We start from the raw sequence: 70,949 nt of genomic DNA on the forward strand, positions 1-70,949 counted from the left end.
AAAAAAACATTACTTTATATGGTTATATAATTAAATTATTATTACAGGGTTAGATGCAGTCGAGCCATATGTATACTCCTGATTTTTCACTATCAGAAAATATTATTGTAATTAAATTATTATGACAGTTAATAAAGACAATCAAAAGATCAACTACTAATATATCAATTCATAATCTCCTTCTAGATAACCAATTTTGGCAAAACAAAATTAGAAATCCGGATCACAAAACAATATTTTTACTAGTAGTTTCTTTTACCCTCCAAGATGGTTAAGTTCATAATTGTATTCAGATTATATTTTATCTGAGTTAATAAATTCCAATTTCTTCGAAAATTTTTTTTTAATGACATTTCTTCATACCCGAACATCAACATATATTAAATTATTTCTTTTTATTCAAAAGTAACATTTTTAAAAATAATTTGACTTCTTTTTGACCATGGCATGCATACTAAGAAGGATAAAATCTTTGGATATAATATAATAAGCATGAATTTAAAGAGAAAAAGTTGAATCGAAGAGAAGCCCTAGACAGAAGTCCTAGAGAGAAGCCCTAACCGTGTCTGTCCCGTGTGTCCCAAGTCTCCGTTACACCGGTGCTATGGGGTCTTCGCCTCCTCGGGCGGTGAAGGTCTACCGCACACCCCGCCAAAATCCTACTCCCAAGTCGCGTCCCAGGACTTCTATCAAGACCCAGTTTGCCTCAAGCGGTGCTCCCTGGATTGTAATGGGCGATTTTAATGAGACTATGGCTTCCTTGGAACACTCATTAGGCACGTTCTCCGCTCCGCAGCAGAGGGGATGTTTGCTTTCCAGTCATTAATTACGTCATGTGATCTTACTGACCTCGCCTCCATTGGACCAACCTTTACTTGGACAAACAAGCAGCCGGTTAACCCAATCGCGAAGAAATTATATCGGGTTCTTGTGAATGATAACTGGCTATCTCAGTTTCCCCAGTCCTACGCAAACTTTGAGCCGTCGGGTGTATCGGATCATACTCGGTGCTGGGTGCACCTCACGACCCCACCACCTGGCAACAAACGGTCCTTTATGTTCTTTAACTTCCTTGTCGACCATCCAGATTTTTCGGACACCGTGGCCACAGTTTGGGAGTCTACTGAACCTCTGTTTCATTCCATGTCAGCTTTATATAGATTCCATCGTAAGATGAAGTTACTGAACCCGGTTTTACGAAGGCTCAACCGAACTAAATTTGGAAACATCCCCCAGCGTACTCGTGAGGCTTTTGATACACTTTGTGACAAGCAAAAGGAAGCCCTACAGCAACCAAATGCTATCTCTTTTGAGGAAGCAGCTGAAGCTATGACTGTATGGAACTATTGGGTGGGAATCGAGGAGAGTTTCTTGAGACAGAAGTCACGCATCACTTGGTTGCTTAATGGAGATCAAAATACTCTGTTTTTCTTCAAAGTTGTCCAGTGCAGGACGTCTCTTAATAGGATCAGACAGCTCCTTCTGCCGTCTGGGGAAACAGTTATGGATCCTAAGCTGATAAAAGATGCTGCTGCAGCACATTTCGAAATTTTTTTGAAGCAAACCGCCGTCCCGATCACATCCACACCTCTCCCAGATCGTCATGAATTACTGGATTACCGATGTCCAGACCACACTGCTCAGCTGCTTATCCATCCTATATCTGAGGCGGAGATAAGGAACGTTCTGTTTTTGATGCCTTCTAGTAAAGCTCCCGGTCCTGATGGTTTCCCGGCTGAGTTCTACCGTGCTTCGTGGCCTATTATCCAAAAAGATTTTGTTGTTGCTGTTCAATCTTTCTTCATGTATGGCTTTCTACCAAGGGGCGTCAGTGCCACTATTCTAACCTTGATTCCAAAGCATGATGATGCTAAAGAGATGAGAGATTACCGACCTATCAGTTGTTGCAACATCTTATACAAGGTAGTCTCGAAGATTTTAGCAAATAGGCTCAAAATTCTACTGCCTGAGATTATTGAACCGAACCAATGCGCCTTTGTGAAGGGCCGGTTACTGTTGGAGAACGTCCTCCTAGAAGCAGAGCTTGTGAAGGATTACCACAAGCAATCAATACAGCCGAGAAGCGTTCTGAAACTGGATATTTCCAAGGCCTTTGATTCAGTAAAATGGTCTCTCATAACTGATGCGCTCCGAGCTTTGGGTATTGCTGAGATGTTTGTACACTGGATCCACACATGCCTCTCGACTGCTGCGTTCTCTGTCTCTGTAAATGGTGAACTAGAAGGGTTCTTTGGAAGTGAACGTGGCCTCAGACAAGGGTGCGCTCTATCGCCATATCTGTTCGTTATAGCCATTAATGTACTATCAAGAATGCTAAACAAGGCGACAAATGCGGGGACTATTGGATTTCATCCTTTGTGCAGAGAGGTAAATCTCACACACCTTAGTTTTGCGGATGACCTAATGATTTTTACAGATGGTGCTGTTGAGTCACTAACGGGAATCTTTGATGTGCTCTCTGGGTTCGCGAGCTTGTCTGGTCTGATGATAAATCCAACCAAATCATCTATATTTATGGCTGGTAGGATCACCCAAGATTTCAAAAATGAGGTCCAACACCTAGGTGTCCCAATAGAGTCTCTGCCGGTGCGTTACTTGGGACTGCCTCTTACCACCAAGACAATGAGTCGTGCCGACTACGAGCCTCTGATAGATATGATCCGCACACACCTTCTCTCTTGGACCAGCCTCTCACTCTCTTATGTGGGTCGTCTACAGCTTATCAAAAATGTCATTGGAAGCATAACAAATTTCTGGTGTTCAATATTCCGTCTTCCACAACGTTGCCTTGATACCATAAAGGGACTATGTGGTGCGTTTCTCTGGTCTAGCTCGCCGAACATGCATACAAAGACTAAGTTGGCTTGGGATGACGTATGTAAGCCAAAAGAAAAAGGAGGGCTGGGGATTCGACGACTCAGGGACACATCGAGAGTATTTGCATTAAGTCTTATATGGAGGCTTCTCACGAATTCAGGATCCTTATGGGTCGCGTGGACAAAGAGAAACTTGCTGCGCACACATAGCTTATGGGATGTTAGTGACAAGTATGCTGGATAGTGGATCTGGCGAAAGTTGTTGAAGCTCAGAGACCAAGCAGCTCTATTTATTCGTTCAGATATTGGCAATGGCAACACGACTCTATTCTGGTTTGATAACTGGTTGAGTATGGGCAGACTGATAGACATCACAGGCGACTCAGGTACGCGAGTTCTTGGTATTCCCCGTGATGCGATGGTCTCGGCTGCGGCATCTGCTGGTCAGTGGAACATTCGTCGATGTCAGGGATATCACCTACGGGCGATGATAGCCTCCATCAACTCTGTTCCGGCTCCGGCGGAGACTGCGGCTGCAGATCGTTGTCTATGGCGACATGGGGAGGATGAATACAAGCCGATCTTCTCTTGCTCAGCAATTTGGAGACAGATTCGAACACATTACCCTGCAGTCAATTGGAGCAAAGTAGTTTGGTTCTCACAGGCCATCCCTCGTTTCTCTTTTATATCTTGGCTGGCTTTCAAAGATAGATTGTCAACAGGAACACGTAGCAGAGCCTGGGGTTGTATACAGCCTTGTGTCCTCTGTGGGGAGCCGGACGAGACCAGAGACCATCAGTTCTTCGCGTGCCCCTATTCATTTACGGTGTGGATTGATCTGTGGGTTTCATACTTGGTCCTCGAGTAAACCCTGACTGGTCTATCACCATTGCATCTATTCTCTTTACTCGCAGACAGGAGATAGATAATTGTCTCTTGAAACTTGCACTCCAGGCCACGATCTACACGATATGGCGTGAGAGGAACAGTAGGAGACACCAGGATGGACCTAGAAGCACGGACTACATTGCTCGGTTCGTCGATAAGACTATCAGGAACAGGATCTCCTCACTAAGAAGCAGGAACCCAGCTTTCTATAGCTCCATGATGCAACGTTGGTTCAGTAGGACAACCCATCCATGAGACCAAACCTAAAACTCTTGCAAATGTTGTTTCGATTTTGAATTCATAAACCCCAGTTGCCTGTAACTTTTTTCTTTTTGTTGTTAATCAATTTAAAATTTCAACAAAAAAAATAAGCATGAATTTAAAAAAATATTGAGCAGGTGTTAGAAATTTAGATTTATGCAAATATATAAAATGCAATATCGATCTGTTCTCGAATTTCTATAGTTTATAATTCAAGCAGACAATGGGGGACACAACCTACTAATTAATAGTAAAACGTAGTGTGTATAAAAAGAGCATATTTTTTCAAAATTAGTGGATGTGTACACATGCATGCAGGTCAGCCGCATACGAATATGAGTGATAATTATCTAATAGAAGAAGCTAACAGAAGAATTTTTTTGGATGGTCCTCAACCGAGTAGAACCTTACCCTCTTGTTGAGATGGATGGCCATCAACTTACCTTTCTTTGTATTAAAAATCAATCACTCCTTTGAATTATTCTATCTAGTAAAAATTAGTTGAATATATATTTTTTGTTAAAAGATTCGTAGTTCTCAAGTCCATCGGCATCAAAACTGTTTAAACCATATTATGATTTCGGTGTTTTAAGAAATTCACAATATAATACAGTACAATATATATTTTACATGTTAAGTTCGTGTTATATTAAGAACATGATTAAAAAAGATTCAACTAATTAAAGAAACACCAAAACATATAGTTTTGACCCAGTTGATCAATCCGTTCTTGATTTTTTTTTTTTTTTTGTAACTTTCGTTCTTGATTTTTCTTATTTGTTTTATTCTTTACGAGATATATATGGAATTTGATACCTCTTGGCCACCGATAAGAACTTAACATAATTATTCTTTATATAAAACAATTCACTAACATTCAACTTGAAATCTCAAAAGCAAAATGCTGTCCAACTGACTAAACTATGTATTAGAAATAAGGCAGTCTACCAAGTTTTTGTTATAAGCAAAATGCAGATATAATCATAAATAAATCCATCTACTTGTAAAGCTCAAAAAAGTCTTCAATATCATATTATTCGATAAATTCAAGTCTACCTAATTGCATAATAGGTTCATAAATAATTCGTATCAGTTCTCCTATATATCTCAGGCTCGAATATTTCTTTCCTTTTTCGTATTTTTTTTATTTTTTTTCATCACGATGAAAATACAAATATAAATCTTAGTTCGAATCTGCAAAAGACGAGTTGCTGGTATCGAGCCAGTGTGGCACCTACGTGTTCTCATTTTATTTAGGATTTTTAACGTTAAAACCCATCAACTAAATTTGTTTTGGGTAAAACCCTCAAACTAAATATTTACTGAAACAACTCCTAAACTAACTTTATTTAATGAATTAAATCTTAACAGGTCATAATTACCATTACTACTGATAAATCTTCAGTTTAAGAGTTTTTACATTAAATAAACATAGTTGAGGGGTTTTACTATTAAAAATAAAAAAATCAAAAAATCAAAATTTTATAATATTATCTAAAAATTAGTAGCTTAAATTTTCAAAATTAGCATTTTCTATAAAACAATTTGTAAATACATGAATTTTATGTGTTTTTAGCATCAACATTATATATGTATAAATTAAAAATGTAAAAACCTAGAAAATGTAATAAAAATTATATATTATCTAATAAAAATTTAATAATAAATCTTTAGATAATTTTTAAATATGTAAAAAACAAGAAAATAATCTAAAGATTTACCTGTAATAAAATTACTAAAATATTAAAAATGTAAAAACAAGAAAATGTAATAAAAATTATATCTTATCTAATAAAAATATAATAATAAATCTTAAGATAATTTTATTATATTTTCTAGGTTTTTACATTTTTAATTTATACATATATAAAATTGATGTTAAAAACACACCAAACTCATATATTTACAAAAAAAATTAAAATGCTAATTTTGAAAATTTAAGTTACTAATTTGTAGATAATATTATTAAATTTTGAATTTTTTTTTTATTTTTTTTTATTTTTAATGGTAAAACCCCTCAACTATGTTTACTTAATGTAGAAACTCCTGAACTAAAGTTTTACCGGTAGTAATGGTAATTATTACCTGCTACGGTTTAATTCATTAAATAAAAGTTAGTTTGGGGTTTTTTTCTTTAAATACTTAGTTCAGAGTTTTTTACTCAAACCAAACTTAGTTGAGAAGTTTTAATGTTAAAAATCCTTTTATTTATTTGTATCTCCTTATCTATCTTATTAAAATAGAATTGCCTTTAGTATCTAATCTATTAAAAGTGAAGTAGAATTAGTACTTAACCCTTACTTTTTCTTAATATTTACTATGGAATGCCATTGGGTTTAAACTTTAAACACTATCATTTTATAACTTGGATTGCTAATCTTGCCTAATAAATTTACGTGTACTTAAACTTAAATAACAAAACTGAGTGAACCTAAAATCACGTGATTTGTTAATGATAATGCTTCAGTTTAATTGGGTCTGCATAAATAAAAACAAAGGCTCCTTGGTTAAATGTTGGTCTGGCACTCCTATATTAATTATAAAATCATTTTAATTATTTTAAAATCAAAATACAGTACATTCGTATTATAAGGAGGTTTGTTAGATATTTTATTACAGTTTCTTTAGTCATTTACTATTAGACTAACAAATGTGGGTCATATAAAATATCATCTAAATTAGTCCCATCAAAACATTAAAAACAAATTTAAATCCTTTTATTCTAGCATATTCATTTAAAGTATGTCATTAAAACACTGAACAAGCAATTAGAAAAATATCTTACGTATGGATTTATGATACTGAAGAGTATTAATTTAGATTTTTTTTTATGTATTGAAGAGTATCAGTAAGGCTTTTGCATTTGATGAAATATCTCAATACATAGTTATATTTATTTTTTTACATATGACTATATTAAAATAATTTTATATACTACTATGTTATAATATATACATTTTGGAACATTTTCAAAATAGTCAATGCTCCATTATGAACATTATCCTTACTCTATAAATCAATAATATAATTATTATAGAGTACTGTATACACTATAAAGAAATGTATTTTTATATATATAACTATAAGTATACATAAATAAACCAAAAGTTTATTTATATCTTTCAAAAAATTAAAATAAATAGGAATGAATCTAATATTTTGAAGATAAAATATGCCGAAATTTTAAGAATATATTTCCAGTCCTCATTAATATTAAAATTTGAACAGATTTTAAGAGAAATTATTAAAATTGACAAATATGTCGAAATTTTAAGAATATATTTCCAGTCCTTACTATTTACTAAACATTTCAAATACCAAAATATATTTTACATAATATATTAATTTATATATTATCAAAAATATCTAATAAAATTCATAGTTATAGACATTGGAATACTCAAAATACTCTATAAATATTAAGTTGGTATTTGCAACAATTTTAATATGATAACAGTCTTAATATCGGGAATTTATAAAATATATCCTGAAAATAAATTTAAATCAGATATTTATCAAATACAAGATATATTGTTTAAATGGAATTTGATAAGTCGAGAACCGAGAACCGAACCGAAACACAAATAAAAAAAATAAAAACAAAAACCGAATCATTGTTCACAAATATCTGAACAGTTTCTATATCCAAACTATATTTTGGTTTTTAAACTTAAACCAAACACAAGCTATTTATAATTCGGTTCCATTTTGGATTTTATAGAAATAGAAACCCGATCTATACCAGACATTATCTGAACTGATCCAATCCAAATGAAACCATTATATTGTTGTGTATTGAAATCTTTATGTAATTATTGGGGAAAAAAACATCCGCGAGGGCGCGCGGTCAGAATCTAATTTGTTTGAAAACGTGGATAGTAGTAAAAACTAAATATAATAATGTTTGAAAACATGGATAACAGTAATGTAGGAAAAAAAAAAGTAATAGACTTATGCTATTAAAAAAATTGGAAGTCTATTACACTATATTAAAAAAATAGTGGGCTTTTGTTACTTGATATACATATTAAAATCAAAAGAATAATTTAAAATTGATTTATATCAAAAATTCATTCAAAAATATACATATATTCAAAAATTGATTTTTACTAACATATTTTCTAATAACCATTATAAAAATGTTTTCAATATATATAAAAAAAATACAATAGAAAGCCCAATTTCAAACACCAACTTAAATTATGATTTTATATTTCACATTGAAATTTAAAAATATAATAGAAGTTATTATTTATATGATTGTACGTATAAAATATAAATAATTATAAGATTACTTGTTTGATGGTACGTATAAAATAAGATTAATTATATGATAACACATATTTTTGTAACAAATGATGACACATATAGGATATATAATAATGATTAGGGCTGGGCGTTCGAGTTTGTTATCGGGTCTGTTTGGGTTTTCGTGTTCGGTTCAGATCTTTGAGAATTCGGTTCGGATTTGGATAACCAATTTAAATTATTTTAAGAAAATTTAAATTTATTATATGCTTTAAATTTTTAAAAAAAATTATAAATGATAGAATATATTACATATAAATTTGAATAAGATACGTCAGAGTGCCTAACTTAACATATAAATTGGTTTGGCTTAAATATTTGGATAGAGAATTAATAATTATTTAAGTATTTTTGGAGTTTTGTTATATTTTAACTATTTTAGATATTTACGTTTGATTATTTTTATATATTTTCAAGTATTTAAATAAACTTAAAAGTATCATATATATTCTGGACGTTTCTATATATATATATATATATATATTAAATCTATAAATAATTAATATATATAAGTATATAAATCTATTTTGGATACCCAAAATACTTCGGTTCGGATCGGATATGTTTCAGTTCTTCAAATACCAAAATATTGAATAATTCGGATATTTAATCAATTTCGGTTCGGATTTGGTACTACTTATTAGGATTAAGATCGGTTCGGTTCTTTGAATTTGAGTTTTTGGTCCAACCCTAAATAGTGACATAAAAATAAATAGTATTATATTTTATAACTGGATGTTTCACTTTTATAAAAATAACAATTAAATAAAAATAGGAAAGAGAAGCAGATGGAGTTCTCTGCAAAAACTTGTTAAGATGCTAAACTGCAACATGTCATTTTGTCATTCATCAATCATTTCAAAGAAAATCAAACTGTAAATATTTAACAAAAATAATTACAGTATTGATTACTCATTAGTAAGAACTCCAAATTAGCATACTCACTGATAATGTTTTTCTAATATCCCAATTTTTGATATATAGTATTTGTACAGTCGTGAACAAAAAAAGTATTTGTAAAGTAAAATAAATAATGGTCTCTGTAATACTATGAAAACATGAAATGATGCTATAGAGCAAAAAATAATACATCAAATATCGAGTTGATCAGTAGAGCACCTCTCTTTTCTTCAATCTAAAAATAAAACCTAAAAGAAAATATGGACTGATTTTACTTATCTAGCTCATATCATTTGTGTTTTACGTCTCTAGACTGATTTTATCTAATAAAACTACGAGTTAATTTGACTGAAAGAGCAGCTTGAAAACCAATCTACTGGAGGGATAAATGAGCCCGGATCGAGCATGCTCCATATCCTGGAAAACCAATAATAGGCATGCCTAAGTCTGAGTATGCAAGCAGATTCTCATCCTTTAACCAGCCTGAAAAATGCCTCCAAAGTCGATCTAATAATTTTAAATAAACGCTTGGCGGAAGATAATCCACTTGTAAGTTTTTTATTGGAAAAAATATGTATGGTAGAGTATCTAATGTCTAACGACCCCCTGATGGTGTCGTCAGACATCCACCTACCGAGTTCTATCAGTTAATACTTTATTAGAGTCTGTCAAAATTCCCTTTCGCATCAAGTATGTTTTCTACTTTTCTTAGTTTACATGGATTTCTTAGTTTCTTTTTAATAATTTCAGACTGTATAATACTGGAGACATTGTTGTTTAAATCTCGGAGAAGTAATTAGTGACATTATGTTTTATTTTGAATGTCACTTGTGTTATTTTAATGAGTTAAAATAGAGTCAGTCGGGAACTATGAGATTTTTTTGGGAACTAATCATCTAAATGTTGACTTAACACTATAATTTGACTTATTAACTGTAGGTTGTACAACATGGAAAAGCTAAAGTGAATCGATATGCCAATAACATCCATTTTTATAGAACATTAGCATAAACATTATGTTTTATATTATCCAATCAATAATTTTTTTAAATCATTTAGAATAACATTTAGATGATACAAATGTTCTCCAAAAGTTCTCTACCCAATGCGTATGAAGATTTTGTTAGAGCATTTGCATTTAAAATATATAATTTTTTAAAAATAACTTATTTTATATAATAATATCACAAAATTATGTTTATATCCAAGAAATAAATATTATTTTTAAATAAATAATTTTTATTTAAATTTAATTTAAAAATAGTTTTTTTCAAGAAAATTATTTTAAATAATCAAATTAATTATTGTCAATAAAAATAAAAAAAAATAATATATATGATAAATATAAGATATCTATATTATTCATAAATAAGCAAATTATATTTTATAATAATCTAATTTTATATATAAATCACTTACCGCTCAACCAAACAATTTATTAATTATATTTATGAGAGCATACTCCTAATGTTTGGCTACCATCTCTACCAATCGAGGTCTAAGAGTTTTAGAACGATCAAAAACTGTCTCCCTAAAAAATTTTGTGAACAATAATTTAAATTATTTTGTATAAAAAAATACCAGTGATTTTATAAACTTACGAGTAGAAATTCTCATTCAATAAATATCCTTATTAAAAATCTATTATATATTTATGTTGATATCATCAAAATTTAATTATATAACATATAAAATAACTAAAGGTATTGTTTAGATTTATCTACTATTAATAATCGTAAATAAAAAATAATAATTTTGATTTTGATTTTTTTTTTGTCAACGATTTTGATTTATTTATTCGCTGCAATTTAATATTACTCAAAAATAATTTATATACATAATGTGCATTCAACCAATTGGGCCGACCCAAAGATAATAATAATCAAATATAGTAGGAGAAAAAGAAAGCTAGAGAAGGAAAAGAAGCACATGCGGATGCGGTTTCCTCTCTTCTTCATGTAAGTCAGATGTCTCTGTATTCCAAGCGGCTTTATATATTTAATAAATTCGATCTTATGTGAGTTCTATTATCCATGCATTTTTACAATCTCACAGACCCACAGACCTTACTTCTCATTTTCTATGCCTCACTCTCTTTCAATTACAGAATCTTCAGCCCAGAGAAAACTGAAACACATCCTTCTTTGCTGACCGTTGATTTATTTGAAAAATATCATTCAACCTCCCTTTGATTCCTTTCCATTCAATTACAAGATCTAACCGAGAAAAAAAAACCAAAAACCCTAAACTCTGTCGGGAAGAAGATGGTGGAGAATTTAAAGAATGTTCAAGGATTAGGTGTCTCCATGGATGTTCTTCCTCGAAACAGCTCCGACTTATTCGACGAAGATGGCCGTCCCAAGCGAACCGGTACAATTATTTTAAACTTTTTTTACTTTTCCTATTAAGCCCCCCAACTAGGCTATTGTAAACTTGGTCAAAAAGAATTATAAAAACAGAAAAAAAAAATTCAAATCATAGTAAACGTAAGTCTATGTAAAGCTTAAATTTGACTATGTGACTCTCAATTGTTTATATATATATAAAAAACATGATTGTTGCAAGTTTGACCTTTTTATTTGTGTGTTTTTCCTTCCGGTTGGGTTTTTAATGTTATGGTGATATGATTGGATTCAGGGACGGTGTGGACAGCAAGTGCACATATCATTACAGCAGTTATTGGTTCTGGAGTGTTGTCTCTGGCATGGGCTGTTGCTCAGATTGGTTGGGTCGGTGGTCCAGCAGTTATGATACTCTTCTCTCTCGTCACTTACTACACTTCTATCCTCCTCTGTACCTGTTACCGCTCCGGCGACTCTGTCACGGGCAAAAGAAACTACACTTACATGGATGCTATCCACTCGAACCTCGGTAAATTTTCATATCGGTGTTGCTTGTTAGATTCACTTGAGAGTTTGACTGGTATAGTCATTATGAATAGAGGAATATTCAAATGATCCAAAAGCTTGAGCTTAATAACGTTTTCACAGATTAATCATAAGACATAAAAGAGGGTTAGATTCTTTGAAGTTAATATATATAGCGGAATTACGTTTGGAAAATTGTGGTAATAAAGATTTTTGTTTTGGAAAAATTTCAGGTGGCATTAAGGTAAAAATATGTGGAGTTGTGCAGTATGTTAATCTTTTTGGTACTGCAATTGGTTACACTATTGCATCAGCTGTAAGCATGATGTAAGTTCAAACTTGTTAGTTTTCAACTTCTTTGTTTATTTTTTTAACTTTGCAAAGTCTTCCACAAAAAGTAGATGCGTGTCCCACTTTGCTGTTGAATATTGTCATTTAGTTTCGGCTCAATAATGCAACTTTCAAAGTCAATGAAGCATAACTTTATACTAATTCTATTATTAAAGAATCTGCCACAGCTACTTTTCCAAGATTCTAAAAAGCTGTCACTGTGTCAGATTCTCCTACTGCTTTAGTTAATTGTTTGTTTTCTGCTAATTATGATTGAAAATTACAGAGCAATCCAACGAACAAGTTGCCAACAAAGCAATGGGGACAAAGATCCATGTCATGTCAATGGCAATCCTTACATGATTGCGTTCGGTGTTATCCAAATCGTATTCTCTCAGATTCCGGATTTTGATCAGTTATGGTGGCTGTCCATTGTCGCTGCAGTCATGTCTTTTGGTTACTCCACAGTTGGGCTTGGTCTTGGTATCTCCAAAGTGGTAGAGAACAAAGAAATTAAAGGCACTCTCACTGGAGTCACCATTGGGACAGTGACATCGAGTGGGACAGTGACACCTACCCAGAAAGTCTGGAGAACTTTTCAGTCTCTTGGGAACATTGCATTTGCCTATGCTTACTCCATGATTCTCATCGAGATCCAAGTATTTTCTATATCAGAGCTCAGAGTTCGTTCAATGAATGGTTTAACAAGATAATTTAATTTAATGATTTTGCAGGACACATTAAAATCACCACCTGCAGAGGAAAACACAATGAGGAAAGCGACTCTCATAAGTGTAGTAGTGACAACGCTTTTCTACATGCTCTGTGGCTGCGTAGGGTATGCAGCATTTGGGGATTCCTCACCAGGGAATCTCCTTGCTGCTGGAGGATTCAGAAACCCCTATTGGTTGCTTGACATAGCCAATCTCGCCATAGTGATCCATCTAGTTGGAGCTTACCAAGTCTATTGCCAGCCACTCTTTGCCTTTGTGGAGAAAGAAGCCTCCAAGAGGTATCCGGAGAGTAAGTTCATCACAAACGAGACCAAGATCCACCTCTTTCCAGGATCCAAGCCTTTCAAGTTGAATCTCTTCAGGCTCGTGTGGAGGACGATCTTTGTGATTACAACAACATTGATCTCTATGCTAATGCCTTTCTTCAATGATGTACTTGGTCTCTTGGGGGCCATTGGTTTTTGGCCTCTAACGGTCTATTTCCCTGTGGAGATGTACATTGTACAGAAGAATGTGCGGAGATGGAGCACAAGATGGGTTTGTCTTCAAGTCTTAAGTCTGGCTTGTCTTGTTGTGTCCGTAGCCGCGGCCGCAGGATCTGTAGTTGGGATTGTTACTGATCTCAAGAGTTACAGACCTTTTAAGACAGATTTCTGAGAGCCTTTGAATCAAATAAATTCCCGCAATAGGGATCCAGTTATATAATTGGATGTTGTAACGTAATCTTTTAAGTTAGTTAAGTGTTATATATGAAATCTTCTACCCAGAACATCGGTTGAGTTCGTATTCTTGTTCATAATACATTAGTGAATTCAATATTGGACTGCCCATGATTAGTGTCGAAATAGTTAATTTCCCCTATATCAATTTCGACTTTCTTGGTCACTTAAACAAGTCGAATAGTTTCAGTTCGCATATCTAGATCAATCCATCTAACCACCGAACCAACCAATTCGCCCATAACTTGATCAGGCCACTCGACCATGATCTGTGATCTAACACGTTTAATCCGAACGACCATAGGTCCAATCGGATCAACCGAAGGCTATGCGCGATGGCTAAACCAATGCATCCACTCACTTCAAACGTGCGTTCAAAATTTCCCACATGCTTTTCCTTATCCTTTAGATCGATGCTAGGATCGATCTTCAAGCAACCGTAGTCGAATGCCTTCTTGGCTTGACTATTCGATCAACTCTTCCCTTCAATCAAACATGTTTCTCTTTTACGGATTGTCTTTCTGTTCTGAATGTTTTGATAATTTCTATAAGAAAAATATGTATCCAAAATCAAACACAATGCTTTGTATTCATACATACACTTTGTCAACCGCTTTCCCAAATGAAAAATTTGTCTTTTGATAACTAAATCGGCACATGTCCATTTGTCCCTCTTCGGCCAGAAACTGCCTCCAATCGCATAGCACACTTTCCACACGTGCTTAAGATTTTTCGACTAAGTCTTGACCGGTTAATGATCGAACCATGCTTAACCTTTGGTCCATAACATCCCCGAACCCGACCCACTGACCTAGCTGCCAAACATTCTTCCTAGCTGAGTTGAGCTTCCAATTAGCTGATCCAGCTAGTTGAGCTCGGACTGTCAGATGATCTAGCTGACTTGTCTAGACTGAGCTAGGACTTAAGTTTATTCCAGCTCGTCTAGCTAGTCTCACTCTTTCTTTAGCTCGATCCAGCTTATTTTCATCACTTCCATTTGTGAAGGACCCAAGGAACGGATCACTCTACTGGTACGGATTTGATATGAACTCCGGATGGAAAACTGGATGGATTGAAGGGTCGCACGAAGGTTGCGGAAGGCCTCCAATATTCCCAACTCCAATGGTGCTTGATATGACTCACAAGACCACCAAATGAAGGTTCTCTCGTCGTTGCTTGATATGACTCACTAGTCCAACGATTTGAGGAAGTGTTTACTTTGATATGACTCACCAAGAAACAAGACAAGTTCTTACAAAGAACAAAGAGTTAAACTCAGAAAATTCAAGACAAAATCGATTATCCTTTCAAATGGAAGAGGTTACATACTTATAGAGTTATGTAATCAAAGACAATAATGAGAATTGTGGAAAAGCAAGACATAGAAAAGATAAATTTGACTAGAAGATCATAAAGGAGTCAAAGGTGCGGAATCTGATAAAGACCAGTCAAGATGACCGTTCGGCTACTGTCCAGGTTCATCTGAACTGGCTGTGTCCAATGCGGTAAGGGGAAGGATGCACGCGGGTCGAACGGTACGATCGGCCGGATGTCCTTCACGAACGGAATGTATCCAAGAGCGGTCCAAGTCATCTAACAGCTTGAGAATCCTTGCCTTAGAGAAATTCAGATGATCAAAGTTCATGAACGGATCGAACACGGAGGCAAGGTCGAGGGCACGATAGTCGGGATGAACCAAACGGACCAAAAGTGAGAATGCACGGATTCTTCATGACCCAGGCTAAGTTTGGCTCGACTATCAGTCTTGGATTTTTGAGAAGGTCGGACAAGACGAGCTCCAGTTCGGTCAGTTCGGTCGTCTGGTCGAGGATTTAGTCGAAGCTCCATTCGGGACGTACGCGGGTAGATCCGGTACACGGCCGGATCAGTCTGTCCGGTACAGTCAGAAGAGTGAACCTCGGTTGAAATGTTCGGGACGCCCTGATCTTCATGCTGGTCTGGTTCCACAGACTGATCCACGGACTGATCCACGGACTGAGGCACATCTTTTTGTTTCCTTGGTTAAGTTTCATCTTTTTCGGAGTTAACCCTTTTACTCAGACCATGGAACACTTGCTTTAATATCTCTCGACTTGTTGAACGTTCTCTCGTCCCATGGTCTGATATGACGATCCTATCTAGGATCAGGAACATGACATATTCAACAAATATTATTATAGTGAGGGTAGTAAGAGTGAGGTTAGGGTTAGGGTGAGTGTGAGTGTGAGGGTGAGGATGAGGGTGAAAGTGAGGGTGAAGGTGAGGGTGAGGACAAGGGTGAGAGTGAGGATGTAGATGAAAATGAGAGTGAGGGTGAAGATGAGAATGAAAGTAAGAGAGTGAATATAAGTGGGAGTGTGAAGTTGAATATAAATGTGAGTGTTTTTGAGATCATTTGATAATATAATGCAAGAAAGCTTTGAAAATTTGACAAAAGCTAGTGAAGACTTCGTAACTGAGAATTATTTTATATCTAAGTCAAATTACATTATGAATAAAATAATGTAATGATTGAAAAAATGTTATAAAATTATTTTGTTTTGATTGATTTAGTTTCTTATAACATGGCTAAAAATTCTGTTTACACGTTTAGATAAAAAAAATTTAAGATATACTAAGTCATTTTAAAATATTTTATTTAATAATTTATCCAAGTTTGATTTTGGTCTTTTAATCGCAGGACACATACATTGAGTAAAATTACTTAACAGTCCGAATATGTGCTAACAGCTCGAATTTAATATTTATATCTTCTCATACTATTCCAAATTTAATATTGGACATTTATATTAATTCTAAAATTGTATTTGAATTCATATACTTGTCAGGAACTATAAACTTCACATATCTCCAATAAATACTTATCCGGAACTATAAACTTCATATATCTCCAATAAACATTACTAAGCCAAAGAACTCATCAGGATGAAGGGTTTTGGGTTTTCTAAATAGGAGTTATTGGTTGTTGTATTTTAATGGATTTGAAAATCTGAACTAAATCTATTGTTATTGGTTTTATGATTTTCAAATATGTATTGAAATCATGTGTTATTGGTTCAATGATTCATAAATTCTATATCAAATCAAGTATTATTCAATCGTACAGATTTACTAATATATTTGATTTAATAATAAATTTGAATGGATTTGTTTGGATTTTTTAGTTAAAAATACAAAGACCCAAATCCGAGGGAAAACCTCCGGATTTGCATATTTTACTTGGATTTATAAATACTATATGGATTTCTAAATCAATCAAAATATATAAACCAAAAAAAAAAACAATTCTGTTTTGAATAATGATGGATTCACTTATGAAGTCCTATAGAATCGAGTCTGGTCCTAGTGGTTTGGTTTCTTTATATTTCTATCTTAGCCTCTTTGGCTGTTTGTTGAATGGGCAGTTGGTTTTAATACGATGTTTTTGTTTCGTCGTTGGTTTGGTTTCGTCAATGGTATGTCAATGAGATCTTTATTTGGAAAAAAATACTCTGGGCTCTGGTTCAAATTCGTTACTCCAGACTTATGGTGTTTGTGGTGGTTATCGTTAAGGTTTCGGAGTGTTTGGAGCACTTTCTTCTCATGGGTGCATAAACCTAGTTTGGTCTCATCAAACGAAGATCAGAGGAGAGGCGGTGTAATGACGAAGATCATTTGCTTCTCCTCATTGGGGATGATGTTGGACGGGAGAGGCTACATAGGAATCTCCGTGGTTCTGTATTTGAAAGAAAGGTATGCTTTCTTAGTGTTTCTTTTTGACAGAGAATATTGTTTAAGAAATGGGATACAAGTCAACAGGATATTACGCTTAAGCAGAAAAGTGTGTTCATGGTATATGTTGCATGTTTGTTGGTTAGAGAATAGTTATAAGCAGGAAGAATTGGGTGCATTTATATTTACTTATCTGGGTTATTGGTGTATGGAGATAAGAGGTAATGATGGAATAGGGTTCCCTACTATTGTGGTTATGCATCAAGGCCATTGTGTGGGTCAGCTGCAAGTTTTCTTTGCTGATAGAAATGAATTTAGGACTTGGGTTTTAGTGATCTCAAGTTTAAATCTCTCTGGTAATTTTCGTCCTTGGTATTACTACGGTTTATTACTAGACGTTTGGGGCTTTCTCAGAATTGTATTGAGTGGGGAGGAGTCTAAAGATGCTTTTAGCAGGAGTATTTTTTACTTTATGAGATATCTTTTGAGGTTATGGATGGATCATAGATCGGGGTGTTTTCATTTGTGTCTCTGTTCCATTGGTGTCTTGTGATCCTTTGGGATTTCCTAAGAGTGTTTTGTTAGTTTTAACGATCAGTGGTGATGATGGTGTTGCTGATTTAAGCTTAGATTTGTCTATACTTAGGTATGTTTTGTTTCTAAACCAGATGAAAGTGACTGGTGGTATCTGCGGGGAAGTTTCTCTGGCTCTTGCTCTGCACTATGACTTCAATGGCTTCATTAACACACAGTATCATATGGTATTGGTAGACGAGGGATGATGCTTGTTGATGTCTTGGTTTGACAATCACTACTCGGCTCTCTATGGTTCAGAGTGCTTTATGCGGTTTCATCTTGGGTGGGTGGCGGTTTGTTATCAACTGCGAGGTATCACGATCTCGGTGAGAAGTTTCAAAACTGATCCAGTCTTTATGATCTTCACATCTGGCTCTCATGGGGGTCAAGGCTATAGAGGCTGTTTATTAATTTCTTCAGTACTGCACGTGATTGAGTTAACAAATGTGGTTTTTGTAAGGGCATATACAATAATATGGTTGAAAGTAGTTCGGGTGTTTTTTGGACAAGACCTGGTTTGCTTAAATTTTTCTTGTATGTCTTGGAGTTGGTATGAGAAATCTTGTACTCGGTTCCTATTGGAACGTAAATGTGAGAAACATTCTTATAGGAGATGATTTAAAAGGTCCGGTGAGTCACGATAACAACCATAAATATGAAGATTTTAAGTTGGAATTATCAAAGTCTTGGAACCAGTTGAACTATTAGTTATTTACGGGAAATATATTACAAATACAAGCCAGAGTTTTTGTTTTTATCGGAGACGAAACAAAATTTTGAGTTTGTACAATCTTTTCAGTTTTATTTTGGTTTTTGTCATCTCCATACGGTTGATCCTCAAGGTAAAAGTGGAGGGCTGGCGTTATTTTATAAATTTAGTTACAAGGTTAATATTGTATCATGTAATAATATGATTACAGATGTTGAAACGGAATATAATGGCAAGCAGATTTTTATATCCTTCGTTTACGGTGAACCAAACCAAAATCTTTGAGATCCAGTTTGGGAGAGATTAACGAGAATAGGTATCTCTCCGGATGAACCTTGGTTTATTATTGGAGATCTAAATGAGATTAGGTGTAATCATGAGAAACAAGGCGGTACCCTACGATATGCTGATACTTTTGTGGCTTTTAACAATATGATAGATAATTGTGGTCTTATGGAATTCTCTAGTCTAGGAAATACTCTATCATGGAGTGGGAGGAGATGGTGTCAAGTTGTTAAGTGTCGCTTGGATCGGGCCCCGGGGAATAATGAATGGCATAATTTGTTCCCTTGTTCTTTTGTTGAATATTTGTGCATGGTTGCCTCAGATCACGGACCCACTGTAGCAACAATTGAGGATAAAATTATAAAATATAGAAGATTTTTTCGATTTGATAAGAATTGGATTGGGGAAGATGGTATTATGGAATCAATCACATGGGGATGGAACACTAACCGCGGAAGGGAAAGGGTAGGAGTTGTGGACAAGATACATTGGCGTAGATACGAGATTTCAGCCTGGAGGAAACTTAATCCGCCATATGGGAAGGATAAAATAGATTCCCTCCAAAGAGCACTTGAGGAAATTCAAAATCATTTAACAAAATCCCATGAAGAGGTGTTGGAGGTTTCGAGAAAATTACAAAATGCGTATCGAGATGAAGAACAATATTGGGAACAAAAGAGCAGGACTAATTGGCATGTTCTCGGGGACAGGAATACAAAATTTTATCACGCTTCGACAAAACAAAGACGTATTCAAAATTTGATAATTGGTCTACACAATGAGGAGGGCAATTGTGTAAATTCAGAACAAGAGGTGGAAGGAGTAGCGGTTAGATATTTTACGGATTTGTTTAGTACATCCTCTCCAGCGGAGTCCGAGGTTTTTTAGAGGAAATTCCGACCTTGGTTACGGATGCCCAGAATCTCAGGCTGATGGTTATGGCTACGGAAGAAGAGGTAAGGGCCACTTTATTTATGATGCATCCGGAAAAAGCCCATGGCCTGATGGGATGACTGCACTTTTTATCGACAGTCTTGGTCAACAATTAAGGATTATGTAGCCTCCATGGTTAATGATTTTCTAAGGACATGAATTTTTGATGATAGACTCAATTTGACAAATATATGTCTCATTCCGAAGACAGAGAGACCAAGTAGGATGACCGAACTTAGACCCATCAGTTTGTGCAATGTGGGTTATAAAATCATTTTAAAGCTATTATGCCAGAGGTTGAAAGGCTTATTACCAAATTTAATTTCGGAGACTCAATCGGCATTTATTTCCGGCAGGTTAATTTCGGATAACATTCTCATTGCACAGGAGATGTTTCACGGGTTACGCACCAATAACGCGTGCAAGGATAAGTTTTTAACGATCAATACAGATATGAGAAAGGCGTGTGACAGACTAGAATAGCCTTTTCTCAAGAGCCTTCTTTTAAAAATGGGTTTTTCTATTGACTGGGTAGCTTTGATAATGCGATGTATATCGTCGGTCAATTACAAGGTTTTACTCAACAGGCAACTGAAATGACATATAGTTCCAGAGAGGGAACTGAGACAAGGGGATCCGTTGTCCCCACACTTATTCATCGTATGTACATAATCTCTTATTGCTAACATTCGGAAAGAGGAGAGGAGAAAACATTTAACAGGTTTAAAGATAGCACGGGCAAGTCCACCAATTTCTCACTTACTGTTTGCGGACGACAGTCTTTTCTTTTGCAAGGCTATTCAAAGACTATGAGTTGGTATCAGGACAACAAATTAATTTTTCGAAATCATCGATACTTTTTGGCCATAAGGTTCCTGAGGAAGTGAGGTGCTGATAGAATCTTCAGCCACACTTTTGCCAACATACGTGATGTCATGTTTCAGACTTCTGACAGGGGTTACCAAGAAAATTACTAGTACTTTAGCGCACTTCTGGTGGAGCAGTGGGGGAAACAAAAAAAGGTATACACTAGTATTCTTGGGATAAAGTTTGCATACATAAAGAAGAGGGTGGCCTAAGTTTCAGAGATCTCCAAGATTTTAATACAGATTTAGTGGCCAAACAATTATGACGATTGATAGATAAACCAGATTGTTTATTTTCAAAGGTTTTCAAAAGAAGATATTTTCGGAACTCTCATCCTCTGGATGATCACAGATCTTACTCATCTTCTTATGGATGGAGAAGCATATGTTCAGCTTGATCTCTGGTTAAAAAAGGGCTAATCAAAAGAGTAGGGTCTGGAAAATCAATTTCTCTTTGGAATGATCCATGGATTCATGCTCCTCGCCCGAGGTCAGCATTACCAAAAAACCAAATTCAATTTTAAATCCATCTCTCAAGGTGGAAGATCTCATCAACCCAGTTGATAGATCCTGGAACGTAGATTTGCTCAATGCATATAATCATCCAGATGATGTAAAGATCATTTGTGGGATAGCAGTGAGTAGGACACAGAGGCCAGATACGTCTGGTTGGATTCCGGTTGGATGTATTCAGAGTCCGGTAAATATTCGGTTAAATCATGTTTCAGGACAGAGTCATTATATCTAGATAGGGGACCAAGGACAATAATTTATGGACCAAACGTTAAACCACCGTTTGTGTTTACATGGAAACTTAAATGCTCCCCGAAACTAAGACATTTCGTTTGGCAAGTTTTATCTGGGACTTTACCGGTATCCAAGAATTTGAAGTCACGTGGCATAGATTGTGATTTACAATGTAGTATTTTTGGAACAGAGGAGGAAACGATAAATCATGTTCTCTTTGAATGCCCACCAGCATTACAAACTTGGGCGTTATCTAGGATTCCTTCGCCTCCGAGAATATTCCCATCTTCTTCAGTTTACACCAGTTTAGACTATCTTTTTTGGAGGATTCCAAAGGATTTTGATTCTGATTGTTTTCCCTGGATTATGTGGTATATATGGAAGAATAGAAATGACAAGATTTATCAGAACAAGGATGGGAATCCTCAGGAAATATTGCAAAGAGTGGAAGTTGAAAGTACCCTATGGGCTGAGGCGAAAGTATTGGTTCCAGACCAGCATGGAAATGCCCAACCAGGTGTCACGGGACAATTAATGGAGCATACAAGAGTGTGTCATGTTGATGGGGCTTGGCGGGAGCAAGATGTCTTCACTGGACAGGGTTGGTACTGTTGAATGAGGGGGACAGCGGGCGTAATGATGGGGGCAATGAATCTTCGACGAAGCTTATCACCTCTATGTGCAAAATGTGAAGCTTTGATTTGGGCTATGGAGTGCATGAAGACTCTGCAGTTTTCAGATGTAGTGTTCGAGATAGATTTTTCTCAACTGGTGAAGATGGTGTCCTCACTTGAGGATTGGCCAGCGTTTGCTACACACATGGAAGAATTTAACCGCAGTAAGACTTTCTTCCCTAGTTTCAAGATCAGACATATTACAAGGACACAAAACACAATGGCGGACAAGCTTGCACGTGGTGCAAGGAGTTCTCCTTCAGCTATGTTATATGTTGATTCAATACCACCGGTTTGGCTACATGAACCGGTGGATTCCTCGTAGAGTAGTTTCTCTGTTGTCAAAAAAAAACATTACTAATATCAATTTATAAACTGCCATTAAAAAAGCACAAATTTTTTAACTCAGAGGTTTTACCTTTTTAGTATTAATCAATGAGATATGTTTATTTTATCCAACTCAATTGCATGAATATAAAATTTTAATAATAGACATACATGATATGTACATAAATTTTCTAAAATGATATGTACTTTAGCAATAACATAAATAAATAATGATGAGATTAATAGTATAAATATTTAAATTTGTTTCTATTTTTTATAACATATAACTTTATTGATAACAAATCAATATAACAGATTAAATGAAACATAAGATACATCAAACATGTTGTTAATAAGAACTTTTAATAGAAGCAGAAGTAACATGGTGCTTCCGAACACATTCGTAGGATAGGCTGATTCGCTAGCTTTCCTTCGTTTCGTTCTTGGTCTTGTAAGATCTTTATTATGGCTCTAAATCCTTGTGAGTAAATATATGCATTTTTTTCAAAAAAAATCATTCGATGCGATCCATCTATTACTTGAAATCTGTCCCAAACACTTCTTTAATATAACACTAGATCTTTTTGCCGCGCTACGCGCGGCTAGTCTATTAAACAAATTTCCAATCATTTTACTTATATGTATTTTATATTGTATAATAAAATTTTAGTTAAAATCCAGAAGAAATGGAATGCTAAATTAATTAGAAAAGATAATGATTGAAAAAATCATTGTAGTTAATGCATGTAAAATTTTCATATGTAATACTAATAATGAACAATTTTTTTACAAAATATAGTTTTTCTAATTTTTTTTTACAAAAACCCTCATTTTATTTTTGATATAAATAACTTACATAATAATTATTGTAATATTTTCATCTGTAGTTTTATATTTTCTATCTTCAAAATGTTGGTAGAAAATAATCACTCTCAAAATCTGAAAAGTTAAGTATAGACAATGAACTGACTTTTATTTAAATTTAAAATGATATTATATAAATTTAAGATTGTATATATTTTGTTGTTATCAATAATGTTTATTTATTTTATTTATTATAAACGGGAAGATATTTTATTCTCGCCATCAATGTTTTGAAAACCAAACCGAACATTGACTTGCCATTGCAGTTAGGTCAATGGTTGCACCGGTCAAACTGGGTTGTAAATTTAATTTAATCTTAAATTAAGTATATATATATATAATTATTTTTATAAGACATTTTATCATTGTTAGAAGCTAAAATGATATGCAAATAAAAAGAACACTTCAAAAATAATATAAAAATATAATGGAAACCTAATTTATTCAAATAGATATTAAAATAATATAGGTTTCTAATGAATTTTTTTTTTCTAATTTGCAATTTTAACTTGAATTTGAAAAAAATAAATCAGAGTTTAATATCAAACTGGACCAGTTCTCAAACCGAACTTGTTGGTTTTTATCACCATTCTTAATCTTATCAGCCGGTCCGGTTCTTATTACTTGATTATAAAAAAAAGATAGTCACCGTATCAGTTGTTAGTTTGCAACTCCACTGCTTCACCACACCATTTCTCAATCACTGAAACTGATCTATATAAATCTCTATTTTATTCTTAAGAAATCATAATTAATTAAGAGAAAGAACTTATGGTGTCTCCTTCTTTTCAAATGCTGTCCACTATTATTACATTTCTGGTAAAATTAAGAGAATTTTATCTATGATGGAGATATGCTAGAAAGAAAATGACACTGTTCATCAGGCTATCATAGTAGTTTTCACTACTCTCCACAACAATAATCATAGTGGCTTTCTAAGTCATTTACAAAAAACAAATTGATACAGAAGGCAGGAGAGAACATGTATATGTACATGAATCTCTCTGTATAAGCTTTCTTTGAACTCTGTTCAAGAATATAATCAACCATTCGATTATATATACTATTCGTAGCTATGGTTCTTCTGAGAAACATTTAGAGAACCACATGTACTTCAATTTCACGATCAAAGCAAAGACTCCAAAGCACGGTACGTGCATCAACCCAACAGCAGCATACCTACAACATCAATTAAAAATTTTGTTATAATCGATATAAGTTAGGGGAGATGAGTTTGAGTAACGTTAACGTAAAGGGGCGTAGGATGATGACAAATCCAAGAAAGGGTATGGCCACCTGGACAAATAGATGCCACATTTGTTATACTTAATCTATTTACAGAATCATGTAAAGAAGGATAGAACCATGAGTGTTACCAGAAGGAGACACAAGCATGAACAATCCATTGGAGTATAACGAATACACCGGTCCATAACACAAAGTATGAAATCCTAAACAATGGGAACCACTGCGTAAACAAAGAAATCATCATCAATGTCATCAACACTATAACCATCATCATGTTATTATCTTTGAATAAGGAAAGGATACATATACTAACCAAAGAGTTCAAGAATGTTTCACCGAGGAGGAAAACAGCTTGACTGAATGCTTTATTACAATGAACTGTCGTAAAAAAATGTTTGGTTAGAGTTAAACATATCAGAGACAAATGACAAAATGTGTGTTAAAACTTACAAAATCTAGATTGAATTCTTTGGAAGTGAGAAAAGGGTAGATAATGAACCAAAACACACCATCTGTAAGCAATACAGCTCCTGCACAAGTCTACAAACCCCAAAAACACATGTTCAGAGAGACAGAGAGAAACCTAACACCGAGTAACTTAAGCACATTTGGCACTTACTTGAAAAAGAATCTGAAGAATGTAACCCAATGTAGAAGCAACTTGACGTGTAGACCTATTGTATCTCTCATGTCCGTTAGAAGCTTTAAACACATTCGGGTTTTCGGCATGAATGGGAGGTCTATACGACCCCTGCTCTTCATGAATGAGAGCGGTTTCGGCTTTTGATTTCATCGAAAGGGCAGATGAAACAATCGGAGAAGAGGCAGGGGACTTGCTGTTTGGTTTCACAGTCGCGGAGGAGGCGGCGGTCTTTTTGTTGATCTTGCGGTCGCCGGGGACGTTAGGGTTGCCTTTAGGTTCCATTGGAAGCAATATGTGAGTGAAATTTTGTGTGAGTTTTATCAATCGTACTTGAAAGAAAATCTAAGAAAAGGAGTTTTATAGGAATAGGAATGATGAGGAAGATGAAAAGAATCCATTGAATGAGATGGAAAAATGATTGATTAGGGGAGTAATGGTGAAGTAATTGGATGAAACCGATATGCAGAGACGATAATCGAAGAAGAGGAAGAGGCGACGGAAGTCAAATTCGGAGATCGAGAGAATATCAGGAGTACGCCTTACATCTTATAACAGGCCGAGATAAATTAAAGATCAGGCCCAAAAATATCAAAATTCGGAGCCCAATTGCCGAACACAACAGGTGGATTACATGACAAAATAACTACTTCCCATTGGCTAATTATAAAATCTGACGTGGACAGGTTCAGGGACTCTCATATCCCCCTTTTAATAGTGTTAGATGTTTATTGTCATTGTCCATGGCATTGACCATTCTCCTTTTTTTTAACAAATAAAGCCATAACTTCAAATTATTATGTTGGAGAAACAAACATCATCTGCCACCTTGTTGCTTTAGAATCTTCGCTTCCCTGTGTCATTCTTTATATTTTAGAACCAACAAAATCCTAGTCCGTCCATTCCTCATCATCATAGCCTCTTTTTGTTGAAAATTTTGAAATACTATGAGACTAAACATGTGACACCCGTCACGTCCTATCTAGAGGACAACGTGTCACCAAGTCCGTGCAAATATCACATGATTGTTTATCTCACCTTAAATGGAGAAAAGAGAGGGGTGAAAAATATGAAAGTCGCTTAATGAGGTATGGGATGCTATTCCGGAGTCCATAGACACAGACATAGCACTCCGAATATAAATAATTTAATCAAAATATTTTACAAGCATGGCACCTAAAGTACCCAAGAAACAACCACGGTCCAAGCGTATAAATATATATAGTCTGCTCGCTAACGGACCAACAGCCGAGATAGTGCCCGGTATCACCCCCCGATAGAAGTTTTCTTATATGTAGGATTCACGCATGGGACTAGTGCCCATACACACCGCCCGTAGACGCTTTATCGATCTCAGAGATACAACGTGGATCGAACTCAGACGTCGTACCCCCACCCAAAAACTAGCGTGCATCACCTCTGCCTGCTAGGCCATAAGCCAGACTCCAACGTGCAGGAACTCACCTCTGCCTCCACTGAGTCTGCCTCACCACAAATACTACTATATTATATGTATATATATATATATATATATATATATATCAAATTAGATCACGCAAGCAAGGTTGAATTATCTGACTCCCTATTCCGGATTACGCAAAGAACTTAAATAACTGTCAAGAAGACGCCAAACAGACGTTAGACATACTCAATTTCACACGGACGGAAACATATTAGAACTAAAGTATGCATATTCAAAGTCCTTAGGCAAGTACCAGAGGTTCAGAAATAGACCCTCACTATCAATATAGAAAAGTGGTGTCTATGAACTCCAACTGTTCAAATAGACTCCAAATCTGAAATCAGGACAAAATTCTAAGTCATAAATAACGCCCTTCGAATGGTTAAAAACTGGTCTGATCAAGATTTTTTTTAAAAAGTCAATCCACTGGTCAAAAGTAAAAATCAAAGTCAACCTTCGACCAAATTGGAATTGTTAGTATAAAATAATAATGAGTTTTAAGTTAATGGATGATAACTTAATAAAATTTAAAAAATCTTAAAAATTAAATATATTCTAGGACAAAAAACAGTTGTCAAGTTTTCAATTCTTCTTTTATATATTATTTTTCAATTTCCAACAACAAATCTTCTTTTCTTTCAGTTTCCAGTTTTATCATTTATATATTCCACAATTCCATAAACTTTTAGCACATTCCATTTATAGTTTTGATCCAGAATTTCCATTTTTCTTTTCTTGAGCCCAAACTTGGATAGCTTGAAATTAAATGCTGAAAATGCAAACTTTTTTGTTGATCACTCCAACTCTTTATAAACACAGTATCTCTGCGTTTCTAAACTCTTCATCCTCGTCCAAACAGAAAATGGCGTCTCTGTATAATCAAGCACCTTCTGTATCAGCAATTTTCTCCCTCTACACATCATTCTCTGCAATAATGATGCTTTTCCGCACAATCTTCAACGACATTGTGCCTAAGCGAATCCAAGATCACATCACTGGGAAAGTTGTAGACTTCTTCTTCTCCTCTTACCTTCCGTCGAGGTTCACTTTTGTGATCGAGAAAGAATGGGACTCGGTTGAGAACATAACTTTCCGTGCGGCTGAAGTTTACTTGCCAACACTTCTATCAGGACTCTCCACCGGAAATATCGTTGTGGGTTCGAGTAATCTAAAGAATCCAGAGGCTCAGCCGAAACTAGGGATCCCTATAGATATAAATATCACCGACGAGTTTGAAGGGATTCATCTTGAGTGGACTCTACACTCTGTTGAAACTAAGAATTCTCCCTACGAGAAACGGTACATTGTGTATTTTGTATCTTCTCCGTGACTGTAATCGTAATCTTTTTTTTTCTGTTTGTTCTTACACTTGTTTTATGTTATAGGTTCTTTCATCTGACATGTGAGAAGGAGTTTCGTAAGAAGATAATGACAGAATACTTCACATACTTGACGAAATCGGCAGACAACATACTGCGCGAGAGTCTCAAGATCTACACTTACGACAGGCAAAATTCATGCTGGTTGTCCACCATTTTCGAGCACCACACGACCTTCGATACCCTAGCCATTGAGTCGCACCTCAAGACCAGGATAATCGACGATCTTGATGCGTACTCTCAAGGAAAAGACTTCTTCAAAAGCGTGGGACGTGCCTGGAAGCGTGGATATCTTCTTTACGGTCCACCGGGTACTGGAAAATCCTCCATGGTGGCTGCTATTGCTAACTACATGAAGTACGATATCTATGATCTCCAGCTTCAAAGCGTTAGAGACGATGGTGAGTTGCGGAAGATTCTCACCTCCATCCCGAACCGGTCAATTCTTCTCATTGAAGACATTGATTGTGGATCTGGTGCTTCTTGTAAATGCCAGATCAAGGAAACGAAAGAAGATTGTGAGCGGGTAAGTTATACCAACAAAAAAAAGAAAAAATACTGCTGTCTTATTAAACAATGTTTTTGAAGCTTATGTGTCTTTGCTTCTGGACAGGTATCTTTGTCTGGTCTGTTGAACTTCGTAGACGGGCTTTGGTCGAGCTGCGGAGAAGGAAGAATTATAATTTTCACAACCAACCACAAGGGGGAGCTCAATCCAGCGTTACTGAGGCCAGGAAGGATGGACATTCACATTCTCATGGGTTATTGCACACCCTTTGTGTTCAAGAAGCTTGTCGCTTTGTACCTCAAGATTGATGACCATGTCCTGTTTGATCCCATTGAGAAGCTCGTCCTTAAGGTGAGTGTAACTCCGGCTGAAGTCACACAGCAGCTCATGATGACTAAGAATGCTGATATTGCACTCAAAGGTCTCCTCGAATTATTGGAAGCGAAGACAATGAAAGAGGAAGAAGATACCATAGAGATTGAAGATGGTGATACTAGGAAGCTGAACCAGATGAAGAAAGATAAGTAGATATCTAGTGCCATTGATTATGTATTGAAGACTACTTAGAAGTAACTCAGTATTTCAGTTCCTTTGAGAAATAAAAACCATTTCTTAAGACAGTTTAGGGGGCATAGAGTTTCATAATTAAATCATGTTTTTTCATTTATATAACGAGTACATGGAAAGAGAAGGCAATAGCTAACGACAGATGCATTTATGTATGACTGTGGTTCTTTTTCAAGACACCTGGAGTCGAACAACAATGCAAGTGATACTGTCGCAGCTACCCCGTGCGTATGCTTCTTCAACCAGCTTTCTTGAAGCTGTGCATCTGTAATGCCACAGCATCCTGGAAAAAAGGGTAGTTAGGTCTAAGTTCTCTTGGAGGTGGGTTACACACCAATCAATGCCCGGTCCAACTTATTCAAGGTTCATTAGCGGCCCAAAACCAAAGTACTAACCGCAAAATATAATAGAAAGCGACATCTTATCAGCGAGTTCGAGCCCATGCCTGCGACAGGGGTGCTAACCGGTCAGAGGAGTACAGATGATACAATGATTCGCATTAAAATCCTAGAGACAAGGCGAGCTGGCCTGCTTTGCAGCTAATATGTGACCACATTCCAACAAATACTGAATATATGATCTCATCAGAAAGGACGATGAGCTGTCTTTTGTCTTATTCCAGGTCTATAATAGAAGATTTTTGCTAAGCGAGCAAAAGACTGACTTTTTTTTTCTATCGAAGAGAGAATAGAATACTTAGCGATCTCAATACTATCTTGTAAGAACGAGTTTGATTCTAATATTGATCTTGTCCCACATTTGTAATTCCTCTTTACTTTTGATTTACTTCTAAACGAGATTTCCAACTTAGTTTATCTTTTAATCACTTCTTAAACAAAGTCCCAAACTCAGTCTTCAACATTTGACTCTTTCTGTAGGGACCAATCAGGAATCTCTCAGCACAAAGAAGCATTTCGTAACAATGGGAGAACCAACTGAGCCAGCAGCCCCAAGCAAGAGGGCCCCAGCCCCATTATCCGCACAAGAAAGTTCTATATCTCCTGCCACCTGAAACGAGAAAGAGTCTACCCGAGATGAAGCAAACACCACGGGAACAAGAATATCCACCACTGACCCAGCTTGGCAAACCCGAAAGAGCGTGGAGGATACACATAACACCAGTACATCACCTCGGTTCCTCTCACTCAACACATCCAGGAAGATGTCCTAAAGCTCTTGCAACCATTCTTTGAGTATGTCGACGCCTTAGCTCGCACGACCAATGCCAGATTCGAAGCAAAAACTCCACCACAACTGTCTCTCGACGGGCCGAGTATTCTCCTGAGATGAAAAATTGGGAGCTTGCCTCCAGATTTACAATGAAACCTCTTCGAAGACATGCCAACTCCTAGAATAAACATCAAAGTTATATTATTTATAAAATATCTTATTCTATAAATTTTAGTTTATCAAATTAAATAATCAACATCATAATATATACTAAAATATATCATATTTCAACAAATTTAAAACTAAAATTATATAAAATAAGAAAATAATATAAAAATAAAATAAATAACTAATTCTAAAAAGAACAGAATGTCAAATTAATACATAATTTTTTTTAAATAAATTTATAATCCTAAAAGTGATGATAATTACTTTTTTTTTAAATATATATATATATAAAACTATAAAACTTATGCAATTTAACTTAGTAGTAACCATGATAACAGTACATGCTACTCGATCGAAAAGAATTGAACACATGTGATTTTTGTAATCAGTTGTTAAAATAAATTATTTTAGCACAATCAATTGGTAAATATAATACCAAATAAATAGAAATAAAATTATAAATCAAAATCTATTCTATTAAAAGGGAAGTAGTCTTGATAAATCTACTTATAAAGGTTGTTTGGACCTTTTTTTTTTTTTTTTTTTGGTCTTCCTTATATATTATATGTTATCCCTATTTAATCTCACTTTGTTATCAGCAAAATAAATATTATTAATAGGCTTTGGGCGTTTAACTTAAAAAAGATAATTTAACTGATACAACCCATTCAGAAAATAAAATTATAAATCCAATTAACTTTTGTTACAGAAAAAAATAATTAACCAAATTAACTTTAGACCCTTTTTTTACAAAATCCCAAATTATGAAGACCATTTTATACATAAATACATATAAATGTAACATTATTTAAATTGTATAGATTTCTAATAATAAAATATCTCTCACAAACTGATTTTTGTTTTAAAAAAAATTGATAATAGTTTGATAGAAAATTAAAAAAGGAAAAAAATAATACTTGCTTCACTATTTTGGTAGATTGATAATTAATATATTTATAAATAAACTTAACAATATTTGTTAAAAGAAATTTCTTATACAAGTCAAATATATATTAATATATCAAAAATTTATAAAACAAAAAACAAATTATATTTTTTCTCAGTGGGTTAATAACGGTCTTTTTGATTTTCAGATACTTTTACTATATTCATTTTATTATATTCTATTCCACTATATATGAGTTACTAGATCTTACGGTTCGACCAAAAGTCTGATTCGGATATGAAAACTCAATGAAAACATTGTACCCGACTGAAATAATTATAATAAAACAGCTTTAAATATTTTAGATATCTAATAATAAACATAAATTCATTTAATATTTGAGTTTACGGTCACCAAAAAAATACATGCGCTTGTTAAGCGCGGATCAAAATCTAGTTTATTATTATTTCAAGTGGATTGCACGGATATTAATTCAGAACTAGGTGACTCTTATGTGCTCATGCACATAGTATATCATAAAAATTATAATAATTCTTTTAATATTTTAATTTTATTGTATAATTAAATTGGTGTATGATACATATGTAGGAAAAATAAGTAAAAAAAAATATTTTTAAATATTTATATTATTATCTTAATTAAACATATGACTATGGTATAAATTATGATTCGTTTTGTTATTTTAGGTAAACTAGTTTTATAATTTAATTCTGAACTAAGTCATAATTTCTTATATTCAGTATTTGAATAATTTTGTTAACTGTATTTTTCTGATTTTTTTAACATATATATATATATATATATATATCTTTTATAAATTTATGTATAATTTAATAGATGTAGAGTTAGAAACAAATAGAAAAAAATGAAGTGTTCCTTGGTTTGAGGTTGTACAACTGATAACCAATATGTTTTTGAATATACAGATTTGAATATTCATAAATTAAATAACAAATAATTAATGTTATGTTTTATATATAAATTTTTAAGTCATTTTGTAATTTACATTTATAACAAGTAAATATAGAATTATTCTAAAAAATACTAAGTTTTCACTCAATTAAACATAGTATTAGAATTTAGATCATTTTATTCAGTTTAATGATATAGGATCGGTTTTATGATCATTTAGTATCCTAATTATTTGTATCCTTTTGTGAATTTTTCTTCTCGAATTCACGTAATATGTATAGTCTATACCTAATTTTTTTTAAAGATATTTCCATTTTTTTATATTTATATGGTTTGTGATAAAATATTAAAAACGAAATTAACATTTAAAATATTATTAAGAAAAAAAAAGAAATATAACAAAAAGCTCTTATGAATAATAATTTTTATTTACAATGTAACTAACCAATCTTAGAATTAACGTGAAACCAATACATAAAAAAACACTGATTTCTCAAAATATAGAGATTCAAATAATTACGTGGATTATTAATTATATGGATTAGAATTCTGAAATCAAATCATTTATATTTTTTGGACAAACATCAAATAATTTTTTTATCATAAAATATCCGTTTTGAAATCAATATAAGGTTGATGAAGTCATTTCAAACAACATTATTGAATTTCATATACTGCGTGCAACGAGGAGTTCGTGACCGAAAATTTGTCAGGAAGATATGAAAAATTTGACAGAGAAACGTCTGAGCCAGGCAACTGGTTTTATACAGCATAGTGCAGAGTGAGCGCTTTCTTGCGAGTAGAGCGGGTCAGGTGGATCGGGACCGACCAGTATAACCATTTAACAAATACATGCTCTTGATTTATAACAATGTCTTGGTTACGGGCTCCTGAGAGATATATGCTAAACTGCCTACACTTTTGAACTATGCAATTTATCAGTTATTTTTTAAGCCTTTGATTAAGTAAAAAGAGCATTTTGTTTTTAGATAAGACCAGACTAGAAAACCAGGGATCACAACTTTGAAATTAGGGTTAAGATTTTTACATCCAGGATGTTGCATATAATCTTTGGGAAACAGAAACCGAGAACAAGAAGACGAGCAAGAGTGTACTTTATGTCATAAACCAAAAAGCCGTGTCTAAGAAGAGCAGCAGTAGCTAGATGAAGAAGCACTGCTTGTTTGTGCTGGGTTTTGTTTGAAGATGTTCTTCTTCCCTCCAGACGAACCTTCAGCAGTAAGACTAGGCGTTTCCAAGATCTGCACGTACACAAAGGTCTGAGACTTAGACATACTAATCCTCAGAAAAAAAAAAAAACTGAGGAAGGCACGGATTTTAACCTTAAGAACAAGCTCTTCGAAACATTGCTCAACGTTGACTCGAGTCTTTGCACTACACTCCAGAAACAAACATCCGTACTCCCGAGCAAAGTCTATGCCTTCTTTTTTAGAGACGGCTCTTTCACTCTCCTGGAGATGACATTAGGGTCAAAAGAGTTGCAGCATAGTAGACAGACACTTAGCCAAGAGAGATCCCTACCTTGTCGACTTTATTCCCAACAAGCATCTTGATGCAATCCTGATTGGTCGAGTACAGGTCGATTTCCTTAGCCCATATATCTGATAGATTTGTGAATGTGTCTCGTCGTGTCACATCATACACTACAAATGGAGAAATCCCAAAAGTCACTTACAAAGAAAAACAAAGCATTGATGAAGTGTGTAGCCTATAGGAGATCAAAGATAAACAAATGATTTTGTTCATTTTAGAGAGCCATACCCATTATTATGCCCTGAGCTCCTCTGTAATATGAACTTGTTAGCGTCCTAAACCTCTCTTGCCCAGCTGAGTGATCAGATAAAAACACCCCACAACTGATGAGAGACCACCAAATAAAAAAAAACTGAACGAAAAATACAAGACAGTGACACTAATCTCGTAACCATATTAAATACAAGATACTAACATGTTAACCATTCTGAATACACAACATCACCACCAATCTTATAACCATTCCAAAGAAAAGACATCTAATAACCATACAAAAGACAAGACACTAGTCTCTTAACTATCCTAAATACAAGATAATAATCTCTTAAAAATTCTGAGTACAACACACTAATCACATGAAATTATGTATCTTAACCATTCTAAATAAAAGACACTAGTGAGTAGTCTCACTAATATTTAAACTAATAGAAATGCAAGACAAATATCATAAGTCACACAATATCTTAAAAAGGGAAGAAGAAGATTACAAACAAAATGCATCAAATCAAGTGAAAATTTAAACTGAAACCACAAGATTTGACATTTACATGAATCCAAATCATTGCATGAAATTCTTCCCAGGATACTAATAAAGCAAAATCATGATTTAAGAAATCAAACCTGTATCCCAAATGGCAAGCTTCAGTTTCTTCTCTCCAATGGTAAGATACTTAACCTTAAAATCCACACCTAGAAAAGGAAGATCCAAATCAAAGCAAAGAAAACCCATACGGATAGGTAGTAAGGTCGATCAGGATTGATAAAACTCACCGATAGTGGGAGAAAGGTCATCAAAGGTATTAGATGTGAAACTCAACAAGAGAGAGCTTTTCCCAACACCAGAATCTCCGATCAATAAGACTTTGAACAAGTAATCAAATTCTGGTTGCCCCGACGAAGAACCCATCGAAAAACAATCAAACACACAAACTTTGAATCGATGAGGAAACTTTCTTCGGGATCTGAGATAAGAATGACACAGAGGCAGACGAAAAAGCCGAAGAAAATCTCAGAAACAGGGAGAGAGATGCCTTTTTTGTTTCACCGACTCGCTTCTGTATTACACGCGGGGCCACCAGAATAATCTCCTACGGTTGGTCTTACGGTAAAATTTATGTATGTCGTTTTTTTATCTCTTCCTAACCGTTGGATCTATTTATTCGACATCGGTCGAAACTAGTACATACTAAGCAGTTGGGACTTCAGGATCTTAAGCCCAATTTTTGTGGGCAGTGTCCAGTCTACGTTCGATGTTGCGTAACTGCAGATTTTGAGTGAGTTTTAGAGATCAACATAAAATGATAAACTTTCTCATTTTAGGTGTTCAGGAGTTTGAGATCCTGACGTTTGACATATAGGCCCTGTTCGTTTCGCGGTCGCTAGCGTCAGCGACCAGTTCCAGCGTCTAAACGTTGTTCGTTTATCTGTTGCTGGTAATGCGACCGATCGCTGCGACCAGACGCTAGCGATCCGCGTTTAAAAATTTTGATCGCCGAAAAATTCAGTGTTGCGACCAAAAACCTGCGATAAAAAAGTGCAAAAGACAAGAACACCCTCGATCTATCTTAAAAATCACAAAACAATACCCTTAACCCGAAAGCTCATTCACGAGATCTCTCTCACACCTCTCTTCACCATCTCTTACGATCTCTCAGGCTTCTCTTCACCATCTCTCACAATCTCTCATCACCATGTTGTAGTACCCACGACTGAGGTTCCCATCATCCGCAAAGGTCCTACCACAAGGTCCGGCTCAAGGGTTATAAGAGCTGGATTTGCCAAAGCTGTCCAGGAGTTGCTTGCACAGGAACAAACCGGATTCAAGCAACTATTGATCCAGGAGTTGGCCGACTTAAAGCTTGAAGACACCAGCGAGCCATTAGAGGTTCCAGACTCCTTCCATTCAAGCCAATTCTCCTCCATCGACCAGAATGAAGCCGGCCTGATTATTTCCACCTTCATCCTCAATCCATCCAACCAACTTGCTTCCGGTTCAGAGATGTAGCCGTTCATCAGAAGGAGTAGTATGTGTTGTACTCTTTTTCCTTATCGGGTTTTGTCCCACTGGGTTTTTCCGAAAGGTTTTAATGAGGCAACATGCAAGCATACTATGAGTTCTGATCCGGACATCTCAAGCCGCGACCGGTCTATTGCTTTTCTTTAATTTATTTCGGTTATGACTATGGCCATTTGTCTAGGCCTTTTTATCTTTTAGAGTCCATTAAGGAACAGCTATTTAAACACTTGTAGTAGCCAAATTTTCGGCAAGTCTTTTATGAAATCGAGTTTTGCTTTAGCAAAGAAACCCTAAGTCTTTCAGTTGTGTGAAACATTGAGAGCAGCCGCGTGACATATCAAAGAGCCGATCCATTGTTCTTTGTGGCGTCCATCGATCCATTCCATTCCTTCTCTGAATCTTGAGAGAGACACACGTCCAACAAGAGCCGGAGCCATAACTATCCTCCTATCCGACCTAGGCATCTCGCTGAGAGAGACATACGTCCAGCAGCAGATTCCATCCGCCAATCTACTCCTTTCTCTATCTTTTGTTTTTAGATTTCATTCATCCAATTCTATAAAAACCAAAAGAATCATATCTTGTTCTGTTCTTGTTCCTATTGAAAACTCACTAAAGGTTCCTATCTGTTGCAGGTTCGATCACAAGCAAGAGACGAGCCGGCCCGTACCATCCATCCGAGACAAGGCTGAACCGCGGATCGGTCATCCGTCCGTCCGTCCGTCCGTCCGTTCGACCCTACGACCCATGCCTACAACATTTTGGTATCAGAGCTGAAGTTTCCTGCGAAACTCAGTTCTTCCTGAACCCTAGCCGTCACAATTCAAAAAAAAAAAAATTTACTTTCCTTTTTTTTTAAAATTTCGGATTGTTCTCCAAGTTTTCTATTTTTGCATTTAAAAAAAATTAAAGAAGTTTTACTTTCTTTCCAAGTTTTCGAAAGTCAAAAAAAAAAAATATTCATCTTTCCTTTTTTTAACTTGATTCGATTTTTACCATAAATTTTGCATTTACTCTTAGCCTTGGTCGATACTCAAAGTATCCGACCCAAGCAACTATTTAACCCCCCTTGCCTTTTAATCTTTCTTTGAGTTTCTTTGCAGAGAACTATGGGAGATGTAGGTCAAGACCAAGCGGCCATAAACGCTCAACTCTTAGCTGACAATGAAGAACTGAGGGCGAGCCTTAGGACTATCACCGCCGAGCTTGCTCAGATGCGGCAGGGAGGCAGGCCCAACGGACCTCGACCACCAGGAAGGCATCAGCCGGACCCGCATGACACTGACTCGGACGCGGACAGTACCGATGATACGCGCAGTCAGGACGAGGAGAGGCCGAACCGGGGAGGTAGGAGGAACGCGCGAGGACCCCGGGCCCAAGTAGGAGGAGGCCGCGACCATAGGGGAGGTCGAGACCGAGAGGAGGAAGAGCCTTGGTTGGGAGGCAAGGCGCTTAAGCTTCATCCCCCAACGTTTGCCGGCAAGGTTGATCCGGATGCCTACATCGTGTGGGAGAAGCGCATGGAGTACATCTTCGACTATTATCAATATAGTGAGGCCAAGAAGGTTGCCCTAGCAGCAGCCCAGCTGACGGACAATGCTCTTTCGTGGTGGGATCGAGACGTTGCTAAGTCCGGGCCAGTGTGGAGAGCGCGTAATTGGACCGAGATGCGGACCAAGCTTCGCGCGAGGTACATTCCATCTTACTACCAGCGTGATGTGCTAAAACGTTTTCAAAAACTTACGCAGGGAACTAAGACTGTGGAGGAGTACTTTGAGGAGTTCGAGGCACTTAGGAATAAGCTTGAGACCGACGAGCCCGAGGAGACAATGATGTCCCAATTCCTGGAAGGGCTGCAAGACCGCATTGCCCGCAAGGTGGAGAGACAACACTATGAAGACTTCAACGATCTATTGCACTTTGCTACGCAAGCCGAGCAGCACATCAAGCGCAAGACGGCCAGTACCAGCCGCAGCAAACCTGCTTGGACTCAACCGGGTTCAAAGCAAGGCGACAAGGGCAAGACGATTGAGATTGAGAGCCGATTCAAGACCAACCAGGCTGAATCGTCTAATGCATCTAAGCCGGAGCAGGGTAAGACTCAAGCCCAAAATTTGCGTACTCGTGACATCATTTGTTATAAGTGTCAGGGCAAAGGCCACTACGCTCGGGATTGTCCAAACAAACGAGTGATGGTCCTAAAGGGGGATGGCGAGTATGAATCCCAAGATGAGGCAGAGGCCGCGGCCGCGATCTCTGATGAAGAAGTAACCGACTACCCGGAGACAGGCGAGCTGCTAGTGACCCGAAGAGCTCTTAGCACCCTCTTTGACCCAGAGACCATCCAGCGGGAGAACATCTTCCACACCAGATGTAGTGTTGATCACAAGGTATGTAGTTTGATCATAGATGGCGGATCTTGTACTAACGTGGCTAGCAAGTATCTTGTTGATAAGCTAGGGTTGGTCAAAACTGCCCATCCTCGACCATACCGTCTCAAATGGCTCAATGATGAGACTGAGCTCAAGATTGCCGAACAAGTTGTTGTGTCCTTCAGTATTGGCAAGTACCAAGACCAGGTCAAGTGTGATGTTGTGCCCATGCAAGCCGGCCATATACTTCTCGGAAGGCCGTGGCAGTTTGACAAGGAGACACTTCACCATGGCCGCACCAACATCTACAGTTTCGTCCACAACAACAAGAAGCACAGCCTAGCACCTCTCAGCCCTCAAGAAGTTCATGATATGCAAAAGGCAATGACGCAGTCCGGCCAGGTAAGTAACACTAACCTTTACATGACTTCCGGACAAGTGCTTAAATCATTACAACGTGAGACACAGGTGCTACTAATGATCTTTAAGGAAGGTTGTTTTGCAGGTTTAGAAGCTCCTGAAGTACCGGACGTAGTACAAGACCTCATGGGACGTTACAAGGATGTCTTCCCTGACGAGATCCCTGCCGGTTTACCCCCTATCCGTGGCATAGAACATCAGATCGATCTTGTACCCGGCGCGCCACTACCAAACCGAGCCGCTTACCGTGTCAATCCTGAGGAAGCTAAGGAGCTGGAACGGCAGGTCCAAGACCTCATGGACAAAGGCTACATCCGCGAGAGCCTTAGCCCCTGTGCAGTCCCGGTCCTACTAGTGCCTAAGAAAGATGGGACATGGCGCATGTGTGTGGACTGCCGAGCCATCAACAACATAACCATCAAATATCGGTACCCTATACCTAGATTAGATGATATGTTGGATGAACTGAGTGGGTCTGTTGTGTTTTCTAAGATTGATCTCAGGAGTGGATACCATCAAGTCCGCATGAAGGAAGGAGATGAGTGGAAAACCGCCTTCAAGACCAAGCAAGGTCTATACGAGTGGCTGGTGATGCCGTTTGGCCTTACCAACGCCCCTAGCACCTTCATGAGACTCATGAATGAGGTCCTCCGACCTTACATTGGTAAATTCGTGGTTGTATACTTTGATGATATCTTGATTTACAGCAGGTCTTTAACTGAACACATGGGACACCTAGAACAGGTTTTGAAAGCCTTAAGGCAAGAAGGCCTTTATGCTAACCTTAAGAAATGTGTATTCTGCACTGATCAGTTGGTATTTTTAGGCTTTGTTGTGAGTTCACAGGGACTGAAGGTTGATGAGGAGAAGATCAAGGCCATACAAGACTGGCCGACCCCGACCACGATCGGACATATCCGCAGCTTCCATGGACTAGCCAGTTTCTACCGACGATTTGTGAAGGACTTCAGTACCATTGCCGCCCCAATGACCTCCGTGATCAAGAAGAATGTAACCTTTGCTTGGGGTCCTGCCCAAGAGGAGTCTTTCAACAGGCTTAAATATAGTTTGACACATGCACCGGTCCTAACTCTTCCTGATTTTGATAAACCTTTTGAGATTGAGTGTGATGCTTCAGGGACAGGGATAGGAGCCGTACTGACCCAAGGAGGCCGGCCAGTGGCTTTCTTTAGTGAGAAATTGAGTGGAGCCGCCCTCAATTACCCCACCTATGATAAAGAGCTATATGCTCTAGTAAGGTCACTTGAAACTTGGCAACATTATCTTCTGTCTAAAGAGTTTATTATTCATACAGATCACGAGACTCTTAAACACTTGAGGGGCCAGACCACACTCAAGAAGAGGCATGCTAGGTGGCTGGAGTTCGTGGAGACTTTTCCTTATGTGATCAAGTACAAGAAGGGGAAGGACAACGTAGTGGCCGACGCTCTATCCCGACGCCACACGCTCATTACCACCATGGAGGCCAAGATCATGGGTTTTGAACAACTTAAAATGTCTTATGAAACTGACCCTGATTTTTCTGAGCTTTACAGTAACACGGCTAAGGGAGCCATGGGTCCATTCTATCAGCAGGACGGGTTCCTCTTCAAGGAGAAGCGCCTGTGCATTCCTCATGGTTCCATGCGAGACTTACTGACACGAGAAGCTCATGGGGGCGGGTTGATGGGGCATTTCGGCCGAGACAAAACCCTGAGCGTCCTCTCCGACCACTTCTATTGGCCCAGGATGAGGCGTTACGTCGAGAGCCTATGTGCCAAGTGCACTGTCTGTCTCAAAACCAAATCCAGGTCGCATCCTTATGGTTTACACATGCCTTTACCTATTCCTATTGCACCATGGGTTGATCTGTCTATGGACTTTGTGCTGGGCTTGCCCAAGATAGAACACAAGGATTCTATTTTTGTTGTAGTGGACAGGTTCTCCAAGATGGCACATTTCATTCCATGTTCCAAGACCAATGATGCAAGCCAAACCGCTGATCTCTTCTTCAAGGAAGTGGTGCGCTTACATGGAGTGCCACGTACCATTGTGTCCGACCGAGACACAAAATTCCTCAGCCACTTCTGGAGAACATTGTGGAAGAAGCTTGGAACCAAGCTCCTCTTCTCGACCACTTGCCACCCACAGACTGATGGTCAGACCGAGGTAGTAAACCGTACACTCTCTCAGTTGTTGAGGGCTACGGTGGGTAAGAACCTTAGAAATTGGTTGAGTTGTTTGCCTTTCATTGAGTTTGCTTATAACCATGCAAGGCACTCTATTACTAACCTCTCCCCTTTTGAGATCGTGTATGGCTTTAGACCAGAGACGCCCATGGACCTATCCGCACTGCCCCCAGCCATGCAAGTTAGCCAGAGTGGTGAAAAAAGGCTGAGTTTGTGAAGAACATGCACCGGCAAGTCAAGGAGACTTTGGAGAAGAAGGCTGAACGGAACAGGATTAAGCTCAACAAGGGACGCACAGAAGTTATCTTCCAACCAGGCGACTGGGTGTGGCTCCACATGAGGCCAGAACGGTTTCCGGAAGAGAGGAAGAGCAAATTATCCCCACGAGGGGACGGACCTTTCCGAGTGCTAGACCGGATCAATGACAATGCCTACCGGCTAGAGCTGCCAGGTGAGTTCCAAGTATCCCGAACGTTCAATGTGTCTGATTTGTCTCCTTATATTGCAGATGACGGAGATGTTCTGAGGACAGAACCTGTTCAAGAGGGAGGGGATGTTGTAGTACCCACGACTGAGGTTCCCATCATCCGCAAAGGTCCTACCACAAGGTCCGGCTCAAGGGTTATAAGAGCTGGATTTGCCAAAGCTGTCCAGGAGTTGCTTGCACAGGAACAAACCGGATTCAAGCAACTATTGATCCAGGAGTTGGCCGACTTAAAGCTTGAAGACACCAGCGAGCCATTAGAGGTTCCAGACTCCTTCCATTCAAGCCAATTCTCCTCCATCGACCAGAATGAAGCCGGCCTGATCATTTCCACCTTCATCCTCAATCCATCCAACCAACTTGCTTCCGGTTCAGAGATGTAGCCGTCCATCAGAAGGAGTAGTATGTGTTGTACTCTTTTTCCTTATCGGGTTTTGTCCCACTGGGTTTTTCCGAAAGGTTTTAATGAGGCAACATGCAAGCATACTATGAGTTCTGATCCGGACATCTCAAGCCGCGACCGGTCTATTGCTTTTCTTTAATTTATTTCGGTTAAGACTATGGCCATTTGTCTAGGCCTTTTTATCTTTTAGAGTCCATTAAGGAACAGCTATTTAAACACTTGTAGTAGCCAAATTTTCGGCAAGTCTTTTATGAAATCGAGTTTTGCTTTAGCAAAGAAACCCTAAGTCTTTCAGTTGTGTGAAACATTGAGAGCAGCCGCGTGACATATCAAAGAGCCGATCCATTGTTCTTTGTGGCGTCCATCGATCCATTCCATTCCTTCTCTGAATCTTGAGAGAGACACACGTCCAACAAGAGCCGGAGCCATAACTATCCTCCTATCCGACCTAGGCATCTCGCTGAGAGAGACATACGTCCAGCAGCAGATTCCATCCGCCAATCTACTCCTTTCTCTATCTTTTGTTTTTAGATTTCATTCATCCAATTCTATAAAAACCAAAAGAATCATATCTTGTTCTGTTCTTGTTCCTATTGAAAACTCACTAAAGGTTCCTATCTGTTGCAGGTTCGATCACAAGCAAGAGACGAGCCGGCCCGTACCATCCATCCGAGACAAGGCTGAACCGCGGATCGGTCATCCGTCTGTCCGTCCGTCCGTCCGTTCGACCCTCCGACCCATGCCTACAACACACCATCTCTCCTCACGATCTCTCTCACACCTCTCTTCACCATCTTTCACGCCTCTCTTCACCATCTCTCACGCTTCTCTCCACCATCTCTCATGCCTCAGCTCTCTCTCTCTCTCTCTCTCTCTCTCTCTCTCTCTCTCTCTCCCTCTCTCTCTCTCTCTCTCTCTCTCTCTCTCTCTCTCTCTCTCTCTCTCTCTCTCTCTCTCTCTCTCTCTCTCTCTCTCTCTCTCTCTCTCTCTCTCTCTCTCTCTCTGATTCGAAGTAAATCCTTTTATTTTGAACTTTCAGGCAGTTCTCTCTCTGATTCTGATTCGAACTCAGGTACAATCGATCTCAACCTTTCACTTGAGAGATTTAGGAGGATTTATAGCTAGTACTGAAATCAGTAAGATGGGCATGTAAGAAAATTGCATTGTTCTGTGTTTTGAGATTATAATATGTTTTGATCATCTAAGATTGTAGTATTTGTAGAGATGGGTTTTCGATTTCAGTTATTATAAGTCTTTGATCATGTATTAATTCATTACTTCATTCACATATCAGATTAATATTGCTTTGGTTGAAACAAGTAGATTAATGGCATTACTATCTGAGTTATGTTTCAATCCTTGATTCACTTATGTTTGTATTATCTTTTCAGGTTTTGACATAAGTCACAACAAGACAACAACTAGACAAGAAGAATGGCTAATAATGATATTGTAAGTGTCTTATGCAGTTTTAGTTCCTTAGATGTTTTGTGATTGTTTTTTTTTTTGCTAGTTTAGCTTGTTTGTGTATTGATGAGACTTGTTATTTAGAACTGGACCGATGAAGAAGTTCGGTATTTGTTTACTCTTTATGCCGATGAGAAAAGAAAAGGAAACAGACCAAGGAGTGGCATGAATGTAGTTGGAAGAGAGTTCATCATAAAGAAGTTTGAAGAGAAATTTAGTAAGAGATGGATATGGGACAGGTTTAAGAACAAGGTTGATATTAGTAGGAAAGCATACGTCAAGTTTAAGAAACTCACTCATAATAGAACCGGGCTTGTCTATGATGCTATGGGAAGGTTGGAGATGTCCGATGCTTGGTGGGATCAACACATTGCGGTAAGTAACTTTCTCTTAGTTGCTTTAGTAATGTCAGTATATTAGCATGAAAAAATACAATTTGTCTTCAAGTATACTAACTTTTTTTCTCTTAAACAGGAATGGCAAGGTGCAAGAAAGTACAAGACCAAAGTGCCTCCAAACATGGATGTTTTTGAAACAGAGTTTGGTGCTGTTACTATGACTGGAGCAGAAAGATGGAGTGCTCAGCAAAGAGAAGCTAGTTTAGATTCTAGAGTAGATGCAGAAAAGGATGAGGAATCTGATTCAATTGATACTGATATGCCAGCACCAAGAGAAGAAACAAGTAGAGCTGGATGTTCAAAGTCAAAGAGAAAGCGTAAAGAAGTTGATCATGAGCCATATGTTGTTCGAAATGCAATTCTGGTAGAAAAAAATAAGATAGCTGAAAAGATGCTAGAGATAATGGCATAGGATCGTGTGGTGTTGCAACAGGATCGCAAATTCCGTATAGACAAAGTATTGGAGATACTTAATGAGCTGCCTGGAGTGATTAAGTGGTCACCATTTCACATTGTTGTTGTTAACCATCTCAAAGCTGATGAAGCAAACAGATTCTCGTTTATGTCTTTTCCTAGTGATGATGATAAGATTAGCTACCTTGAGCATATGATTGGAGTTAAGATTTATGAAGGATTGTAGCGTCTGTTTCAGTATGACTGTTTAGTAAGCTTGTTTTAAGCGTTTGACTTTTGTTTTAAGCATTTGACTCAGATTGTAGTATTTTTTAAGTGAATGAATAGTTTCTGTTTTTTTGTTATGACTTATAGTGCAGTGTTTAAGCTTATGACTTATGTCCTGCTTTGAGAAGTGATGATCGCTACTGGCCATTTTTTAAAGATTGTATTGGAGCATTGGATGAAACTCATATCTCAGTTCGCCCTCCGAAGCGAAATGCCGAAGCATACAGGAGTAGAAAACAGGAGCCGACCATGAATGTCCTTGCTATATGTAACTTTGATATGACGTTCATATATGCTTATGTGGGTGTCCCGGGTAGAGCACATGACACAAAGGTATTAACTTATTGTGCGAGGAATGAGCCCTTTTTTTCCACATCCGCCAAATGGAAAGTATTATTTGGTTGATGCTGGATATCCCACAAGAACATGGTATCTTTGTCCGTATCGTATAGTTCGGTATCATCTCGATCAATTCAACAGAGGAGGACCGCCAACTAACGCTCGAGAGGTGTTCAACCGGAGACATTCAAGCATGCGATCTGTGATTGAGCGGACATTTGGAGTGTGGAAAGCAAAATGGAGAATTCTTGACCGTAGGCATCCAAAGTATGGTTTGATCAAATGGATAAAGCTAGTAACAACAACGATGGCTCTACACAACTTCATACGTGATTCACATCGACAAGGTAGTGATTTTGTGCGTTGGCAGAGAAGAGACGAATATCATACACATGGTGATGATGATGATGATGATGATGATGATGATGATGATGATGATGATGATGATGATGATGATGATGATGATGATGATGAAGATGAAGATGAAGAAAATGGTGATGATCATGATGGAAATATTCCATATGAGCCGACTTGTGATAGAGCCATGGAAGGTTTACGTGATCATATTACTACTGAGTTGAGTAGAGGATATCGATTACCTTACTAGTTAAATTGAATTGGTTTTGTACTGATTTTTATTTATTAGTTTTATGATATTTGATTTTTAGTTTTTAAATTTGAGTTTATGTTTAGTTTATTATTATGGTTTTATTTACAAGATATGTATAAATTAAAAATTAAAACTGAGTAACTAAAAATGAAATTTAAAAAATATAAATAACTGTAATCATATTTTTGTTAAAAACTAAATGAATAATTTAAATGTAAAGATCTGATCGCAAGCGACACTAAAACAAACGACGTAGCGACAATTGCGATCAATCGCACGACATGAAAACGAACAATCCAGCGACAACCGCTGCAATCAACCGCGCGACATGGAAACGAACAATTATTGGCGACATCAAGTCGCAGTTGCTGACTCTAGTCGCTGATGCTGGCGATCACCAAACGAACAGGGCCATAGTAGGCGAAAGTACCATGTAAAATAGTACAACGAGAATATAATTGGAGCTACAATGACCAGTTGTGTATGAGAGATTAGAATAGATGGATGACGTAAGTGAAGATGCATAGTTCTAACATTCATTTTGTTCCTAGTTGGAAGTGCAACATGATATGCTACAATGTGATAGTAGAATGGAATGATCAAGCCGAAGCTGAGTAGCTAATTTGTGTGAGATTTTGACCAAGGATGATGGTTGAGTGATTTCCAGATATGAACACAAAGAAAATGGGCGATTTGGTGAAGTTTGATGAGAGATTATAAGAGATTGAGTATAGTAGATTTTGGGAGAGATTGAGAGAGATTATGAGTGAAATTGGAAATACAATGTGAAAATTGGTGAAGACTTTGCAATTGAAAATCATTTTGTATCTAATTAAAAAATATGTAATAATAAGATAATGCGAGAATTAAGAAGTTATACGATAAATACTAGTTTTGATTTTTTCCTTTGGTTGTTATAAATAAATGTGTAATATATTTGTGATATTTATCTTATTTGTATATATTATTTGATTATTGACTTTTTGAAACGTGAAAAATAATTTGGAGTCAAACTTATTTGAGAATTGTTCAGTTTTATCACATGCGATATTTTTACTTTCTTTTTCAATTTATTTCATTTGTTAGTAGACTTATATACTATACTATATAAGATGATAATTAATAATAGATTTTTGCATGAAAGATAGATGTTCCAAATTTATTGTTGTAATCCCCTTAATATTAAAGTAAAAGCATTCTTACAAACTAACCTTAGCCTCATGTGTTATTATCTAAAATGCCATTTTCTATGTGGCACTCCCACAATCACTCTCACACTCTATGTTTAAAAGTCCTTTCTTTATCCCCTATATATTATTTGAGAAGCATTACAACATTTTTTGTAGCCACATGTCATCACTAGAATGATTCTTAGAATCCTTAGAGAAATAGGTTAGTCCATCTAAATATAAAATAAGATTTTTATTAAATTAACCATAAATACATTATTAATGTGATGCATTACTTCCTTAAATAAAATTATGGAATTGCCTAATGTGGCTAAAGTATATATATGACAATTAATTATTTTGAATAATAAAGATTTGATAAAAATAAGTGTGTCTTATATTATATTTAATTAATTTTAAACTATTAAAATAAATTAAACAACCATAGTAACCATATAATAAAAATTAATTTTTTTCTTTATATGTTATATTTTGAATTTTTTAAAACGAGTATAAATTACTAAAACTGTTAAAAGTTTCACATTCAAATTTTGTGATCCATGGTTTAAATTTTTGTTATGACATGATACAAATAATTAAAAAATCATATAAGTTTTTTTTTTTTTTTTTTGTCAAAAAAAATCATATAAGTTAAAAGTCTCATTTAATAAATATTACAATAAAAGATATAGGAATATATGTATATATATATATATATATTAATCTCAGAGTGAAAATTTTGTTATCAGTAATTTAAATTTTTTGCTATAACAGATAAAAATGATAAAAAAATATGAGCAAAATATATTATTTAATAAATATTAATATTAAAATATACTATATATATATGTTACTATCATTTAAATTTAATTATATACCATATCAAATATAAAAAATATTTTTTGGATTAATAAAATTTTTTTATATGTTCGCACCAATTTAATTATATAAGTTATAGTTACTGATTTTTTAATTATTCAATATATATATATATTATTTCATAATATGTTAGAAACATATAATATATAAAATAGTTTATATATATAATGTTCATCCCGCGCAAGGCGCGGATCTTAACCTAGTTAGACTAATTATATATGCCGGCACTATTCACTAATTTGTAGCATAACATAATATATTATATGCTTCCTAATTAACAAAGCAAACCAATCAGTCTAATAGCATGCATCGAAATCGGTTATCTTATAATTATACTCCATGTTTATTCAAATCTTTAATTAGTTTTGTGCTATGATCTTAAATCTATAGTGGTTGCACCTGCATGTTTATTTGAATCTTCATCGTTGCAAACATTATCATGTATTATATTTGCAAATACATGGCATTATGTATTTAAGGTTTCACCATTAATATGTATCCCTAAAGTCACGTATATGTTTTTTAATGAAAACACTATAGTTTTTATGACAGTAAAGTATAAAATAAAAACAAAAGTTAAGTATCTAATAGAGATAATAAAAGCAACATAAGAGACGTACATGTTTATGTATCCCCAATGAACATGTACGTCTTTTTTTAATGAAAACAATATAGTTTTCATGTACAGAAAATAATATATTCATTTGGTTACAAAAAGAGAAAATAATATATTACTTTGATGCGGCTGAGTTATGTTAACGATACGGCTCAGTAATATGAAATGTAGCGGCTGACATATTAATACAATGCAGCTGGGTTATTATAATGTTAGATGCGGCTGAGTTATAATAAAGCTAGGGTTTAGTTATTTTTACGCTGTGGCTGTCTTAATTTTATGATGCGGCTGAGTTATGTGTATCGTTTTTTCATGTGAACAGATGGATTATTGGAAATCATACCAGACGCTGAAATTTGCAAGGAAAATCGATGAGTGAACTGGGTTTTGAAAGATTGCCTTCTTACTTATACATGATAAGAAGGGCAAATCCGAGTACAGTTACGCGTCTTCAAATCGATGAGCTTGGAAGATTCATATATGTGTTTCTTGCATTTGATGCGAGCGTAAATGAGTTTCCTTTCATGCGCAAAGTTGTTGTCGTTGACGGTACGTTTTTTAATGGTAAATACAAAGGGACGCTACTCACAGCACTAGCTCAGGATGGTAACTTTCATATTTTTCCAATAGCCTTCGCAGTGGTTGACACTGAAAATGATGATTCGTGACATTGGTTTTTTACGCAACTAAAACTTTTGATTCCTGACGATGAGGGTCTTGAGATAATCTAGGATATGCATAACTCGATAGGGAAAGCAATTAGAAATGTGTATCTATTAGCTGCTCGGGGAATATGCACCTACCATTTATATAAGAACATATTGGGACGGTACAAAGGAAAAGATGTATTTCGTCTGGTGAAGATAGCGGCGAGATGTTTTAGGATGTATGACTTTACTGTGATTTTTGAGGAGATTGAAGCGGTTAATCATGCACTCCACGGCTACCTCCAAAGAGTTGATGTCCGACTGTGGACGCGTGTTCATTTCCCGGGCGAGAGGTACAATTTGATGACTACGAACATAGCGGAATCAATGAACAGAGGATTGTCGAATGCTAGAGGTCTTAACATTGTTTGAATATTAGAATCGATACGGGTTATGATGAGCAGATGGTTTGCTGAACGGAGAGAGGATGCCAGATCGCAGCCAACCACGCTTACGCGTGGTGTGGAGAAACTACTACATGTAAGTCAGTCGTAACAGTAAAAATAAGTCAGCCATTATAGTTCTTAAGTCAGCCTTTATAGTTCTTAATTCAGCCTTTATATGTAATAAGTTAGCCGTTTCACATTTATTCTATTTTTCTTAATAGGGTCGTGTAACTGCCGCTAGAGATTTGACGGTACAAAGGATCGATGATCATCACAATGAAGTTAAATATGAATTTTCTGGCGAGTCTTTGAATGTTGTTAATTTGGCAAAGCGAAAGTGCACATGTCGGCATTTCGAACACGAGAAATTAACATATGTACACACAATCGCAGCTGCGGAGTACATGAATGTTTGTCGTATATCCCTGTGCAGTCCTTACTATAACAGCGCTTATTTGGTGAGCGCATACGCTGAATCGGTCATGCCGGTTGACTCAGCGCAACATGTTTCAGGAATCGTGGCTAACCAACCATGCTTGCCCCCGTCTATTTGTCAACAACCAGGAAGTCCTAAGAAAAATATGATGAAATCTGCTTTAGAAGTTGCACTTGCAAATAAACGTCCTAGGGACATGTTCTCGATGTAGACAGAGTGGACATAATGCTAAAACTTGTCCGATGTAAGCATGTGTTGTAGGAATTTTCATGTTTTTGTATTACGGCTGAGTTTTTGGTTTTCAAGTTCTACTATTACGGCTGGGTTTTGGATTTTCATGTTCTTCTATTACGGCTGGGTTTTGGATCTTAAAGTTTTTGTATTACGGCTGGGTTTTGTTTTCATGTTTTTGTATTACGGTTGGGTTTTGGATTTTTATTTTCTTGAATTACGGCTGAGTTTTTGGATTGTCATGTCTTGGTATTAGTTTCAGACGTATTTTTACACGCCAAAACAATGGCGGCATAATTAGCCAGTTACAGCTGAGGAAATGGCAAAAACATCTGAAAACGAAATGTATGTACTTAATAGTCCCTACATAACTTAATAGCCCCTACGTAATTATTGATGTCTTAAAATATGAGACGTCGCGAAGTCAATTTCGGCGGAGTTATTATAATAAACGGCTGATTTATTGAATGAAATACATTACGGCTGGGTTATGGAATAACTTCCTGGGTTACGCTCTGAGTTTCAGGCTCGTTTGGCAAAGATCTCTGCCTTTCCTGGCTCCCTCGAGTGCATCCGGAGCAGGGATCTGGCCTTGGCGACGATTGAGGGCGGGATGGCCGTAGTTCGGGCGTTCTAGAGCGAGACTCCTTGTCGTTAGAGGCCGAAGAGACCCGGTTGTCTGACTGAAAGGGGGATTTGGCAGCCGTGGATGGAGATTTCGATCTCGTCCCAGCTGACCTGAAATCCGCATGCTTCCTTCCGACGTGTTCAGAAGATCCAGAGAGGAAAGATCCCGTGGTCGGAGAAAACGGGAGTGACGCGGCTCCAGGCTTGGACGAAGCGATGGGTGAGGAGGGAGCGTGAGTTCAGAAGACGACTATGGTTTTAGATCTCTTGTGATTTATGTTTGATGTTTTGGCCTTAAATGGATTTATTTCATGTTTTGCGACTGGCCGTTTGTGGCTTTGAATCCCTGCCATCCTGCGGCTTTCATTTTATGACAAGATGATCAAGTTGCATTTTTCGTGAGTTAGCGTATGGTGTGGAAGGAAGGTGTGAGTTGTCGTCTCATATCCTTCTTCGATGTGAAATGTTTTGTTCGAGATCCGTTTCGAGAGTTTTTCCGTGAGATATATATTTCGCGGGATATCTGAAGATGTCGAATATAAACATAGAGGCATGGTTTTATGATCTCGTATCTTTTCGATATCATGCCTTGAGATGTTAGAGACCAGTGCGCTGGGTTTAGGGCAAGACCTAGGTTTACTTTCGATTTTAAGATTTATGCGGTGACTAGCCGGCTACCGATTGCGATTTATCTATCGCGATTTTAACCTGATTCGTACCGATTTAAAGTCCGCGTTAGGTTCTCGGCTTACACGACTTGTTTGATACGAATCGAGCATCTCTCCAGTGACAATTTTTAAGCCAACTGGGAGTGGTAGACTAAAATTTTGGGTTTCTTTTATAGCGCTATTATCCTTGTGTCGGATGTACGAGAGTCATCTTCGTGAGATGGCTATGTCTGTTTAGAACGTTCAAGAGTTCGATGTGATCAGCACCGAACTTGGTGGCAGATGTCGCCGTTTTGAGTTTTTGCGCAAAATGTGTGTTTGGCTGAGGTGTTTAACATGTTCATTATTTTTCGTGACGAAGGTTTCGTTTTGTCGGCCGGGAAAAATAACTCTTGAGGCTTTTTTGTGATGTCTCGCGTTGCTTTTCCTTAGCGACTGGTTTATTTTCGAGGACCTGAAAATAATTTGTGGATAAAAATGTTTCGCTTGATTAAAATATGTCAGAAACATCGATGGTGTGGTCAGATGTTTTCGAATTTGAGAGTATACGTATCCACTCCCCCCCCCCTTTTTAGTGAGGGTGGACAGCTGATTTGCCTTTCGACAAACTGCCTACGTACTCCTTATGGAGATCAAGCCGTCTTGTAGTTCGGTAGTTGCGAGGTGGTTTGTTTAGTGATAGTATTTTTTTAGATACATTGCGCTCCAGGTTCTTGGAATTTTTACGCCCTGCATGTTGGCTATTTCGTAGGAGCCTGATCGGACGACCTTTTCGATTTTATAGGGTCCTTCCCAGTTTGCTCCAAGTTTTCACGCGTTTCATTCAGCGGTGTTTTTGAAGACTTTGCGAAGGACCAAGTCCCCTTCATTGAATATGCAATTCCGTACGTTGGAATTATAGTACTTTGCGGCTGCGTGTTGGTAATTTTGGATTCGAATGAGTGCTCGATCTCGGCGCTCGTTAATGAGATCGATATCATCTAAGAGAATGGCGTCATTAAGCTCTTCTCGTTCGGGTAGAAATCTTCTTCGAACACCGGGGAACTCAACTTCTGCGAGAATCATGCAGTCCGTTCCGTACACCAGAGCGAAAGGTGTTTCTACCGTTGCTCGCCTTGGGGTGGTACGATGGGCCAGAGGACTCCCTCGAGTTCGTCGGCCCACTTGCCTTTTTTAGCCTCTAAGCGTTTCTTAAGTCCGTCGAGAATGGTCTTATTGATCGTTTCAGCTTGTCCGTTACAGTGCGGATACCTGGGCGTCGACTTGTTCAGTCGTATCTTCCATTTTTCGGAAAATGCCTCGAACCAGGTGGAGATAAACTGAAATTCGTTATCGGTTACGATCTCATAAGGAACTCCATGCCTACAGATGATGTTTTTCCATACGAAATTTTTGACTTGGACATCTTTTATACTTGCGTACGAATCTGCTTCTACCCATTTTGAGAAGAAATCGGTGAGGACTAAGAGGAAACACTTTTGCTTTGAATTATGAAGAGGTCTGATGATATCCATGGCCCAGCGCATAAAGGGATATGGCGATGTGATGAGGAAAGAACTTCGGCTGGTTGTCAGATGGTTGGCGCATCCCTTTGGCATTTTTTGCATTATCGCGCGAATTTCTCGCAATCTCCGATCATCGCTGGCCAGTAGTATCCATGGCGTTTGATTTTCACTGCTAGGGATCTTCCACCGGAATGGTTTCCGCAGGATCCAGAATGTACTTCCTCCATCACTTTTCTCGCTTTTTCCCCTTCTAGACACGTCATGAGTGGTCCGGAGAATCTCCATTTGCAAATTTCACCGTCGATTGTTACATAACGTGCGGCCTGCATTCGGACTTTGCGGGCTGCCCATTTCTCGGTAGGTAGCTTTCTGTCGGTGATGTAGGCTCGAATTGTCTGCAGCCATGGAGTATCGCAGCCGTAATCGGATTGCTCTGATTCCGGTTGTATCGCAATTTCTTCTTCCTCGTTATCTTGACCTTCTATGAGGTTGACGACGATTGGTGGTCTGATGCTCGGGTGTTTGATGAACTCGACCGGTATCACTCTTTTAAGACCCGGGTCGGAACTTGACGCTAGTGCCGCAAGAGCATCTGCCTTGACAATTTCGGAACGGGGGATTCGTGTAAGAGAAAAAAGTCAAATTCTTGAGCTAGATTTTGGACCAGTTTGAGATACGCGTCCATCCTTTCGTCCCTTGCTTCATACTCTCCGCTAAATTGACTTGCCACTAACTGGAAATTGCAGTAAGCGTGGATAGTGCGTATCTTCAAGCCGTGAGCTAAACGCAGCCCTGCAATGAGTGCTTCGTACTCGGCCTCGTTGTTTGAGGCGTGGAATTCCAGTCTGAATGATTGCTCCAAGATCTCGCTTGTCGGAGATGTAAGGCGAATTCCAAAGCATGATCCTTGCTTGGATGAGGATCCGTCGACGTGAAGGAGCCAGGTGGAATTTGGTTCCTCGTTGGTTACGGTCCCCGTTGGTAGTTCGACCAAGAAGTCTGCGAGCACTTGTGATTTTGCACTCGTTCTCGGCCGATACTCGATATTGTTCTCGCTCAACTTGACCGCCCATTTAGCTAGTCGGCCTGACTGACTTGGGCTATGCAGAATCGTTCGTAGGGAAAATGTCGTGAGGATGACGATCGTGTGGGACTGGAAATACGATCTTAGTTTTCGGGCCGATGTTACGACCGTGCATACTAATTTTTCCATTAACGGGTACCTAGATTCGGCATCCAGCAAGGTTTTGCTTATATAGAAAATAGGTTTCTGTTCGCCGCGTTCTTCCCTAATCAGGACGCCGCTCATAGCTGTTGCCGATACGGCGATGTACAAGAACAAAAGTTCCTCCTCCACGGGTTTTGCGAGGACTGGAGGAGAAGCTAAATACCGTTTCAGCTGTTGGAAAGCGTTTTTGCATTCTTCCGACCATTCGAACTTTTTTATTTCCCCGTAGGACATCATAGAAAGGCAGGCACTTGTCCGTCGACCGTGAAATGAATCGGTTAAGTGCTGCGACTCTACCGGTCAGCCTTTGGACTTCCCGCTTATTCTTTGGTGAAGCCATCTCGATCAATGCGTTGATCTGTTTTGGATTAGCTTCGATGCTGCAGTATGTGACTAGGTAGTCGAGGAATTCCCCAGATGCCACGGCAAATCTGCATTTTGTCGGGTTGAGCTTCATGTTATGAGAATTTAGCTGCGCGAAACATTCCTCGAGATGTGATACGTGATCTTTTGCTTGGAGGGATTTGACGAGCATATCATCGATATAACCTCCATTGTTTTACCGAGTTGTTTGGAGAACATACGGTTCACGAGTCATTGGTAAGTTGCGCCAGCGTTTTTGAGGCCGAAGGGCATTACCCTCTAGCAATAGGTCCCGCGATCAGTAATGAATGCAGTCTTCTCGCGATCGTCGGGATTCATCATAATTAGATTGTAACCCGAGAAGGCATCCATGAAAGACAAAAGTTCGTTGCCCGCCGTTGCTTCTACCAATTGATCGATGTGTGGCAGAGGGAAACTATCCTTTGGACAGACTTTTTTTAGATCGGTAAAGTCCACGCAGACTCGCCACTTCCCTTTTTCTTTTTGACTACTACAGGGTTGGCGAGCCTGTGTGGATATCTTACTTCTGTTATAGACCCGACTTTAAGCAATTTTTCGACCTCGTCGTTTACCGTGGAAGCACGTTTGGGTCCTAGCTTTCGTCTTTTTTGTTTGTGACACGTTATGTTAATGTCGATCCCTGGCATATCTTCTGCAGCCCACGCGAAAGTATTGAGGTTCTTTTTTAGAAAGGTTATGAGTTCTGTCCTCAAGGGCTCGCGGAGATTGGCTCCGATCTCGACGCAGCGTTCCGGGAATGCTTCGTCGAGACAGACTGTCACCACAGGTTCGCAAGTTGGTTCGCGTTTCTCCTCTAGGGTCGCGATGTTACAGGACTGCCAGAAGGGTTCAGCTAGATCTTGACTTCGCGAATTTTCGTCAGAGAACTTTTTCTCCACTTTTCTAGGAGTGGTTTCGAGGTCTGGTCTTTTTCGTTTTTGTTCTGCGGCGAAACACACCTGCGATACTCTTGGATTTCCCCATATTACCTCGATTCCGTTAGAGGTTGAGAATTTGAGGCAAATGTGGTACGTTGACGGGATTGCACGCATGGCGTTCAACCATGGCGTTCCCATGATAACGTTGTAAGATGCGGGATGGTCAACGACTAGAAACTCAGTGACTCTTGTCACGGTCCCAGCTTTGACTGCGAGATTAATCGATCCGTAGGCAATGGTGGTTTCTCCCGAAACTCCCAACAGTGGGCTAGGATGTTTTACGATTTTTTATTGATCGATCTCCATTTTTTCGAGAGTATCTTTGAAGATGATATCAACCGAACTTCCGGTGTCGGTTAGCACCTTAGCGACGTCGATATCTTGAATCGTCAGCTCGATAACAAGGAGGTCGTTACGAGGTTTTGCACGATCGACCTTTGCTCCCCCCTTGAACGAGATGACGTTCGTGCATGTCGAGTCTTGCATATCGTTCCTGATCGTTTGGTGGCTTTTGCGGGTTAGATTGATCCGTACCCCCCAACTCCTTCTAGCACCAAACTGTGGAAACCAAAATTCGCACTGTCGATTTCCGTTTAAATAAGGAAAGTAGGGGAACCCTAATTTCCCAAAGGTCTCGGATATCTGCTAATACCACATGCTAAGCAATCAGAACACGAGATAACAACGATAAAGTATAATAATCAGAAAAGTAGAGCAAAGTAGATCTTATTCCGAATCTGCGTTTGAGCGTTACAACAAGGTAAGAGCCTGGGCTTCGAGAGTTGTCAGCGAGATTCCTAGTTCTAAAACCCTAAGACAGCAACAACCTAATTGAGTCGCAGCTCGAATAACAAAAAACGGAAAATTGCCTAAATTGCTCTAAGTGCTAAGTTTGCTGTGAAAAAGTTCTCTCTCCATGCCTCTCGCCTTGGACTCCTTACATACTCGCTCCTAGGTCGGTTTACGCTTTTCTATTTTTGTCCTTAAGCCGTCATAACCAAAAAATGGAGATATTCCATTTTTCCCGATCTTCGTAATTATCTTCAAAATTTCATATTTATCCGCGAAAACTTGACATTTATCTTTCCTTGCGAACCAAGCGTAAACCGTCCTACGTTTTACGGGCTGCTGGTTAAGAAATCATAAAGTGGGCTTCGAGTCATGCCTTAGGTCCCTTTGGGCCGTATTTTGACTTGAAGCGTTTATTATAACTTCTTTCGATAAAAACGATTTTTCCGCGGTTTTTAACGTAAAGTTTGATTGATGACTTCAAATGACGGAAAACACAAAATGGGTTCGCTACGGTCTTCGGGAGATAGCATCAAAGGGTAGACAAGAATGCATGGATTCGCGTCGTATCGATGTTTCGGAAGAGCTCGGTCGCTACGTAGCGACCGAGCTTGGGGTAAGGCTGAGCTCTGGTATTGTAACCTTGATTAGCTTGTTGAGTGGTCGGGTAAGCCGTTGGCATTGCTGGTCCACCAACATTAGTTATCCCTTGATGTCGACCCATGTAGAAGCATCCTACACAACCAGCAATGGCTAGGAACACCATGAATATGAACAATGGTAGCGAGAAATACACAATTATCATGGTTTAAAAATTTCTTTTTTTTTGATAAACAAAGATGGAGACAAGCTGAGAGTCGAAAGAGAAAGAGAAGGAAGAAGAGATGGAGAAACTAAGAAAGATAGTTTTTGGATTTATAAGGGAATGTTGTTGAAACTGCGGCAAGGTGCAAATGTCGGAAACATAAATAGTAATGATAGGCATGTGTTCTTTGATAATAAGATAGCACAGAATAATAGAATATGTGTATCAAAAGTCAGATAATCACATGAAATTAAGGATTGGCCTTAATTCTCTAATTTCTATGAAATGTCTTTTTATTGTTATGATTTATCATTAACATTTGTTTTATATGAGTTCATGATTAGGATTTTAAACGCATTAACATTTGTTCACTTGGTTGGCTATTTATCTGGTGAAAAACCTAACTGGCCTGGGTTTAAGTCTTTTGTATGAAATTGATGTAGTTAGATATATAAAAAAGTATCTCGATTGTAAAACTATCTAGAATAATTTATGAAATCGTATTCCAAAATGTGAAGAAGTCAAGAGTCTCATATAATAAAAAGTCAATTCAAGCTTTAAAGTTTGGGACATTTGCTAAAACCAACCCAAATATTCAAGTCAAATGTAAAAGTGTACCGCACTTTCAGTCAAATGCAAAATCAACCTAAAGGAGTAGTGAAAGTACTGTTTCACCCTTATGACCAAACAAAAAACATAAATGTATTTTACGTTTCTATCCTTTGGAAGTCTACACGTAATAAAAGAAGTCTACATATATATAGACTTCCTACGAAGTCTACTTTATAGACTTGTTTTGTAGTCTACGCTCTAATTTGGTCTACTAATTTAATTTTGAAAATGTATAAAAATAATTATTGTGATATTTTTAATTAATCATCAATATAATGGATAATATGAAGTAAATAAATTAAAATTTCATATAATCGAACAATTTTGAAGAATATATACTAATTTGGTTATCATGTGCTAGACTATGTTCATAGTTTAGAAACAAAAGGTTCTAACATGTTATGTCTTTTAGTAGTTGATTTCATAGGGTTAGATTTTAGATTTTGTTTTTTTTTTGTTTTATTAACTTAAATCTGCATATTAATGTTTAGTAGTTTATATTTTGTATAAATGAGACTTTTTGATTATCAAGCAAAACATTTAGGGTTTGATATTTGTGGTTTAGGGTTTCGTAGACCTACAATAAAGTCTATTTATCTGAAGACGTCTTTTTCAGTCTATATTTTTCAATTTGTTTTACAAAAAATCATTATATTTAAACTAAGTTAAGTTCCTTAAGAATAAAAAAGTGAAATCATATACTATAACTATTAAAAAATAAAGAAATAAATTTAATAAATCATATATTAAAATTATTAAAATAATAAAGAATAAACAACAATAATTAAATTATTATAGTAGACTTCCAAAAAGGTCTACTATGTTATAGTAAGATCTACTCCAAAATTTTAATTTTAGTAGACTTCAAACGAAGTCTACAGTATCGTAAATTTTAACCTAGTTACATTTTTGTCTCCCTATATAAACAAAATTTATTCAATCTCTCTCTAAAGTGGCTGCACAAGTTCTTAAAACTCTCTCCCTTCTCTCTAAAACTTTCTCTCTTCTCTCTAAAATTCTCTCAATTGTTTCTAAATCTCTCTCATTATCTTCTTTCTCTCTAAAATTTTCTCAAGTCTTTCTCACAATATTATCTTGTCATTTTAGATATTATGATTCATGGTTTTCATCTTCTCCTTTAAAAAATGTAAGTTTTAGATCTATAGATTTTAAATGTGTATTTTTATGTTTATTTCTCACAATATTATCTTTTTTTGGTAGGTATTATCACTCATGGATTTCATCATCTCCTCTAAAAATGTAAGTTTTAGATTAATAGATTTTAAATATGTATTTACATGTTTATATTCAAATAAATTTATAGATCAAGCTCTCTACATTAATTTGCTACTAGTTTACCTTATAAATTCTATTATGTAAAGTATTTTCAGATTTAAAATTATTTTCACATTTCAAAATATATAGATTTTTTCAGATCTGAAAATTATCAGACAGTGTAGACTTCTAAAGAAGTTTACTAAAGCTTGCAGACTTCATATGAAGTTTACTAAACCATAAAGTTTAAGCAGACTTCATTGGAAGTCTACAAAAATATGACTTTAATTTTTTTTCTATGTTTTTTAATAATTTTATCTTATTTTGCAGGTATTTTCTTCCATAGTTGTTCTCTTCTCCTCCTAGAAATGTAAGGTTTACATCTATAGATTTAAAATATGTGTTCTAGTATTTATATTCAAATAAAGTTACATATTAAAATTCATATTAATATGTCTTTAATTTATAACTATTTTGTCTATTAAATCATATTTTTAAAAGTTTTTTAGATTTAAACTTATTTCATATTTTTAATGTATTATTTTTCAGATCTATTTTTTTTTGATAGAGTAGACTTCATTTGAAATCTACTTAAAACTTACGGCTGGTAGACTTCAAATGAAGTCTACTAGCCTTGAATTTTAAGCAAATTTCATTAGAAGTTTACTCAAATATGATTTTAATTTTTATCTTATTTTTTAAAATTTTATTTTATTTTGCAGGTATTCTCTTCCAATATTTTCAAATCATCTTCCCAAAAATGTAAGCTTTCCATATATTCATTATAAGATATTTTGTGTTTATAATGAACTAAATTTATAGATTCATACATTATCTTTTTGCTTTGTTACAAGGATGACAAAAAACCATTTTTGAAATATTTTCCAGAACAAAGTATTTTCAAATTTTCTAAATGCACACTTTTAGATATGAAAATTTTCCATTAGTGTAGACTTCAACTAAAGTCTACTAAACAATAACTTTACGTAGACTTAATAAAAAGTCTACTAAAATATGATTTTATTTTTTATCTTATGTTTTTCTCATAACTCTATCTTATTTGGCAGGTACTTTTTCCAAGACTTTATTTGAAGCATCAAGATTATGAAAAATCAAACATACTCAAGAATACTTTTTAATATATTGCTCTGTAATAACTTTCATAATAAAATATTAATTTTTAAATAATTTTTTAATGCATAATCTATAAACATTGTATTCATTTTTAGTTGTTTTCACTTGTATGATATTATTAATTTTTTGTTAGATATCAATTTTTTCACAAGATCTAACCAACCAAACAAGTAAAACCACCATAAGCTAAAATAATAACTAACACACATGTGAGAAGAAGAAAATCTATACAAAATTTTCTCAAAAATTTTCAAGAATAACACTAATCAAAACAATTTGCAATAAGTATCAAGTGTATAATTATAACACATTAAATTGTGAAATTCATCCAAGACCATTAAAATTTTACTAACATACACTGTAAAATAATTAAATCATGAAAAAATATGATGAATAATACATAAATACACTTTTAATAGAATTTACGACGTAGACTTCAACTGCAGTCTACATTTGTAGATTTACAAAAACGTCTACACTTATTATTTAACATATAGTCAATCCAAATTTTTTTAGTGTATTGGCGCAGGCTTGATACACAAAGGCGTACAAAGTGTGTCTTAGATAACTCGATCAAGTTCCGTACTTGTCGATTATTCGTGACAGGCATAAGAGGAGTATATTTTTATTCGGAGTCATTTGTTTTAAATGATGTTTGGTAAGGAATAGGTTAGCACCATCTTCTCAATTTTGTTGTCCAGATCATAATCTTCTTGTGTCATTTCAAGAAGTTTACCATGTGTACAGCCATCATGCACAAGGAACATTCTTTAACCTTTCCGATTCTTCATCCTTTTCGAATATTTTGTCACCCAAAATGTCTTTGGCCCATACTTCACACTCGCTCTAAGTTTCCAACCACATCCTTGCACACGACACTTAGCCACATACAGAGTTTTTGTTGTCTTATATGCTGAAAATGTAAAATTATATTCCACAGTCACCGACTTCAGCTTTGAAACAAGCTCAGCCTTACTAGCAAAACTATAAACGAAGACTTAGAAATACGTCTACAATTATTAGCTAACAACATTGTCAAATCAAATGAATTATACCTTCATAATTATAAAAAAAAAAATTATTTTCAAAATCACTCAAACCCATTAGGATTAACTAACACACACTGTCAAACAAAAAAACTAAAAAATATTTAATGAATAATACACAAATTCACATTTTTATAGATTTTTCTATGAAGACTTAATATTTAGTCTCTGAAGATGTTGACGTTCTTTTCAGTTTACAGACGTAGACTGTCAAATAGGTCTACTCTTTGGGTTGGTTTTTGCAATTGACCATTTTACGGGTTGCTTTCTATAGTTGAATAAAAGTTGTAATTTTGTACATGTAGACTTTCATTTCAGTCTACAATTTAAAAAAGTTACTTTTTGCAATTGACCAGAATTCATCCAAGATTTGACTTTCAGAACTAGACTTCATATGCAGTCTACATGTTTGAATTTTTTTGAAAGATGTTAGTTTTGCAATTGACCAAGTTTGACTTCAAATCAGTAGATTAAAATGAACGTCTACGGGTGTGTAGACTTCTTGTGAAGTCTACTCTCAAATCCGACGGGTTGGTTTTGCATTTGACCAAAATAAAAAAGTAGACTTTATACGCAGTCTACATTTTTTTTTAAGATAAGAAGACTGCATATGAAGTCTACAATTTAATAAATTTTTGATTGCTTTTTAAACTTTTTGGTCAAACACAAAACTAACCTATTCCACGAAGTCAAAGTTTTGGTCAAATGCAAAACTGACCTTTTATAGACTTCGTTGGCAGTCTACATTTTGTAGACTTCCGTTGAAGTCTATTTTGAAAAGTCAAAAGTTCGGTCAAATGAAAAACTAACCTCTTTTAGGTAGACGTCTTAGTAAGTCTACCAAAAGTTTTATTTTTGTTGTCAAAGGTAAAGACGGAGACTACTGGGGAAGTCTGCGTTAGAAAAAAAATTTGTCTCGTCAATTGCAAAACTAACCCGTGCGTTGACAAATAGACTGCATCGTAAGTCTCCACGGAGGCGTAGACATACAAAACAGTCTACCGTCGCGACACAGATCTGAAAAAGAACGAAAACCATGTAAATAGTTACATTTTTCATGTGTAAAGCTCGTTTCCAACCTTTTCAACCGTCCAAACTCCAAATATGAGCAAAAAGAAGTATCTTTAACGATTCACTAATGAAGAAACTCGAAAATATGAAGTTTGTGATTATGAAAATGATAGTTATGAGAGTTTTTTAGATGGAAATGTAGAGGAGATGAGAGAAAATGAATTTTTTGGGTTATAATGAGAAAAAAAGTGGTTGAAAATTGAATTTTAGAGCTTTAGAGCTCAAAAATGGTGGTTCATGGTGGTTGGAAAAATTGATGATGATGGCATTTTTGTAAATAAGAAGAAATGGTTAGGGTGTATTTGATTTTTTGTTAATTTCGAAATTAATAAAAAAATAAATAAAAATGGCAATTTTGTGAATAATTCAAAAACATAAGGATAGTATGAAAATTTTATTGATGAATAGTATGGACAAAAAAAAAGGATTGGTTTTGGGTTTGACTTGAAAATATGGGTTGGTTTTGAAAAACACCCTTAAAGTTTATTGAGTTAGGTACGGTTGTATTATTTGTTAGTATTAATTTTCTCTTAACTGATTGTTAGGACTATATTATATGATTAATTCAAATGTATAGACTGGCAAAAGAGTTTAATTTATCACTTTTAAGGATAATTAATCTTCAACTATGTCTAATTGACTTCTCCATGTAATAAATCTTCATGGTTTCCACTTCCAAACTAACTTAAACTTTTGGCTAATGAAAATTCATAGCTTACAACTGAATTTTGTCTAGTTTGTAACTATTATTTTCAGATATTTGGATGTGTAACAAGGTAATATCAAAAACAAGGCTGGTCCTAAAATTTAAGAGAAAATGACTAGAATGTATAACAAAAGTTGGTTTATTACTAGAGTGTTGAACATCTTTTTTAAATGACTAGAATGTTTGGACACCCATAGGAAATGACTGTAAGGGCCTTTGGTTAATTTTTTTTAAATTAAAATTATTTTTAAACATATAATCCACATCACTAATTAAAATTACACATCACCAACACAATATAAACTAAACCGTCTCTTCTCTTGAGTTAACTAAATCAAAGTTTTTAAAAAAACTAACTAAGAACTTTTTCTCGTCTCGAAGAAGGAACCGTCGAAGAAAAAAAAAATTCTGTCTCTTCTCCCACTCTTCGTCATCGACATTGTCTGTGTTAACTTCCTCTTCGTCGAAATAGCTCTCTGTCGACATTGTCTGTGTTAACTTCCTCTTCCGCGAGGATACTCTCACTCTTCGTCATCGACAGAATTCTGAACTCGTTTGCACGAAATCGTCTTCGCCGCATTCTTATCTACGAGTTCGTCTTTCCGGTAGGATATCGCAACGTTATATATTGTGTTTTGTTGAGTTTGTGGGTCAGTTATGTATTATATTTCATCTGATTTATATACGGTTGCGACTGAGATAGGGTTGTATTGCGGCTGTGGTTTTGTTTTGTTGGGGGTTTCGTTGCGTCTGAGTTAGGGTTTTGCTGCGGCTGAGTTATGGTTATGTTATGGCTGAGTTATATTTGTGTCGTGAATAACCTAATGTTATGTTATGCTTGTGTTACTCTTATGATGCGGCTGAGTTAATGTTTTGTTGTGGCTGATTTTATTGTTTGATTATATGATCAGATGGATGCTGCTGAAGTTAAATCAGGGGATTACCCACCAAAACTTTACCCTTATTAATTAGAATTTCCATCCAGGGCATTTCCCCCACGTTAGAGAAACAATAGGACTTGATGTGTGGGAAGAACTGTTGAACTCTCCCATTGGAGAAGTTGCTAGGCTAGCTGAACGCGAAAGCATGTGGTTGGTAGGACCGTGCACTATCTACTGTGTAGACAACTGCGAGTTATAAAGAAGGAGATATGGTGTCTCGTGGCTGATGAGGCTATCAGGTTTAGCTTGCTCTAGTTTGGTGAGATCACTGGGCTAAACACAGGTCCATTGCCAACAGAAAAATTTGATCCTAGTCAATACAACGAGTTTTGGGGAGAGTTGAAAGTGCCGCTTGGGATGGGACCAAAGTTAGATGAACTGAAGGCAGAATTAGCATTCTGTCCGCGTTGGAGTTTTGAAAAGCGCAAGTGGTTGGGGCTGCTACTTCTTCAAGCCATGGGAGTCTATTGTTTGCATCACAATTCAAGGATACCCTTTCAAAGTGCAATAAGGGTATTCGACGATGAAGCCATGAGGTCGTATCCATGGGGTCGGACTGCATACGAATTTCTAATTGACTCTATTAAAACGTTGGCTCCAGATGGAGGTTCATACACAATAAGCGGCATGAAGGACGCGTTATTGATTTGGGCTTATGAATCCGTCACATGCTTCGGTGAGAGTTTTGGGAGAGTGATCATTAACGAAGACGTTCTGCTTTTGCGATGGGGTGGAAAGCGTACACGTGCAAGCTTTGATAAATTGTTGTCTTCCGAAATCGAAAAGCATGGCGAGGTAAGATTTAACGCTGATTTAATTTATTTGATGGCTGAGTTCGTACTTACTGAATGGCTGAGTTATGTGTTAAATCACAACTGAATTATATTAATTGATGGCTGAGTTATGTGTTAAATCACGGCTGAATTATTTTAGTTGATGGCTGAGTTTTGTGTTAGTTTGGAGGCTGAGTTTTGTTATAACCTGGTGTTGCAGGTGCGTGTGAGGAGAATGGTTTTGAAGGACTCAATTGAAGAGATGAAGAGATGTTTCCTATTTGGCCGGGTGAAGATGACGACCCACAACTCGTTAGGTTGATAACAGACATACATTCAGGTAGATTTGTGAAATGTTTGTGGGAAGAGCAGGGGAATGCAAAGGGGAAGGGGAAGGGGAATGAGAAGAAGAGAATGAAGGGTGGAGTTTCGTCAGAAGCTGAGCCACCCACTAAGAAGCAGAAGAAAGTTAAGACATAGAATGAGTCTGAAGCTGATGCAGCGGGAAATGAGTCTTAAGCTGATGCAGCGGGAAAGGGTTCTAGCGAGAAGGAAGGTAGCAAAGAGTTGGAGTTGGAGAACAAAGCGACTCTAACGACCATTGTGAATACTCTGGATATTATTTTCAGAAAATTTGATCAGGTTGACTCACGGTTGGAAGCTTACGAGTTAGACCGGAACAGACCATTGATGGACCAAAAGACCATTGATGACAGGGTGAATGCTTTACTGGAGGAGCGTCTGAAAGATCTGGGGATTGGGAAAATTCTCGAAAACCATGATAACCCCTCTCCACCATTATCAAACCCCTCTCCACCATTATCAAACCCCTCTCCACCATTATCGAAGGCATCACCGGTGGTTCGAACGCATCAGGAGTCTGTCAATAGTCCAGCGTTAGTAGCTGCGACTCCTCGACAGAAAAAGAATTTGGCCAAGGAGCTTGAAAAGGAACCAGGGGTGAAAAGGGCTTTGGATGAGGAGTTTGGTGGTGTCGATAAAGATAATGATCTTGATTTCCTATTAATTTCTCCTGCAAAGGCTACTAAGGATGATAAGTCTACTAAGGATGATAAGGCTGCTAAGGATCCAGCCTATGGACGTGGCTGCAGGCGCACGCGTATTGTTAAGGGTGAGGAAGCCGATGAGAAGAAAAAAGCAGCACAGGCAGATGCTGCGTTTAAGAAGAAGGAGAAGGCTGAGGCTAAGAAAAAGGCTGCTGAGAATAAGAAAAAAGAGGCTGAAGCTAAGAAAAAAGAGGCTGAAGCTAAGAAAAAAGAGGCTGCAGCTAAGAAAAAAGTGGTTGAGGCTAAGAAAAAAGAAGCTGAGTTAAAGAAGAAACAAGAGGCTAAGCTAAAGAAGCAAAACCAGGCTGGGTCAAAGTACAAAAAGGTGACTCCACCGCCTGACGGTGTAACAAGATGCAATGTACAATAGTTCATTGGAAGTTGTTGCAGAACAGGACGATTTCGCGCCGGAGTCTGATGTCGAGAATTCTGAATTGGTTAGATCTGCCATAATTAAGGAATTCCGGGAGAAATATGTTTGGTTATCTCCAAAAGGGTTGTCAACGACGGCAGTTTCTTCATCATTTGATTTTCCGACGGTAGGACATGATGGAACAACGTGGATGAGGAAGAATGTTACTCCTTCATCAGCAATATATGACCCTCTAGCACCTGTTGATCCTGCGCTATTGGAGAAGCTTATGCAATACATCAAGGCAATTCCACCCAAACCACCAGCACCACCAGGTACAAAAGAAGTACTAACAGCTGATTATGAGAGTGACTTCTACAGCATACTCATTCATGAGAGACCATGGCCGGACTATGAGTATGGATGGGTGTTTGATAGTGTAAGTCTTTATTACAGCTGAGTTATATATTATTTTATTTTATTAAGGCTGTGTTATCTAATTTTACGGCTGAGTTATATATTATTTTATTATATAACGGCTGAGTTATATATTCTTTTTTTATATAACGGCTGAGTTATATATTTGATTACGGCTGACTTGTTCATATTATTTGTGTAGCATATCGTGGCGTATATGAACGTCCTCATTAAAAGGTCCATGCGAGAGCCCACTCCATTCTGGTCCAAGCGGATTGCCTTCGTTGACCTTTGGTGGCAAAGTTTTTTGCTTCACGATTACAATCAGTTCAAGATGGGACCCACATTGTTCTTGTTCAGCGGCAATGGTTATGAACATATGGTAAATGGTAGGATTCCCGATCATTCTCAAACAAACCTGAGGTGGTATGAAGATGTGGATCACTTGTACGGATGTCTTCAAACCGGCGGAAATCACTGGGTTGCGTATCACGTGGATCTGAAGAAGGAGAAGATTGATTGCTACGATCCAATCTTTGGAGAGGTAACACCCGAAAGTGAGCAGAGAATTCTGAATTCATTTAAACCGCTGACGCACATGATTCCCACGTTGTTGAGTGTACATATTCCTGCCAGTATCAGACCTATTAGCAGGAAGAAGTTCTCATTCAGAAGGAGGAGCAAAAGATACACTCCACAAAACACCCAGATTGGCGATTGTGGGGTGTATTCGTTGAAGTTTGTGGAGTGTCTAGTGCTTGGTGTAACGTTTGATGGGATAAACGATCAAACTATTCAAGGTTTACGGGTGAAGATGGCAGCAGATATCCTCGCTGAAGGAGGAAATATTCTGACGTTAGGGCGTACTTAACTTTTGTTGTTGTTGTTTTATGATGAACTTATGTTGTTATTTTGTACTTGACTTATGTTGTTATTAGAAAATTTGACTCAGTGTTACCGTTTTTATAATCCTGCCGTGTCGTATATACGTAACTCAGCCTTACCCCAAACAGACCCTATAATCGTAACATAGATATATAAAAAGATATTATAATTCAAGCATACCTCAAACATACTCATTAATCAAAAAAAAATAAATGTTTACACTTTAAAATGTTAAATTGAAACTCTAATTATATATCTGAAGTGAATATATAAGCAACTGAATGTGTCTTCTTTATTAATTCTACGAGTTTAGAATTAATCATGATCTTGAGGTATATGTTGTCTTACAATTACTCATAAACTTAACTGATACATATGAGGTGTGAGCATAATTCAAAACTCATAAACTATTATTGTGTTATTTATCATGAATTTGTGTTTTTATAACTATTCTTGCATCATAAAATCCAAATCCCAAACTTAAAAACCGAAAAAAGCAAACCTAAACCCTAAATAAGAAACCCTAAACCCTAAACCCATTTACTAAGTCAGCCGTAAATGTGGTCTGTAACACAGCCGTAAAGTGTAACTTCATCCTGACGTTTGGCGGGAAAAACATAACTGCTTCTTGGAAAATTTTAACTCGAGACGTTTGACGTTCTGTACCTCTCTATATATTCTCTCCTCTCTTACAACTTTCTCTCTCTAAAAAAGAAACTAAACAAAAACTCTCTATCCCCATCAAAAGTTATGACGTTTGTTCCTGGTTATTCGACGATGTTAGAGAACAGTGTCAATGCGATACTAAGCTCTGCAAATCGTGAAGACCTCCCTTTTCTATACCCTGGTCCGGGTGAATTACTTGACACAACCAGTACTATTTGGTTCAAATTTTTAAGTGATCTCTCTCTCGTCAACCAGTACTATTGGCCGACATACCGCGCAATTCCCGATCATTTTAAGGAACGCTGGTTTCTTCAACTCGCTGTAAGAAACACGTGGGATCGAAGGCATAATTTGACAGTTTGGACACATTTTAATCTTGTGGCCAGAACGCTATTTCGTTGCCAGATGCGCTATTTGAAGAGAACTTTGGCAATCAGAGGCGACAAGCCTCCGTGGATGTTAACAAGAGTCTGGCGTGATCTCGTCCACATGTTTGAAGAGTTTGGTCCTGACAATTTTGGTTTCTGAAAGTGATGCCTTGTCTGTATTTTGAATCTGCTAATTTCGAATTCGTATTTCTTGTATATTAAGTATTATAACCCAGTCATAATGTGTTTGTTTAATTCAGCCGTATCTTTATAATAACTCAGCCAAAACGTATAAGGTAGCTCAGTTGTGAATGCTAGTTTACGATAATCCAGCCATTAGTGACCGAAACTCAGCCGTAAATAAATTAATCATAATTCAGCCATTGTAAAACGGAAAAACCCAGCTGTAAATGTTAATATAATAAATTTCTAATGTGGCGTTTCCACTTGCTTGATTAGACTGAGTTGTCGATTAATTATGGCGCCTGTGGAAAATACTGCTCAAACCTAATATCGAGGCTAATTATTAACACTCTGACGGGGTAGTCGAGGGATTTACAATATCGACACATTTAAATATAAATTTAATTATGGCGCTTGTGGAAACGATGCCGTTTCATTAAGTCGTCTTTCTCACCCTAATTCCATGTAATTCCATTTCGTTTCTGAAATTGTTTTGAGAATCTGCTAATTTCGGTTCCTGAATGTAAACATGTCGAATTCATATTTCTTGTATATTAAGTACTATAACCCAGTCATAATGTATTTGTTTAATTCAGCCGTATCTTTATAATAACTCAGCCAAAACGTATAAGGTAACTCAGTTGTGAATGCGAGTTTACGATAAACCCAGCCATTAGTGACCGAAACTCAGCCGTAAATAATACATTTTTAATGTAATGTGACGTTTCCACTTGATTGATTGGACTGAGTTGTCGATTAATTATAGCGCATGTGGAAAATACGGCTCAAACCTAATATCGAGGCTAATTATTAACACTCTGACGGGGTAGTCGAGGGAAATCCGTAATATCGACACATTTAAATATAATTTTAATTATGGCGCGTGTGGAAACGATGCCGTTTCATTAAACGATGCCGTTTCATCAAACGATGCCGTTTCATCATGTCGTCTTTCTCACCCTATTTCCATGTAATTCCATTTCGTTTCTGAAATTGTTTTGAGAATAAAAATGTCTTCTTCATCGGCCGTTTCAAGAAATTCTTACAGACGCCGTTCGAACGCGGAAAGAAGAACACCGAAACAGTGTTGGTGTGGTGAACCCTGTTACATTTCTACATCTGGAACCTTTACAAATCCAGGAAGATTGTACTATTGCTGCGGAAAAGGATATAATAAGGTTCGTTTTGGTTCTTGTTTCCCATGTTCTGTAACGTAGTACTTAGATCTGATTATATTGTGGAAACAGAGACATTTATTCAAATGGGCGGATGAGTGTTTGGTTGAAGAGGTTGATGATATTAAGTCACTGATAAGTGGCATGAACAAAGACATCTCGGAATTCAGAGTTAACGTTGCTCTGTTGGAGAAAGAGATTGAAGTAATGAAGACGGCGTATGTGGGAAAAGGAGAAGAATGTATGAGTCAGGGTCGGTGTTTGAGGAATGTGTTTGTATTTGTGTGTGGGGTTGGAATGTCGTTACTTTGCTACTATTACTACTTTGTCTAGTAATGTTTTGTAAGTCAGCCTACGATTAATATAACTCAGACTTAACGTATTATAGTAACTCAGCTGTTATGTATAAAGTAACTTAGTTGTTAAGTAACTCAGCCGTTATGTATAAAGTAACTCAGCCGTTATGTATAAAGTAACTCAGTTGTAAAGTGTAACGTAAATCAGCCGTGAAGCCGTAATGTATAAAGTAACTCAGCCGTAAAGTGTAAAGGAACTTAGTTAACTCATCATTGTTTATACCACAACGAACATTATCACTCACCCACTTTCATTATTAATGGGACGTTTCTACTTGCTTGATTGGACTGAGTTGTCGATTAATGGTGGCGCGTGTTTAAAATATCGAGGCTAATTATTACTTTAACTCAGCCAACGATATGAGAATATCGATGCTAATCATTACTCCATCCGTTTGTTTGTAATGGACGTTTTACATGTCTGCACGTAAACTAAGAAATCTGAACGTTTTGCAATGCACGTAAATAAACCTCTTTTTTCAAGTGTTTAATGCATAATAAATCAGCCGTGATAAAACAGTAATGCAACCATAGGTGAACAATAAATCAGCCAAAAGAAACAATAACCAAGCCTTCATTACATTCATTTGAACTTAAAAAGAAAATAGCACAGAACTTAAAAATATAAGGTACCGATATATTACATCTTCACCACTTCCTTGTGTCCCTGATAACGCTTATCGGTTCAAAATCACGAAAAAACAAGCCAAACTCTTTGATCCAGAAACAGCGCTCACACATGTTGTCATCCTTAGTCGTATCAAGGTGCCACAAGCAGGAACATGGTCGCCACACATGTGTTGCACATTGGCATTTGTAGAACGACGGAACAAACTTTGAAATGAACAGCGCCCTATTTTGGCGGAACTCGTCAGAATGCCACAAACCCCATCCCCATTTCACA

At 36.8% G+C, this 70,949-nt stretch overlaps 7 protein-coding genes and 1 pseudogene across 11 annotated transcripts; 6 read left to right on the plus strand and 2 right to left on the minus strand.

The window, feature by feature from the left end:
• The first annotated feature begins 11,057 nt into the window (after positions 1 to 11,057).
• LOC106410912 (amino acid permease 5-like) lies at positions 11,058 to 13,955 on the plus strand. 4 transcript variants are annotated; one of them, XM_013851548.3, is made up of 6 exons: positions 11,058 to 11,152; positions 11,250 to 11,564; positions 11,832 to 12,065; positions 12,295 to 12,388; positions 12,678 to 13,050; positions 13,126 to 13,955. In XM_013851548.3, the coding sequence occupies exons 2-6, from the start codon at positions 11,459 to 11,461 to the stop codon at positions 13,780 to 13,782; spliced, it is 1,464 nt and encodes a 487-aa protein (XP_013707002.1). In that variant the 5' UTR covers positions 11,058 to 11,152; positions 11,250 to 11,458; the 3' UTR covers positions 13,783 to 13,955.
• Positions 13,956 to 22,310: 8,355 nt separating this feature from the next.
• LOC125608586 lies at positions 22,311 to 22,670 on the plus strand. Its single transcript, XM_048779000.1, has one exon. The coding sequence runs from the start codon at positions 22,311 to 22,313 to the stop codon at positions 22,668 to 22,670; it is 360 nt and encodes a 119-aa protein (XP_048634957.1).
• Positions 22,671 to 24,609: 1,939 nt separating this feature from the next.
• Positions 24,610 to 25,709, minus strand: LOC125575413. The gene is made up of 4 exons (XM_048779001.1): positions 25,404 to 25,709; positions 25,235 to 25,324; positions 24,913 to 25,004; positions 24,610 to 24,715 (listed from the first exon to the last, which is right to left on the minus strand). Exons 1-4 carry the CDS (start codon positions 25,707 to 25,709, stop codon positions 24,610 to 24,612), a joined length of 594 nt encoding a protein of 197 aa, XP_048634958.1.
• Positions 25,710 to 27,108: 1,399 nt separating this feature from the next.
• Positions 27,109 to 29,393, plus strand: LOC106408747 (annotated as a pseudogene).
• A 4,105-nt stretch (positions 29,394 to 33,498) lies between these two features.
• LOC125609629 (ras-related protein RABC1-like) lies at positions 33,499 to 35,385 on the minus strand. 2 transcript variants are annotated; one of them, XM_048781163.1, is made up of 6 exons: positions 35,042 to 35,385; positions 34,892 to 34,960; positions 34,280 to 34,345; positions 34,040 to 34,161; positions 33,841 to 33,969; positions 33,499 to 33,759 (listed from the first exon to the last, which is right to left on the minus strand). In XM_048781163.1, the coding sequence occupies exons 1-6, from the start codon at positions 35,175 to 35,177 to the stop codon at positions 33,640 to 33,642; spliced, it is 642 nt and encodes a 213-aa protein (XP_048637120.1). In that variant the 5' UTR covers positions 35,178 to 35,385; the 3' UTR covers positions 33,499 to 33,639. The 2 variants fall into 2 exon arrangements, with proteins under 2 accessions (XP_048637120.1, XP_048637121.1); XM_048781164.1 differs by lacking the exon at positions 34,280 to 34,345 and having other exon boundaries at positions 35,042 to 35,305.
• Positions 35,386 to 49,198: 13,813 nt separating this feature from the next.
• On the plus strand, positions 49,199 to 50,054 carry LOC125608587. Its single transcript, XM_048779003.1, has 3 exons — positions 49,199 to 49,314; positions 49,426 to 49,501; positions 49,629 to 50,054. The coding sequence occupies exons 1-3, from the start codon at positions 49,199 to 49,201 to the stop codon at positions 50,052 to 50,054; spliced, it is 618 nt and encodes a 205-aa protein (XP_048634960.1).
• Positions 50,055 to 64,160: 14,106 nt separating this feature from the next.
• Positions 64,161 to 67,283, plus strand: LOC106408750. The gene is made up of 6 exons (XM_048779004.1): positions 64,161 to 64,598; positions 64,797 to 64,865; positions 64,949 to 65,044; positions 65,219 to 65,968; positions 66,039 to 66,434; positions 66,615 to 67,283. Exons 1-6 carry the CDS (start codon positions 64,161 to 64,163, stop codon positions 67,281 to 67,283), a joined length of 2,418 nt encoding a protein of 805 aa, XP_048634961.1.
• A 2,241-nt stretch (positions 67,284 to 69,524) lies between these two features.
• LOC106408751 (uncharacterized protein At4g04775-like) lies at positions 69,525 to 70,022 on the plus strand. The gene is made up of 2 exons (XM_013849459.1): positions 69,525 to 69,692; positions 69,762 to 70,022. The coding sequence occupies exons 1-2, from the start codon at positions 69,525 to 69,527 to the stop codon at positions 70,020 to 70,022; spliced, it is 429 nt and encodes a 142-aa protein (XP_013704913.1).
• Positions 70,023 to 70,949: the final 927 nt, after the last annotated feature.

This window comes from Brassica napus, chromosome A5 (assembly GCF_020379485.1).
Source record: "Brassica napus cultivar Da-Ae chromosome A5, Da-Ae, whole genome shotgun sequence".
NCBI classification, from domain to species: Eukaryota; Viridiplantae; Streptophyta; class Magnoliopsida; order Brassicales; family Brassicaceae; genus Brassica; species Brassica napus.

Excerpts from the sequence above, each read along its gene's own strand:
- LOC106410912 (XM_013851548.3), top strand. The coding sequence starts at position 11,459 with ATGGTGGAGAATTTAAAGAATGTTCAAGGATTAGGTGTCTCCATGGAT. Across the intron at positions 11,565-11,831 it reads TGGCCGTCCCAAGCGAACCG|GGACGGTGTGGACAGCAAGT; the intron begins GTACAATTATTT and ends GATTGGATTCAG. Across the intron at positions 12,066-12,294 it reads TGCTATCCACTCGAACCTCG|GTGGCATTAAGGTAAAAATA; the intron begins GTAAATTTTCAT and ends GAAAAATTTCAG.
- LOC125608587 (XM_048779003.1), top strand. The coding sequence starts at position 49,199 with ATGTATGACTTTACTGTGATTTTTGAGGAGATTGAAGCGGTTAATCAT. Across the intron at positions 49,315-49,425 it reads GTTCATTTCCCGGGCGAGAG|ATGGTTTGCTGAACGGAGAG; the intron begins GTACAATTTGAT and ends TATGATGAGCAG. Across the intron at positions 49,502-49,628 it reads GTGTGGAGAAACTACTACAT|GGTCGTGTAACTGCCGCTAG; the intron begins GTAAGTCAGTCG and ends TTTTCTTAATAG.
- LOC106408751 (XM_013849459.1), top strand. The coding sequence starts at position 69,525 with ATGTCTTCTTCATCGGCCGTTTCAAGAAATTCTTACAGACGCCGTTCG. Across the intron at positions 69,693-69,761 it reads GCGGAAAAGGATATAATAAG|AGACATTTATTCAAATGGGC; the intron begins GTTCGTTTTGGT and ends TTGTGGAAACAG.
- LOC125575413 (XM_048779001.1), bottom strand. The coding sequence starts at position 25,709 with ATGGAACCTAAAGGCAACCCTAACGTCCCCGGCGACCGCAAGATCAAC. Across the intron at positions 25,005-25,234 it reads AAGAATTCAATCTAGATTTT|TGGTTCCCATTGTTTAGGAT; the intron begins GTAAGTTTTAAC and ends TTGTTTACGCAG. Across the intron at positions 24,716-24,912 it reads CATGCTTGTGTCTCCTTCTG|GTATGCTGCTGTTGGGTTGA; the intron begins GTAACACTCATG and ends TTGATGTTGTAG.
- LOC125609629 (XM_048781163.1), bottom strand. The coding sequence starts at position 35,177 with ATGGGTTCTTCGTCGGGGCAACCAGAATTTGATTACTTGTTCAAAGTC. Across the intron at positions 34,961-35,041 it reads TGACCTTTCTCCCACTATCG|GTGTGGATTTTAAGGTTAAG; the intron begins GTGAGTTTTATC and ends TTCCTTTTCTAG. Across the intron at positions 34,346-34,891 it reads GCTTGCCATTTGGGATACAG|CTGGGCAAGAGAGGTTTAGG; the intron begins GTTTGATTTCTT and ends CTGATCACTCAG.
- LOC106408750 (XM_048779004.1), top strand. The coding sequence starts at position 64,161 with ATGGGACCAAAGTTAGATGAACTGAAGGCAGAATTAGCATTCTGTCCG. Across the intron at positions 65,045-65,218 it reads CCACTAAGAAGCAGAAGAAA|GTTGACTCACGGTTGGAAGC; the intron begins GTTAAGACATAG and ends AAATTTGATCAG. Across the intron at positions 65,969-66,038 it reads CTGGGTCAAAGTACAAAAAG|GACGATTTCGCGCCGGAGTC; the intron begins GTGACTCCACCG and ends GTTGCAGAACAG.
- LOC125608586 (XM_048779000.1), top strand. The coding sequence starts at position 22,311 with ATGGGGGCAATGAATCTTCGACGAAGCTTATCACCTCTATGTGCAAAA.